This window comes from Schistocerca piceifrons, chromosome 5 (assembly GCF_021461385.2).
Source record: "Schistocerca piceifrons isolate TAMUIC-IGC-003096 chromosome 5, iqSchPice1.1, whole genome shotgun sequence".
Classification (NCBI taxonomy): domain Eukaryota; kingdom Metazoa; phylum Arthropoda; class Insecta; order Orthoptera; family Acrididae; genus Schistocerca; species Schistocerca piceifrons.
In genome coordinates, this window is record NC_060142.1 from 361,609,128 (window position 1) to 361,681,216 (window position 72,089).

Here is a 72,089-nt window from a genome sequence, read left to right on the forward strand (position 1 = left end):
TTCCAAAATGTTCCAAGCACACGTACCAGGTGTAGAAGTATGAAACCGGAATTTACCCATAGAAGCTGCTAGCCGTCAGTGTAGGGCCCATGAGACAGAGTTAACAGCACTATCTGCTTCCTGAAAAGTCTGACAACGAATGTCAACACACAGTAACCCAAGTTCCATACACTGGTATCTGTTTCAAACCCGCAAATATGTCGAGTTTTGTGCCTAGGAACTACGATTTGCGGAAAGCACTAGTTTTGTGTTACCATTTGAAGAAAACTGCTTCAGAATCTCATCGAATGCTTGTCGAAACTTTTGGCGAACATGCTCTTGAGAAAATAGTGTTCAGAGTGATTCGAAAAATTCAGAAGTGGTGGTTTTGAAGTGAGAAACTACGAGCGCAGGAAACCGCAGAAAACGTTCGAAGACAACGAATTGCAGGTCTTATTGGATAAAGATGATACTCAAACTCAACAGGAACTTGCGGAACAATTGAATGTGACGCAGGAATACGTTTCTCTTCGGTTTAAAGCTATGGGAAAGGTGCAGAAAGTGGGAAAATAGGTTCCGCACGAACTAAATGAAAGACAACAAGCAATTCGAAAGACCACTTGTGAAATTCTCCTCCTCACATACAAAAGAAAGTCGTTCCCTCATTGAATAGAGACAGGTAATGAAAACGTATGTATTTTGAGAATCCTAAGCGTCGTAAATCATGGGTGAATTCAGGGAAACCATCGACATCCACTGCAAGACAACGCTCTGTGTTTGTTGGGATCAGATGTGTGTCAACTATTATGAGCAGCTAAAATCTGGTGAAACATTTAACATTGATCGCTAGCAATAGCAAATAATTGGATCTAAACCGAGCATTACGTGAAAAATGACCGGAATATGGAAAAAGACAATACAGTCATATTGCTCCATGATAACGCCCCATCACACACAGCAAGCGGGTCAGCAAAACGATCGAGACATTCAGTTGGGAAATACTAGGGCATGCGGCTTATTCTCCAGACTACTCTCCGTCCCATTATCATCTATTTGCATCACTGGGACACGCTCTCGTTGAACAGCGCTTCAATTCATACGAAAACCTACGAAAATGGCTCGCCGACTGGTTCTTTTCAAAAGAAAAAAAAAGTTCAAATGTGTGTGAAATCTTATGGGACTTAACTGCTAAGGTAATCAGTCCCTAAGCTTACACACTACTTAACCTAAATTATCCTAAGGACAAACACACAGACCCATGCCCGAGGGAGGACTCGAACCTCCGCCGGGACCAGCCGCACAGTCCATGACTGCAGCGCCTGTGACCGCTCCGCTAATCCCGCGCGGCTTTTCAAAAGAAGAACTGTTTTTTTTTCCTGGCATTCATAGCCCGCCAGAGAGGCGAGAGAACCGTATAAATAGCAATGGAAATTATTTTTAATAAAATATTGTTTATCAGTTTCAAACAACAGATGTGTAATTATTGTAACCAGATTCCTGATTCATATTGCTATACCTGGTAAATACAAACTACTGCAATTCAGTGAAACCCATCCAATATATCTGTAAGCATGTGAACAAACGCAGTATTTAAAATAGCCAAAGACAGCGAACAACGGAACAGAAACGACAAAATCCTCATGTACCAGATGCGAAGATACATCAACAGTAACTAAGCAGTATGACGGATTTTTTATTTTCCCATACTCGAACGTGAACCAATTGTGCAACATCATGGAGAACATTTGGAGAATGGACAGAGAGTTTAGTTCACAAAAACCAGCGCCAGAACAACTGCAAGCGAACCATCTCAAAACACAACATTAACAACTTTTTACCAACTGTGCCAAACGGACCCATTCGCGAAGACAATAGTATATGTCGACGTCCCTACCTATTATAGACTATGTGGAACACAACAAGAAAAATCTTTCTGCGACGAAAACAAGAAATTCCAGTAGAAGAAAACTGGGGCACTAGGCCGACTATACACCGTTCATTCGAACAACCCGGCAAATTTCTATCTGCACGAAATGCACCAAATGCTGCTATACGATTTTTTTACAGAGAACGACTTCACAGGTCTCAAGACTGCTGTCGGATACCTATGCCAGATGTTCAGAGAAGCATGCCAACATGTAGGAAACGACAACACCACAAGAAGCCTCACTCAGAATCTTAGCTGAACAAATGACAGATTATTCGCCATAATTGTTACGACATATAATACACCGAATCCAAAACGTCTATGGAACTCCTTCAAAGAGAGTATGAGTGACGACATACTGCACCAAATTCGACAAGCTCATCCTGAACTGACCATCTAATTCAACGACGTCTTCAATGGAACACTAATTCGCGTAGAAGATTTATGTTTAGCAATAAACAAATCTACCTTAGTACAACTTGGGATGGAAGCACCACGAAAAGATGCTATCAGTGTGCTAAACCTCGAAATTATACGGAGGGAAAAATTACAACATCAACTAACTACTACAATACATGATGATGATGATGAGTCCCATACTCCTTTACAGAGCGTAGGGGAGCGACGCGGGAGACCCGCGCCGCCTTACTGGGCAAGGTCCTAGTGGAGGTTTGCCATTGCCTTCCTCCGACCGTAATGGGGATGAATGATGATGATGAAGACACAACAACACCCAGTCATCTCGAGGCAGGAAAAATCCCTGACCCCGCCGGGAATCGAACCCGGGACCCCGTGTTCAGGAAGCGAGAACGCTACCGCGAGTCCACGAGCTGCGGACCCTCAATACATAGCTCATAACAAACCCATCCCCAATGACAATCAAAAGGAAATTTACAACGTTATCATGGACCGGATCAACAACAACACTGACGGAATTATTTACTCGGACGCACCAGGCGGCACCGGGAAAACGTTACTAGTAAATCTATTTCTGGTGGAAATACGTGCTAAACAACACATCACACTGCCCATTCCGTCCTACAACTACCGTTGAATATAACCAAAGAACAATTCCCGGTATGTAGAATCTCAATAGCATGTGGATGAGGTGAACTTCTAAGGTAAGCTAAAATTATCTTCTGGGACGAATACACAATGGCACATAAAAGAGCGCTCGAAGCCATGGACAGAACATTACGACTTGCGAGGAAACTCTGAGGTGATGGGAGTAGCTCTATTCATACTCTCAGGATTTTTTCGACAAATGCTTCCAGTTATCCTCAAGTCAATACCTGCAAGTTGTCCCCAAGCCAACAAAAAATGGTTCAAATGGCTCTGAGCACTATGGGACTTAACATCAGAGGTCATCAGTCCCCTAGAACTTGGAACTACTTAAACCTAACTAACCTAAGGACAACACACACATCCATGCCCGAGGCAGGACTCGAACCTGCGACCGTAGCGGCCACGTGGTTCCAGACTGAAGCGCCTAGAACCGCTCGGCCACACTGGCCGGCTCCCAAGCCAACACCTGCAGACGAAATCAATGCGTGCTTTGAAAAAATCACATATCTGGCGCAGATATAATTACTCTGAATAACAAAAAATACGAGGCTTGAACTATCGAAAGCCGAAACAACAGCACATTTTCCTCACCAACTTCTATAAATGGACGAAGGCACATATCCTGCTGACCAGACGACCGTCCTCATTAACCTCAACAGTGATTTTTGCAACATGGGCACCGCTGAAAACGAGCTCATTGGCCAACTGTATCCAAACATTGTTCACAACTATACCACTCCGAACTGGCTGTTTGATAAGGCAACTTTCGCGACCGAAAATAATGCTGTCGTCGATATTAACTTTAATGTTCAAAAGATAATTTCCGGTGAACACAGAATATACAAATCGATCGACACGATCGTGAACGTTGAAGAAAATATGAACCTCCATACAGAATTTCTAAACTCTTTGCAAGTACCAGGAATACCTTTACAATGACTTCGACTTAAAATTGCATTCCGATCATACTACTCAGAAACAGCTCATAAAATCTATGTAATGGAACAAGGATGCTCGTCAAATAGCTATCGAATAACTTCACTGAAGCTGAACTTACTACTGGATAATGCAAATGACACACACTGTTTATCCTCAGAATGCAACTGATATTTACTGACTGCAGCTTCCAATCAAATTAGCCTACAGTTTTACAATTAAGAAAGCGCACGGACAAACGTTAAAATATAGCAGTGTGACTCATGCTTCTCTTGCGGTCAGCTGTACGTAGCTTGCTCTCAAGTAGAAAATACGAAAAATTTATGATTATGTACCCCGGATAACAAAATGAAAAATGTTTTTCATAAACAAGTATTGCACATAGTTAGAACATGTTTACAATAAATTTTTTACCTCTTAAACTTTAATTTTTATTCTTTTATTTCAAGTAGCACACAATTCCATATGAATTTCCCGGACGAAATCGGGTACCCCAGCTAGCATACAATATTGAAAGAACCATTAGAGAACAATAAGAGTGGAAGACTAAGAATGAAGTGCTCGGATTGAAAAGGGTGTAAGGCAGGTAAGTAGACTTTTGCCACTGCTGCTCAATTTGTGCGTCAAAGAAGCCATGACGGAAATAACAGAAAGATTGAAGAGTGGTATTAAAATTCAAGGTGAAAGGATGCCAGTGATAAGATTTGCTGATGACATTACTGTACACAGTGAAAGTGAAGAAGAATTACAGGATCTGCTGAACGGAGTGAACAGTCTAATGAGTGCATAACATGGATTGAGAGTAAATCGAAGAAAGGAAGAAGCAATGAAAGGTAGCAGAGAAAAGACAAGCGAGAAACTTAGCATCAGAATCGCTGATCTCGAAGCAAAAGAAGTTAAGCAATTCTGCTATCGACTGAGCAAAATAAACAATGGCGGATGGAGCGTGAGGAACATAAAAAGCAAACTATCGGTGGCAAAAAGGCCATTCCTGGTCCACAGAAGTCTACTGGCATCAAACATAGGCGTCAATTTAAGAAACAAATTTCTGAGAACGTACGTTTGGAGCACAGCATTGTATGGTAGTGAGACATGGACTATGGCAAAATAGAGGATAGAAGGATTTGAGATGTGAAGCTATGGAAAAGCGTTGAAAATTATGTGGTCGCTTAAGGAAATGATTGAGGAGGTTCTCTGCAAAGTCATCGAGGAAAGGAATATATGGAAGACATTGAAGAAGAAGGAGCAGTATGATTGGATATCAGGAAGTACGAGGGTTGGAACTTAAATAGTGGCAACTGTTTATTCACAACCGATACAAAAGAGCTACATGTTTGCATCTGTTACTGTCCTTCAAAATAGTCACCAGCGTTGTGTAGAACTCGTTGCCAGCGATGTAGAAGACACAGTATACCATTAGCAGATCCTGTTCTGTTGATGGTGCGAATGGAGCGGACTGCTGCCTGTCGGATCTCTGGAACAGTTTTAAAGCAAATGCCACGAAGTGGTTCCTTCATCTTCGGAATCAAATCAAAGTTACAAGGACTTAAGTCCGGGTAGTATGGTGGATGGTACTTCCCAGTCCCATCGACCGAACAGAGCAGCCACGGCTTGCGCTATATGCGCCCACGCATTGTCGTGCAAAATAATGGCTGGGTTTTGCAGAAAGTGTTGCCGTTTCTTTCGCAAACCTAGTCGCAGGTGATGCTCCAAAAACGAACAGTAATACTGTGCATAGACGTTCTGCCGTGGAGGAACGTCATGCGTTAGGATAACACCATCACAGTCGTACACGAGATTCACCATAACTTTCACCACAATGGTGCTCTGACGCACTTTCGACATTCACGGCGACCCATAATGAGGCCATTCGTAGGATTAGTGTTTCAGTTTTAGCTCGTACGATGTGGCCCATGTCTCGTCCAGTGTTACGATACAGCCTAAGAAAGCCTCTCCTTCGCACTCATAGCCCTCCAAGGGTGTGTGAGCAGCGTCGTAACGCATCGATTTTTGTATTTCCCTCAAGTCATGCGGGACCCATCGTGATGCAATTTTTCGCATGCTCAAAGGAATATTGCATCGTAACTCGGAATAACACAGGCACTGCAATAACGTATCGGATCTCTGGTTGGTTACCTCAGAGTAGGAGACACAGGTTCGAATGGGGCGATAGAAGTCAAAGCTTAGAGGTCGGCTTGAGCAGACGTGCAAGGGCCAATGTTCGCGGCGCGCATGTCGATGCTAGTGCTGTCCCGAGCTGTATCAGGCTTGCATCTGTCTTGGGTTCCCTGCTCGGGAATAGAGCCCCAAGATTGCCCCGCCACTGTGGCATAGTTTGTGAAAATTCTCGGGAAACCTCTCTCTGTCGTCGGTAGCTTGTCGTGTTGGAGCAGCTTGGTGGTTGCCTCCCCGTGTAATTTGAAGTTAGTGGCCATACGACTGCACGGTGATCGATTGGTTCTTTGATAAACGAACTGCTAACACGTGATCAGTTCGCTTTATTAGAGTAATTGGTTTGCCGGATAAAGTTCGATTTAGTTAAGATCACTGTGTGTGCCCTGTTTTAAGTTAAAGTGGAATGACTGTGACTTGTATCTTGATTTTAAATCCTACCGGGTTGGACTGTGCTGTATGTTGTAAGAGGTCCGAGCAGGTGTAATTTCGATGTATTGCTCATGCGCTGCCTGCGATATGCAAGGTCTCTGACCAGAGAGCAGTGTTGACTGCAGTAGGAACTGTGTAGCTGTAGCAGTAAGTTGTTGCTAGTCTGGAGTCTGCTCTGGTCTGGTATGGTGTATCGTATTGGCTGGCCCGGTCGCGGTGCAGCGATGCCGGAGCCCGAGTATTATTGTATAAGGTAAAAAGCAGCCTGGCGCATACGTAGTAATGTTATCTCAAGTCACATGTAAATGTTTTAAAACTCTCGTAATAATAATCTTCCTCATAAAATGTAACTTTTAACAACCATTCATTTCAATTTAAAGAATTTACTAATTTCTCCCATCCATGATCATCCCGATAATTGCAATAGAAAAATCAGTTGCTTCCTTTCATAAATGACAGATAGGTCGGCCAGCATTGCACAGAGCTGTGCCGGAAAAATTTATTGTAAGAGCAGATATATCCGGCGATTTCATTGACGTAAGAATTTTTACCTTTTTTCATTCAGAATGATCTTTCAGGGCCATGACGCAGCACTGCTGTCGTCCAAAATTTACCAGGTTAAATTCACAGTGAATTATTGAAAAGTCATAAGTGAGCGACAATTTAATTGAGAGGTTAATTACATTGTATTATTACCAGGTTACTGAATTTATTTTTTTTGTTGCAACGTTACACTGAATGTGAACGACATAATTATAATTTTTACTGCTGAGAGGTTTAGGAATTTTTCTGTTGTGAGGTTACGCAAAATGTGAATGAATTTTGAGCTTGGATAAAATCAGAAAGAATTTTGTGTGGAGGTTAATGTGAAAAGAATTTTGTAGGGAGGTTAGAAATTTAAATGAATTTTGTGGGGAGGTTACACTGTGAAAGAATTTTGTTTTGAGGTTACACTAAAATCAGAATCATTATTCATAATATTTATTTTTATTTTGTGGGGAGGTTACAATGTTGCATCTCATGTTAAAACAGTATTGAATAAAGAAGAGAAGTCTGCTGTGTCTTGTGCCAGCCACCCTGTTCTTACTCAGTACGATAACCTATGTCTTAAGGTGCACAGCCACCTTGTATAACGATATGCTACGTTTCCTGTTGAACTGTTCCAACAGCTGGTTTCTAAGGTAACTGAAGAGCCGAAAATTTGTCCAGACTATCTGGTTAGCCTATAACCGTTCATACAGCTACGTGTAAGGAGTTTGGTGGCTTGTGGAGGTTATTTTTTGAACGCTACTTTTACATTTGTTAAGGCGGTTTTAATATTTTCTACGTTTAATGCTATAATAATTTCTGAATTTTGCAGCACCCGAATTTGTATTTGCCTTATGCGTGTTACCATTGGGGCTTGTCAAAGATTTATTGTTGTGTCCTTGCAGAGTTTAAGAGAGCTTTGCTATGTGTGTTGTAGTTACATCCCTAAGCTGCTTGTCTCGTTGGGGCAGGGAACTGGTGCCCGAGGTCTACGTCTGACATTGTTGTGCCGCCTGCGGATTTGCGCCACGATCCGACGTCGGCCTTATCAACTGCGATTTTATTCATGTTTGACATACTTCCTTCTTGTGAAAGAAAAATCTTGAAACATTGTTATAGATTAGAGGTTCGAGTAAAATTGAATTCCTTAAAGTTTGTTGGTTATAAAGAGGAAAGATGTTAATGCTTGATGTTCTTTAATGTTTTCATTGCTCTAAGGAATAGAGACATTTATGCTTTCGGTTCTTTACAAACTTGTATTGTTGTATAGAAAACATACATTTATGCCTGGCCATTGCACCATGTTAGTAAAGAGCTTTGATGTTCAATAAATTGGTTGTAAGGATTTCTATGTAACAACCAACGTTCAGTAAGTTTCCCAGCACTTCCTCCAGGACCTGACTGTTGCTGTCCTTTATCTTGGTATACGTCCTTGATGACCGTATCAGTTACAGGTGCTAGTCGTGGTCAGAAGAGTGTTCAGTGTTTGTGAGTGCATCATGTCGAGCTAAGTTAATTCGTAGGTGAGCGAATTACTGGTGCTTCCGTAACCAAGAGTTCCGAAGTGTTTGAAGTTTCAAGAAGGCTACAATCTAAAATTTATACAGAACACAGGGAAAGCGGGAAAACTTCACCCGCTAAGTCACAACGTGGAGGTTCAAAAAATCGTTCAAATGGCTCTTAGCACTATGGAACTTAACATCTGAGGTCATCAGTCCCCTAGACTTAGAACTACTTAAACCTAACTAACCTAAGGACATCACACACACACACACACACACACACACACACACACACACACACACACACACACACACACACACACGCCTGAGGCAGGATTCGAACCTGCGACCGTACCAGCAGCGCGGTTCCGGACTGAAACGCCTAGAACCTCTCGGTCACAATTGGTCGGCCAACGTGGAGGAAATTGTGTTGAGTGATCATGAAAGACGATCATTAAAGATTGTGACGAAAAATAAATGGACGTCAGCTGCAAAACTCACTGGAGAACCAACTGAATGACGCACTCGCGAACACTTTCAGCACCGAAACAACACGAAGGGAGCTCCGTATGCAGGGAACTGCAAGACGGAATTCCAAAACCTCTCATGCAAATGCGTGTAACAGGTATTCACCATCGATTAATACTTAAATGATTCAAGTTGTGTGTCGCTGTGATAGGCAGAACTGTGAACTGAGTGCGATAGTGTCGTTTGTGTTTAGTGTCATAACCAGGCCTCTTAGGGTATACAGGGAGTCCCATTTACCTTGCTCATCCAAAATAACTTTCTTCTGATACGTTAAATGAAAAACTGTTTCAACCAATGTTTTTTTTTAACATCCTTGGGTAGTTGTTGCTGAAGATATACGATTTACGTATCTCCACAGATGTAGGAGATATGTGGTGGTGGTCAACTTTTTTAAATGGAATCATGTACGTTTTATTCAAGAATACACTCAAACTCTCCAAGAGTCGTTCAAAAATGTATGACACTCTACCATGTTACCCACGAAACTAGTAGCTACGGAAATGATAAATAGCACATAAAAACTCTGTTTAAAATATTGCTTCAGTTAATTTCATTAATAAATCATTAAATCTCTTCAAAGCACATTTGAACATTGTGCGAATTACCAATAAACATTGAATGCAGCAGTAACTGACTCCTGTTTTTGTACAGTACTGGATTACAGTACTTACGACAGTGCAGAAGGAACACGGAACTTTGTAGAAATTTTTACTGTGATATTACCACTACATGAAAAACAGAGCGTTTACATCAAATACTCAAAATTGTGACCATTGGTTTCCATATATAGGGTCACTCTGTCGGTGGTGGACGCCCTACATCGTGCTCTTACTTCCTCTGTGATGGCTGTAGAAGAATCACTAATGCGTCGCTGCATATCCTCTGGTGTTGTAGGAACATTTCGGCAGACAGCATCCTTGACTGTCCCCCTTGGAAAAAAATCCAGAGGTGTAAGGTTCAGAGATCGGGCTGGCCAAGGAAATAGCCCACCACGTTCAATCTACCAACCAGAGTATTTACGGTCCAGAATTAATCGTGCTCGTAAGGCGTTAGGTGAAGGGCATCCACCGTCGGCTGTACAGTCGTCTCTCCTGAACAGAATTACGCCGGCCTACAGCAAATTGCAGTGCAAGTATGTAATCATTATGTTCTCTAACAGAACTGAACATAAAAACGCAAGTTACTTATTATTTCCTGTCAACATACTTTCCTCGTAAATCAGCAGCATTTCTACCTTATCGTCACGCGCGTGCGTCATACAACTTTACACAATAAAAACAGTATTTACAATCTGTACTACCGCTATGCTGCTACTAAGTTAGTCTGATGCACGGCTACATTGGTATGCAGTGTATTGTATGCTGAAGTAACAACAAATGTGTTGCGAGGTGGGGGGGGGGGGAGGGAAGTGAGTAACTATCTGTGTTTACAAGAGCCGGGAATTAAAATAAAAAAAGCTCTTCGAGAGGTTAAGTAAATTCTTGAATAATGTGTACATTGTACAATTTCAATAGTTTAACCTTTACCCCGTATCTCATACACCTGTGTAGATAAATTAAGATAAATTAAACCTATACTCCAGATATAACTACCAAAGGATACTAAAAAGCATTGAGAAACAATTTTTCGTTTAACCCACCAGAAAAAAATAGTTATTTTGGGTGAGCAAGATAAATGGGACTCCCTGTGTAAGAAAAGTGAACAAAGTCAGATGTTGAGTGATCAGTATGAAGGAGATGAGGCGTACTCGTCTGAGACAGCTTTATCAATACGTGACAGAATTTTTATAGCGTCTTGTTGTCGGTCTCCGTTTGACTGGCGGGTCGAACCGTGCAATATTCTGATTTGTTGGGCATTGTGATGTGACAGAGGCGTGACTGCGTGGGGACGTGAGGACAAGCATACCTGTCATGAAGGTTCCGATCGACAGAGTCTGACCACCACAAGCGCATCGTAACCCCTCCACATCCGCGCGTGCCATCCGACAACAAGTAATGATGTCTGTGTCATCATGAACCTGTCGGACTAGGGGACTACCGTTCCATCCACATGAACGGCTGCATTTGGAATGGTGTCCCAACTCGGAAGATGGGCTGCTGATTAATGGCGTCGCAGTGATGTTCTCCAAGATGACCATCGTCTGGGCGAGATCTCATTCTTCCAATATCTTAGGCACGGAGACGTTAGTCAAAGCATTATTACGTGGAGGCCACTGGGTATGACTTCATGTCACAGCTGGTAATGATTGACGGAACTGACGGCACAACGGTGTATGAACGACATCCTGCTCGTCAAGTGTTACATCTCATGCAACAGCATTGTGGTGGCATTTTCAGCAGGATAATACTCGTTCACATACTGCACGCACTAACTGCGTGGTAACTCCCGTAGTTACAAAGACGCCCAAATGCGTTGTAAGTAGGCTGTTTAGGTTTTCTTATCGGTAACGCCACATAGCGCTCTGTATGAAAATCACTGGCTGTGCTGTGTGCAGTCTGTGGCTAGTTTGCATTGTTGTCTGCCATTGTAGTGTTGGGCAGCTGGATGTTAACAGCGCATAGCGTTCGACAGTTGGAGGTGAGCCGCCAGCGGTGGTGGATGTGGGGAGAGAGATGGCGGAGTTTTGAAATTTGTAAGACTGGATGTCATGAACTGCTATATATATTATGACTATTAAGGTAAATACATCATTTGTTCTCTATCAAAATCTTTCATTTGCTAACTATGCCTATCAGTAGTTAGTGCCTTCAGTAGTTAGAATCTTTCATTTAGCTGGCAGTAGTGGCGCTCGCTATATTGCAGTAGTTCGAGTAACGAAGATTTTTGTGAGGTAAGTGATTTGTGAAACGTATAGGTTAAGTTAGTCTGGGACATTCTTTTGTAGGGATTATTGAAAGTCAGATTGCGTTGCGCTAAAAACATTGTGTGTCAGTTTAAGCCCAGTCACGTATATCATTTTTCTAAGGGGACGTTTCATATGGCGAGCCTGCAGGCAGCCGCGTGCGCCGGCTGGCTCAGCGAAAAATAACATAGACGCTAACCTTGAAAAAAATTTTAGCATTCTTTACCGACGTATACCACATGATAATTGCGCTGAAGTTGAAACACTGCGTACTACGAAGAGTAAAGGATTGCACCACATTTCACATGTAAAACCGTTCATTGAAAGATAATCTGCTTTTTAACGTTGTCTTTGCCATATAACTTTTCACGTTACATTACTAGTATGCTTGTCAGACTTAGAACCTGTTAACATGCAACAATGTTTGAAGTTAAATATCCAGTCAAGAACCAAGAGAACTTATTGAAACAGAAATTACGAATGCATTGTTATAGTGATCAGACATCACAGTGTTATTGTGTGTGTACATTCTTGCTTGTTAGTTGCACGATTACGTAACGACTATAAGGCTTACATACTTAGAACATATACTGGTACTGCTAATGAGATTTTAATGCAACATTTTGGTTTACTTGAAAATACATTCTGGATTTAAAGTACTTTCTGTGAGATACCGGACGACACAGTGGTTAGTTTATGTGACAACTACACGGTTTTATCACGACGCTACTAATGAGTGACAATTTACAATGTTACTTTTGCGGTGTTTCTGTTTTATATCTGCACAATTTTTCTGCATTATTCTGGAAAGTAAAACATGTTTTAGTAGTAACTTTTGTGGTATAGCAACAATGAGACTGCCTTTTTCGTGGCACAACAGTACGTTACTGTACAGTACTTTCTTCATCACGCCAATAAGCATAATAACTATGATATCTATACGCAAAGCATTTCACTTTTGTTTATCATGAGGTAAGTACATTGACTTCTGCAGAACTTAGCTTTCAGAGGACGATAACTACGACACTTCCACAGAGATTAAGTTGCAACAAGACGCACAGTTTAGCGCTACAGTACACGTATTTGAGTGATTAATTTTATACTTAAAACATTTATTTTTAAAGATTTTTGAATTACAAAGAAAGTTTTCTGTGATACATTTCATTCCATTGCTGTGATCTGTAACACCTGATGGTATAATTACATTAATCCTCAGGGGGGTCCACGCTTACTTTGTGTACCATGTGTTTCGCAAGCACAAGGAGCCCTAGCTAATATGGTATTTGCTTATACAACTTTACACTTCGGTACCATATTTCTCTAACACATAAATTACACAGCTATCTGATCATTTAACTGAGAGACAAAAATTTTTTTTACTACATCCGTGACACATGTTTACGCAATTACACGGTTGGATAATTTCATACTTATGAAATTGTATTTTGTCTGTACTTTGTGAACTGTTCATATTTTTTCGGAACCATTGTGATACTATAAGAGCTTTGAATGATATATTTGATATGGGATCATGATTTTTATAGTACGTTTGAGGTAGATGACACTATTTAAATGAGCAGAGAATTTTCTTTAGGTTTGGAAATTATTGCAGAAAGCTACGATGTTTTCAAGATTTGACTGTGGTGTTATGATATTATTACGACGACGATGTGTATTATGTTGCTGAGGTATGTTTATGATCAATAAGATGATGCTACCATATATGAGGAATTTTATTATGCTACGTATTTCTTATGATGAAATATTGAAGAAGTGTCGACGAATATGTATATGTGTAATAAAGTAAGGAGTAATGAGAATGTGGTTAGGGTCTCTGATATGTGAAAAAGGATGTTGGAAACCAAGAATCGTACTTTAAGAATTATGAAATGTATGTACATGCGTAAATGTATTACAATGCTGTCGAAAATTTTTTGGACACTGTTATATTTATAGGATTTTGTTTCTACACTTTTCTACTGTAATTTCTCGACTTGTGAAATTTTATTTGTATATGAGACTGTCACAGTAGTGCAAACTGGTGTTGTAAATATTTCGGTAAGAAAGTTAAGTGACCACCTGCACGTAATGCGTCGTGGGCACCCAGCTGCGCGACAATTGCTTGGAAAAAAGCCATTTGTGTGTGCCTTTCAGAGGCACAGGTGAAAAAAAAGGGGGCCATTTCCTCGCTATTGACATTCCTTTGTAGAAAGCATCGCAAATACGACACGCTCAAACTTGAAAACATATGATAACACTGTGGAGCTCTTAATTTATGATATTTACTGAAATGTCCAATGAAATGACGAGAAATATTTTATGTCTATACACCTGATTATGACTACTGTCTTTCTAGTTGAGAGATTTTTTTTACTACCTTATGAAATGCCATATGGCTAATGAATGATGTATCATGCCTTCCTTTGTACATATTTGCTCATTTTCTTTAATATCTAGTTTCTAGCTGCACTGCAGCATTGGTTAAAATAAAATTTAATAGATGTACTAATATAGTTATTTTATGCCTACAGATCCAGTCAATTATAAATTTATGATCTACTTCCAAGAAAACGAGGGCACATAAATAGACATTTCCCTTCACAGGAACTGCATAAATAATTTTTTAAACGATTTGGTAACTTGTCTGCTACAGTAACTTATCGTGATGCATCACTCTAGTATTAAGATGTGACATAGGTATTAGACAAGGCCATCTTTAGTGTAATATTTTTTTCTGATTGAGCTTTGTCATGTTTAGATATATGTTACTGCATTTGCTGCTGCTGTTTGCCAGGCATAGTGCTACTAAATTTCACTTTGTATTACTCTGTTAAGCTAGTTTTACTACTGATTTATTTTTCTTGTTGCTGCACATTGGCACATATTAGTGGTAATGTTGCATTGCTTGGTAATTTAGATTTACTGTAGCTTGCCTTGCAATTTTCCATTTTTTTGTCATCGCTGTTTGTGTTAATTGTTTTGTGCTGCTGCATTGCCTCGTCCCTTAGTTTAGCATCTGAGCTCAGTAGATTTAAGTTAGCTTAAGAGGGGGTAGCCTATAAGAGAATGAGTTGCGATGAATTTGAAGAAATGCACTGAGAGGCTATACGAGAAAAGTACAGAAAGCAGGTATAGATAGGACTTTTTGGAAATAATGAAGAACGAAGGGAGATCTCCGAGAAGTGAAGAAAGTTTTGTTTGCAAAATACTGCAGTAAAACAAACCCTGTCCTTTCCTTGTGTTATCCCACTATGTGTTTGTGTACCCTTGTGTATTTATGTTCTTCCTGTCTTTATATGTTTATCTGATAAGACTTATGTTGTAGAATTTTTCTAATACTCAGCTACATGAACTATGATGAGGAATAGTGTTATCCTCAAATATAATTTCCATTAATAATATGTTATTTACTTTGTAAAGATGTTAGACATTATTAATTCTGTTCTGTTTTAATGCTCATGTGTGAAGTTGATGTTTCAATAATTATTCTGATCTTTTATGTATTTACTTATGTCATAATTCCTGTAACACTGATGTATATGTTTATTTCTATTCTTTTGTAAAGCCCCTATTACTACAAATGTTATCTGTATTATTATGTTTTAATGATGTATTTTGTACCGTTGTTATTGTATTCTTATAAAATTGTAATTGATACCAGTTCATCATATTATTAACTTGTAAGTTACATTTCACTGCACACGTTTCTGTTGGTCATAGTATATGGACAATATGAGAGAAGTAGGGACTGTTAGTGTTTGCACGTGTGTTAATAATTCAGCAAGGGACTGGTTAATAGCATTGCTGGTTCTAAGGACAATTCCAAAAACTTTGTGAGTGCACAAGTGGTGGTTATGGACTTGCTATATTATCCGCAAGACTCTTCAATGGTGATTGTGCACCTGCACAGTCACAACAGATGGCTGCTGGCCATCTCTACAAGGACTACAGTGGGTCTGCATCTTTGATGACCCACCAATACCATTATTTCTACAAGGACTACAGTGGGTCTACACCTTTGCTGACTCACCACTACCATTATTTCTACAAGGACTGCAGTGGTTCTGCACCTCTGGTGGCCCACCAATAACGTAATCTCTACCAGGACTACAGTGGGTCTGCTCAGTGATGACCTACCTACCAATTCTCTTCAAAATTTCGACTGACTCTGCTGTGGGTTTGCTCTGTTGTGGACCAATACCTGTCTGTATGTCAAGAGTCAGCACTGTCTTTCCGTTGGAAGGACAACACTACTTCTTCAAGATTGCATGGAAATCCACTACTTCCGTGTGCATTTTCTTTTACTGCACAGACTTTGAAAAAAAAACCACTGCAATTTTACTGTGATGGATGATCAGGACTGTCTTTATGGACAGTGAGAAAATTTTAGCTTCTGACCAACATTGTATCAATAAGTGTGTGCATTTGATTTCTTTGTTATTGTAATTGTGAAAAAAATTTTAACAAATATGTATTGGCCAGTGCCCCAAAAAATTTGTAAAATTTTTTGTGGGGAGCATGGGGGCTATGTAAGTAGGCTGTTTAGGTTTTCTTATTGGTAACGCCACGTAGCGCTCTGTATGATATTCACTGGCTGTGCTGTGTGCAGTCTGTGGCTAGTTTGCATTGTTGTCTGCCATTGTAGTGTTGGGCAGCTGGATGTTAACAGCGCATAGCGTTCGGCAGTTGGAGGTGAGCCGCTAGCAGTGGTGGATGTGGGGAGAGAGATGGCGGATTATTGAAATTTGTAAGACTGGATGTCATGAACTGCTATATATATTGTGACTATTAAGGTAAATACATCATTTGTTCTCTATCAAAATCTTTCATATGCTAACTATGCCTATCAGTAGTTAGTGCTTTCAGTAGTTAGAATCTTTTATTTAGCTGGCAGTAGTGGCGCTCGCTATATTGCAGTAGTTCGAGTAACGAAGATTTTTGTGAGGTAAGTGATTTGTGAAAGGTATAGGTTAATGTTAGTCAGGGCCATTCTTTTGTAGGGATTATTGAAAGTCAGATTGCGTTGCGCTAAAAACATTGTGTGTCAGTTTAAGCCCAGTCACGTATATAATTTTTCTAAGGGGACGTTTCAACGTCACCGGTAGAAAATGCGTGTGACGTCATGCTGCGACGTCAACACCGTCCCTCGATATTATCCGCGATGTTAAGGACCACTCATAACTCTTTTGGGCCATCTTGCCTCACGATAGGGTGCAACGGCCTTACTACACCCTTCTGAACTGAATCAGTGCATGCATTAATGCCAGAGGGGGTACAACGTCGTACTGATAAGTGGGCTCATACTACGAAATTCTTTTGTAGATTTGACTCTGATTTATAATCACCGAAATAAAATCACATACTCGTACATCTTCAACTTGTGAAGTTTCATTTCGTTTCCGCTTCTCTTTCTCGGTGCTTCGCTTTTATATCAAACAGTGAATTATCACCGTCACCATCATCGTCATGGTCATCATTATCATCATCATCACCATCATCACCTTTTCAGCAATCAGTAAAGGAAAACCAAGAACAAATTATATGTCAAAATTCAGGCAGAAGAAATAAACACTTTCAGTTTTATCCGTGACACTGCAATTTTATTACGACGAAAGTGCGGCATTATTATTGAAATAAATGAGTGAAAGACGGCCGCCACTTGTCGTTACTTGAAGATTCCTTTAAAGAAACAACGCCTCACGTTCAGCGAAATATTGGTCACATAAATGCTCTGCATCAAATGGATTTGGTTCGATCGTACTTGCAGGGATGAATAGCAAATTTGTCGCTGTGGATGGAGTCTAGATCTGTAAGGTTTCAAATGTGCTGGGTATGCTTAATAGTTTATAAACGCAGGTACCCTGATAAAAAGTGCTTGTATTCTAAAGGAATATCATAGCACAAGCTTTGAGTTTTTACAAAAGGGGAGCAGAAAAATTTATGGTACATGCTGACTAAAAGCAAATATGATAGCACACATCGTGAGACATCAATGTAGGCCAATGTGTCTGGGTGTGGGGGTGGAGGGTTGCTGTTGAAGGGGGGTTCACACATGTTTAGACGTGTAAAGATTACGATGGCTATGCAAAGTTGTAGACAGACTAGCACGGAGAGCGGCACCGTACCTGTATTCGGAATAAAGAGATCAGAAATAGCTCGTATGAAACACACAGCTTACAGTTTATAGAACAGGATCAGTAATCGCATACGGAAAAGAGTACATAAAGTGTGGATATTCTGTGGTCACCAAGAATTAGTCTCCTTGTAACCTTGGGGGAGATTCCCTTCCAGCCATATGTTCCGAGAAGTAGCACGCCCGTCGACAGTAATTAATGAGGCGGAGGAGACCAAAGTGGAGAAGCCGTTCCGGGTCTGCCGCTAATGCATCTGCCATCCTCAGCATCAAGGCACTCCGTCGGCACGTGGATTACACAGAAAGCTACCATGAGGTACGCGAAAGAGGTACAATACTAGTTTCACCTGTGTGGGCCATGTGGTGCATGTGTCAAACATATTGATTAATGACAACTCAGATTGAAACTAATTAAAATGTAGTCACATTTGCAAGGGAAGAAAACTTAAATTACTTTATACATGGCTGCATAGTTTACGATCAAACTTCATTATATTATCGTTGGTTACATTAAAAAAGGTTTTTCTGTTTCCTTCAGATAATCTGACGATGCCTCATAAGCTCGAAACTTGCAACTGGTATGGAAAAGACTTTATTTAAAAAATCTTCATGTTTGTTTCCCTTGTTAAATCTTCACCGATGTTTGTTACCAGACAGCAAATAATAACGTCGAAGGCAATTTGTCTTCGCAAGTAAATACAAGTATGTACGTTCCGACATGTCTAACAGGTGTTTTCTGTTTTTTTCTTTATTTTATGGTTCAAATGGTTCAAATGGCTCTGAGCACTATGGGACTCAACTGCTGTGGTCATATGTCCCCTAGAACTTAGAACTACTGAAACCTAACTAACCTAAGGACATCACACACGTCCATGCCCGAGGCAGGATTCGAACCTGCGACCGTAGCGGTCGTGAGGTTCCAGACTGTAGCGCCTTTAACCGCTCGGCCACTCCAGCCGGCCCTTTATTTTATGACCTGTTTTTCATTTCTGAGATCATCATCAGATGCGCCTGACTTAGTAAATAATACATAAAAGTTTGTATACAAAACAAGCACCGTCCTTCTTTTTGTCAGAGGTTCCGCACACAAGAACACTTATATCTACGATTTTGCATTTGAAGATTATTCCGTTTTTCCGCGCATGTCTTCAGCTGGTGACTTCAATTTGCCCACGATATGTTGACGAAAATAAATGTTTAAATCTGGAGGTATGCATAAAACATCATGTGGTATTGTGTTAAACGCTTTCTCTGAAAATTATTTCGTGCAGTTAGTTCATGAGTCAACTCGAATAGTAAAGGGTTGTGGAAACAGACTTGACCTCTTAGCAAGTTAATTCTGAGCTAGTAACGAACATCAAAACGATGCAGGGGTTAGTGAATACAGGGGTGTCGTAGCGAGACTAAATAGCGTAACTTATAAATCCTCCAAAAATAAAAGAAAAATACACGTATTCGAAAAAGCAGATAAAAATTCGCTTGACGCCTTCCTGAGAGGCAGTCTCCACTCCTTCCAAATGAACAGTGTAACTGTAGATAAGATGTGGCTTGAATTCAAAGAAACAGTATCGACAACAAAAAAAAAAAAATCAAATGGCTCTGAGCGCTATGGAACTTCACATCTGAGGCATCTCAGGTCATACGTCCCCTAGAACTTAGAACTACTTATACCTAACTGACCTGAGGACATCACACACATCCATGCGGGAGGCAGGATTCGAACCTGCGACAGTAGCGGTGGCGCGGTTCCAGACTGAAGCACCTAGAACCGCTCGGTCATACCGGCCGGCTATCGACAGTAATTGACAGATTGTTACCAAATAAATTAACAAGCGACGGAGATGAACCCGCCTGGTACACAAAACGTGTTAGAACGCCGTTGCAGAAACAACAACAAAACCGTGCCAGATTCAAGCGAACGCAAAATTTCCAAGATTTGCGATCTTTTACAGAAGCTCGAAATTAAGGACGGACTTCAATGCAAGGTGCTTATAATAGTTTCAACAACGAAAGTTTGTCTCGAAACCTGGCATAAAATCGAGGGATATTCTGGTCGTATGCAAAGACACAATCAATGACTTCTCTGCGCGACAGCAATGGAAATGCTATCGATGACAATGCTGCTAAAGCAGAGTTACTGAATACAGCCTTCTGAAAATCCTTCACCAAAGAAAACGAAATAAATATTCCAGAATTCGAATCAAGAACAGCTGCCAACATGAGTAACGCAGAAACAGACAACCTCGGAGTAGTGAAGCAACTTAAATCACTTAATACATGCAAATTATCCGGTCTAGACTGTATACCAGTTAGGTTCCTTTGAGAGTATGCTGATGCAATAGCTCCATACTTAGCAGTCATATACAACCGCTCGCCCGGCGAAAGATCAGTACCCAAAGACTAGAAAATTGCAAAGGTCTCACCAATATTCATGAAAGGCAAAAGGAGTAATCCAATAATTACCAGAACATATCATTAACACCCATAAGCAGCAGGATTTTGGAACATATTTTGTGTTCGAACATTATGAATCACCTCGAAGATAACGGTCTATTGATACACAGTTGCGGTTCTAGGCGCTACAGTCTGGAACCGAGCGACCGCTACGGTCGCAGGTTCGAATCTTGCCTCGGGCATGGATGTGTGTGATGTCCTTAGGTGAGTTAGGTTTAATTAGTTCTAAGTTCTAGGCGACTGATGACCTCAGAAGTTAAGTTGCATAGTGCTCAGAGCCATTTGATAGACAGTCTACAAGGATTCAGAAAACATAGTTTTTGTGAAACACAGCTGGCTCTTTACACACACTAATAATGCTGTTGCCAAGGGATTTCAAACTGATTCCTTATTTCTAGATTTCCTGAAGGCTTTTGACAGTGTACCTCCCAAGCGGCTTGTAATAAAATTGCGACTAGATTCGTCATTTCCTGTCAGAGAGGTCACAGCTCATAGTAACTGGCGGAAAGTCTTCGAGTAAGACATGTCATTTCTAGCATTCCTGAATGTAGTGTTATAGGCCTTCTGCTGTTTCTGATATATATAAATTATCTAAGGGACACTATGAGCAGCTGTCTGAAGTTGTTTGCATATGATGCTGTCGTTTATCGCCTAGTAAAGTCATCAGAAGATCAAAACAAATTGCAAAACGATTTAGAAAAGATATCTGTGCGGTGCGAAAATTGGCAATTGACCCTAACTAATGAAAAGTGTGAGGTCATCCAAATGAATGGTAAAAGGAATCCGTTAAACTTCGAGTACGTGTTGGTGCTGTGGTCTTCAGCCCGAAGACCGGTTTGATGCAGTTCTCTGCGCTGCTCTGTCCTGAGCGAGCCTCTTTGTCTCCTAATAACTCCTGCAAAAACTATCCCTTCCTTTGGTCAGCTATGCCACAAATTTCTTGTCTCCCCATTTCTATTCTGTGTCTCCTCATTAGTTATATGATCGACACATCTAATCTTTAATATTCTTCTGTAGCACTGAAACCCCAGTGCTAGCAGGACATAGCGGATGCGGTTATATATGTAAAACGGGCCAAAATAAGTTACTGTCAGTTGAACTCAACATATAAACTTTATTTCTTAAAACACACACAAGCAAGAATCAAAGCTCTCAAGGTTTCAACGAAAGACCTCCTTTGATTTAATTTAGATCGGCTGTAGGCCACATCTAAAATCCAAGTCACAAGGCCTAAGCAAAGGAATTGAGGTACGGGAGTTCTTTTGGAGTTTTCACTTCTTTAGAAAAAAAGTTTTTATCTTATATACACTCCTGGAAATGGAAAAAAGAACACATTGACACCGGTGTGTCAGACCCACCATACTTGCTCCGGACACTGCGAGAGGGCTGTACAAGCAATGATCACACGCACGGCACAGCGGACACACCAGGAACCGCGGTGTTGGCCGTCGAATGGCGCTAGCTGCGCAGCATTTGTGCACCGCCGCCGTCAGTGACAGCCAGTTTGCCGTGGCATACGGAGCTCCATCGCAGTCTTTAACACTGGTAGCATGCCGCGACAGCGTGGACGTGAACCGTATGTGCAGTTGACGGACTTTGAGCGAGGGCGTATAGTGGGCATGCGGGAGGCCGGGTGGACGTACCGCCGAATTGCTCAACACGTGGGGCGTGAGGTCTCCACAGTACATCGATGTTGTCGCCAGTGGTAGGCGGAAGGTGCACGTGCCCGTCGACCTGGGACCGGACCGCAGCGACGCACGGATGCACGCCAAGACCGTAGGATCCTACGCAGTGCCGTAGGGGACCGCACCGCCACTTCCCAGCAAATTAGGGACACTGTTGCTCCTGGGGTATCGGCGAGGACCATTCGCAACCGTCTCCATGATGCTGGGCTACGGTCCCGCACACCGTTAGGCCGTCTTCCGCTCACGCCCCAACATCGTGCAGCCCGCCTCCAGTGGTGTCGCGACAGGCGTGAATGGAGGGACGAATGGAGACGTGTCGTCTTCAGCGATGAGAGTCGCTTCTGCCTTGGTGCCAATGATGGTCGTATGCGTGTTTGGCGCCGTGCAGGTGAGCGCCACAATCAGGACTGCATACGACCGAGGCACACAGGGCCAACACCCGGCATCATGGTGTGGGGAGCGATCTCCTACACTGGCCGTACACCACTGGTGATCGTCGAGGGGACACTGAATAGTGCACGGTACATCCAAACCGTCATCGAACCCATCGTTCTACCATTCCTAGACCGGCAAGGGAACTTGCTGTTCCAACAGGACAATGCACGTCCGCATATATCCCGTGCCACCCAACGTGCTCTAGAAGGTGTAAGTCAACTACCCTGGCCAGCAAGATCTCCGGATCTGTCCCCCATTGAGCATGTTTGGGACTGGATGAAGCGTCGTCTCACGCGGTCTGCACGTCCAGCACGAACGCTGGTCCAACTGAGGCGCCAGGTGGAAATGGCATGGCAAGCCGTTCCACAGGACTACATCCAGCATCTCTACGATCGTCTCCATGGGAGAATAGCAGCCTGCATTGCTGCGAAAGGTGGATATACACTGTACTAGTGCCGACATTGTGCATGCTCTGTTGCCTGTGTCTATCTGCCTGTGGTTCTGTCAGTGTGATCATGTGATGTATCTGACCCCAGGAATGTGTCAATAAAGTTTCCCCTTCCTGGGACAATGAATTCACGGTGTTCTTATTTCAATTTCCAGGAGTGTATAAATAGGCTGAAAGCCTTAGCTTAAATTTTTCCCATAAAACTCGGCTGAAGGCCACATACGAAACCCGAACAATCTCACGGCTTAAAGCCCAGAAAATAAATTTCAAATTTTTAATTTAAACAAGAAAACTCGGCTGAGGGCTGGATGCAAACTAGAAAAAATTTGTTATGGCTTTAGGCCTAGCCAAAATTTTTCAAATTTGAAAAAGCTGAAAACTCGGCTGATGGCCACATACCAACATGTAACAAATTTACTGCTTAAGGCCAAGGCACAAGGAATTTTCAATTTTAATTTTGAAGCGCTGAAACCTCGCTGAAGGCCACATTCCAAACAAGAAACAATTAATTTTTACGGCTTAAGGCCTAAGAAAAAAGCCTTGCAATTTTAAGAAGCTCAAACTCGGCTGAAGGCCGCACAGAGTACGTAAGAGAAAGAAAATCACTGTAAAACACAAGGAGCGGCGCTCAGAAGGTTCCCAGGATCGGCCTGGGAAGATAACACTAATGGACATTTAGGTGAGACAGGCAGCAGCCAGACCGACAACCTCTTAATCGGAAGGCAACCCAACCGAAAGCCAGCCGACGAACCAACCAAAAAGATCAATTCTGCTCCACCCGACCAGAATAACAACTACAAGATGTCAATATCGCAACGTTCTGGATACTGGTGCCCAATCCAACCAAGTCAGAAAAAACGCCCAAAACTACCAACAACATCTCGCCTGTCGAACTAGATGCCATGCTGGACAACATCAACACGACGAGCAAAATACACTGCCAAAACTACGTCAATGACCAGGGCAGGTCACCGGAACGTCATCAGCCACAAGGCAGGAGATTACGCTGGTACACTTCATTAATGAAGGAATGAATTAAATTAAATTAAACACCACACAGGAAGATAGCTGCAATTCCAGCCGACTTCAATGCACACACGCTGTTGCTCGTGGGAGTCTCCCAGAAAGTGACAACCGGGATTAAACGAAGAGATGTGATAGCAGTTGAGGCTTGATAGTAGGTTAAGTGAGTACTCAACTTTAGTGTCCAGGATCGGTGGGTGACGAACTTCGTAACTCTCGCAAGAAGTGCCTCACAACTCCAACCGCGCGTTCACGCCACCAGCGGCTCTGGCCTGACCATGCGCCACGGAGACTTGCTCGCTGCTCTGCCCCGCCGACCAACTGCCCAGGCGCGAAAAGGACCAAATACACGTCGGCCGATGAGACGACCGACTCAACGACCAACCAATGCTCATTCCCATTCCAGTCTCCTACCATCGGACAGTTCAAGTGTGTCGCCAGCGATCGGCGAGCACTAGCTGTCCGCGTCTCACCGGTGCTGCGTCACCGACTTCACTGCTGCTGCGTTCCGACTGAACTCCCGATCCGGAAATACCATCGGTCGCTCCAGAGATGGTATGGCAGTGCACTTATCGATAAGCACTACTGCTGCCACTCATGGGCAGGTAAGGCAGGAAGTTAGTGATGCCAGTGAATGGAATAAGAAAACTAGGCGGCAGTACCGTAAGAGAAGATGACAAGCAATAAACGGGACGAACACGAGCCCCGCACGGTTCAAGCACTACATTTCGAAAGTTTCTATTATCTTTCTGCCTAAACGGTTTATCGTTCATGTTTCACTTCTATACATGACCACACTCCAGACTATTCAGAAAATACTTCCTAATTCTTAAATCTATATTCGATGTTAACAAATGTCTCTTCTACGGAGATTCTTTCCTTGCCATTGCCAGTCTACATTTTATGTCCTCTCTACTTCGGCCATCATCAGTTATTTTGCTGTCCAGATAGCAAAATTTATCTACTGCTTTAATATAATTCCCTTAGCATCACCTGATTTAAATCGACTACATTTCATTATCCATGTTTTCTTGATGTTCATTTTATGTCCTTGTTTCAAGACATTGTTCATTCCGCTCAACTGCTCTTCCGAGTTCTTCGCTGTCTCTGACAGAATTATATTGTCATCGATAGACCGCAAAGTTTTTATTTCTTCTCCATGAACTTTAATTCCTACTCCAATTTTTTCTTTGGTTTCCTTTACTGCTTGTTCAATGTGCAGATTGCATAACATCGGTAAGAGGCTACAACCCCGTCCACCACTCCTTCTCCACCAGTGCTTCCCTTTAATGACCCTCAACAATTGTAACTGCCATCTGGTTTCTGCATTAGTTATAAGTAGCCCTTCTCCCCTGGTACTTTACCCCTGCTACCTTCAGAATTGGAAAGGGGTGTTCCAGTCAAAATTGTCAAAAGCTTTCTGTATGTCTACAAATGCTATTAACGCAGGTTTGTCTTTCCTCAACCTACCTCCAAAGATAAGTCGTAGGGTCAGTATTGTTTCAGTCTTCCTACGCTTCCATGGAATCCAAACTGATCTTCGCTGAGGTCGGCTTCTACTAGTTTTTCCATCCTTCTGTAAAGAATTCGTGTTAACAGTTTGCAAGCATGACTTATTTAACTGGTAGTTCGATTATTTTCACACCTGTCAGCAAGTGCTTTCTCTCCAATTGGAATTACAACATTCTTTTTAAAGCCTGAGGATATTTCGTCTGTCTCATACACTTTGCACACCAAATGGAAGAGTTTCGTCATGGCTGGCTCTCCAAAGGCTATCATTAATTCTTACAGAATGTCATCTACCCCCGGTTCTTGTTTCTACTGAGATCTTTTAGAGCTCTGTCAAACGTTTCTCGCAGAATCACAGCTCCCATCTCGTCTGCATCTACATCCAATTCTCTTTATATAATACTGCCTTCATGCCTTCACGTTCATCTCCCTTGTATGGACTCCTTTTACCTTTCAGATATCCCATTTTTGCTTTCTTTCTTGGGGCCTTTGTCCAACTTCAACGCAGGGTGGTCCATGTTACTACTGATTTGGCAGTGTTAGTGGCAGAGGGTGGTGGTATGCCCCTCCTGTCCCCACCCTAAGCCCCCAGGGACAGAATTAGTGTAGCCCGACTGTCTATGTCTAGCGTAAGCCATGGAATTGTGCGAACGTTTTCAGATGTCTGCGAGTCGTGTAACTGAGGCGGGACGTGGGGACAAGCCCAGTATTCACCTAGTGGGATGTGGCAAACCGCCTAAAGACCACATCAACACAGGCTGGCATACGGCCCTCGTCGTTAAACCGCCAGGCGGATTCGATCCAGGGGCCAGCGCGCCGTCCCGAGTCCAGGAGTCCAGGAAGCAGCGCAGTAGCGTTCTCCACTACCCTGGTGGGTCGATAATTCTTCTATGCTTAAGACTGATTTTCCATCTGAGCTCTTGATATTCATGCAGCTGATTCTCTTTTCCCCAAGGGCCTCTTTAATTTTATTGCAGGTGGCATCTATTTTTCTCCCAGTGAAATTTGCTTCTAAATCCTTACACTTATTCTGTAGCTATTCTTGCTTTGCCATTTTACACTTCCTGTTAACCTCATTTTCTAAAATGTTTGTATTTCCTTTCGTCTGGTTCATTTCCTGGATTTTAAAATTTCCTCCTTTCATCAATTAATTTCTATATACAGGGTGTTTCAAAAATGACCGGTATATTTGAAACGGCAATAAAAACTAAACGAGCAGCGATAGAAATACACCGTTTGTTGCAATATGCTTGGGACAACAGTACATTTTCAGGCAGACAAACTTTCGAAATTGCAGTAATTACAATTTTCAACAACAGATGGCGCTGCGGTCTGGGAAACACTATAGTACGATATTTTCCACATACCCACCATGCGTAGCAATAATATGGCGTAGTCCATGAATGAAATTACCCGAAACCTTTGACAACGTGTCTGGCGGAATGGCTTCACATGCCGATGAGATGTAATGCTTCAGCTGTTGTTTCTGGATTCTGGCGGTACACCTGGTCTTTCAAGTGTCCCCACAGAAAGAAGTCACAGGGGTTCATGTCTGGCGAATAGGGAGGCCAATCCTCGCCGCCTCCTGTATGTTTCGGATAACCCAAAGCAATCACACGATCATCGAAATATTCATTCAGGAAATTAAAGACGTCGGCCGTGCGATGTGGCCGGGCACCATCTTGCATAAACCACGAGGTGTTCGCAGTGTCGTCTAAGGCAGTTTGTACCGCCACAAATTCACGAAGAATGTCCAGATAGCGTGATGCAGTAATCGTTTCGGATCTGAAAAATGGGCCAATGATTCCTTTGGAAGAAATGGCGGCCCAGACCAGTACTTTTTGAGGATGCAGGGACGATGGAACTGCAACATGGGGCTTTTTGGTTCCCCATATGCGCCAGTTCTGTTTATTGATGAAGCCGTCCAGGTAAAAATAAGCTTCGTCAGTAAACCAAATGCTGCCCACATGCATATCGCCGTCATCAATCCTGTGCACTATATCGTTAGCGAATGTCTCTCGTGCAGCAATGGTAGCGGCGCTGAGGGCTTGCCGCGTTTGAATTTTGTATGGATAGAGGTGTAAACTCCGGCGCATGAGACGATACGTAGACGTTGGCGTCAGTTGGACCGCAGCTGCAACATGGCGAACGGAAACCCGAGGCCGCTGTTGGATCACCTGCTGCACTAGCTGCGCGTTGCCCTCTGTGGTTGCCGTACGCGGTCGCCCTACCTTTCCAGCACGTTCATCCGTCACGTTCCCAGTCCGTTGAAATTTTTCAAACAGATCCTTTATTGTATCGCTTTTCGGTCCTTTGGTTACATTAAACCTCCGTTGAAAACTTCGTCTTGTTGCAACAACACTGTGTTCTAGGCGGTGGAATTCCAACACCAGAAAAATCCTCTGTTCTAAGGAATAAACCATGTTGTCTACAGCACACTTGCACGTTGTGAGCAGCACACGCTTACAGCAGAAAGATGACGTACAGAATGGCGCACCCACAGACTGCGTTGTCTTCTATATCTTTCCATCACTTGCAGCGCCATCTGTTGTAAAAATTGTAACTACTGTAATTTCGAAAGTTTGTCTGCCTGAAAATGTACTGTTGTCCCAAGCATATCGCAACAAACGGTGTATTTCTATCGCTGCTCGTTTAGTTTTTATTGCCGTTTCAAATATGCCGGTCGTTTTTGAAACACCCTGTATCTTGCGAAATGCAAGGATTTCTACTACGGCTTGCCTTTTCACCTATTTTATCATCTGCTGCCTTCACTATTTCATCTCTTAAAACTACCCATTCATTTTCTTCTGTATTCCTTTCCCATGTTCTAGTCATCTGTTGCCTTATGCTTCCTGAGAAACTCTCAACAACCTCTATCTTTCAACTTATCCAGGTCCCATCAGCTTAATTTCTTACCTTTTTGCGATTTCTTCAGTTTTAATTTACAGTTCGTAACCAATCAATTGCGGTCAGAGTTCACAACTGCCTCTGAAAATATCTTACAATTTAAAATCTGGTTCCTAAATCTCTGCCTAGTCATCATTTAATCAATCGGAAACCACTTGGTGTCTCCAGGTCTCTTCTATGTGTACAACCTACTTTAATTATTCTTAAACGAAGTGTTAGCGATTATTAAATTATGATCTGTGCAAGATTCTGCCAGGCGGCTTCCTCATTCATTCCTTCTCTTTAGTTACGACAAAGGTGGATCAATGATTGTGCATTAAATTTTTCTTGAAAAATAGAATAAAGTGCAGCCCTACATTCGAAAACTTGACTGTGCGTTTTCGAGTATCTGCTATCAGTAAGACGAGAGTTTACGAGTGGTATAAGCGTTTCAAACAGGTTCGAGGAGACAATGAAGACGGCGACCGCCCTGGAAGCCTTACCACATCAATTGCTGACGGCAATGTGCAAGAAAATGGTTCTATAGAATCGCCTGATCACAATCAGAGAGATTTACGGTGATGTTGGTATATCATTTGGCTCACGCCAAGCAATTTTATCGGATATTTTGGGCATTAAACGTCTACTAGCGAAGTTTGGTCCGAAATCGATCAATTTCGGTCAAAAACAACATCGCGTAGTTGAATGAAGTTGATAACGATCCAGATATTCTAAAGAACGTTATAACAAGTGACGAACCATGGGTATACGGGCATGCCGTCGAAACCAAGGCCCAGTCGTCCCAATAGAAACTACCTGTAGAGTCAACACCGAAAAAAATTGACAAATTCAGTCACGTTTCTTCTCACTGTTTTCTTCGATAACAATTGGATGGTGTATCTTGAGTTCCTGCCTCATGGTTGCATGATCAATAAGGGGTACTACCTGGTAGTTATGCGCCTTTTGCGTGAAGCAGTCCAAAGAAAACGATCAGAATTGTAGAAAAACCACGTGGAAATTGCATCACGATAATGCTTCCGCTTATATCTCAGTGCCCGTTGGTGACTTTTTGGCAGAAAACAAAACCATTATTTTACCTTAGCCACTGTATTCGCCATCCATCGAACCCTGCAACTTCTTTCTATTTCCAAGGCTGAAGGAAATCCTGAAAGAATGTCGGTTTGCTACCATACAACAGAACCGTTTAAGGAGCTGAACACCATAACGAGAATTGGGTTGCAGAAATGCTTCAAGGATTGGAAAAAGCGATATCTGAATGATTAAACAGGAGAAGAATATCTGTTGATTTCTGGTCACATCTCGTATATCGAGATCCGCGAGACAGTCGACAGCGCGTTTCCCGAATGGCTTGGTGGCAAGGGATCGTTCGAAGATGGGATGGAGAGCCGCACTACATGCTAATAACTGGGGCAACACTGAGATTTACAGGGCCCATCAGGTCAGAAGGAGACGCCGCTGAATCAGGAGTGGTGGTTCATCAGCCCCTGCACACACGCTCTGAACTGTGCTGGTCCGATAGGCTCCAGCTGATATTCGGTGTCCCTCATGGTGGAAAGTGTTTATCGTCATGAGACAGGAAATATGTGATGATCCATAAATTACGCTACGTAATCTAAACGTGATTTGCCAAATGCTCTATAAAATTGCAAGAGGCGTGACTTGACAGTGCCCCACACCCTTCCAAAGAGGCGTTTCAGAATTTTCATTGTTTTAATGCTCTTTTTTCGCGCTTTTTTCAGTCATTTTAATTCGTCAAACCCTAGACCCAAAAATTAAAATATTGTTCCTCCTCGTGAGCTCTGGGTGGTAATAGTTTCGAAGAGCATGGTTAGAACTGACACACGTTGTAGTCTCTGGTGAGGTCCTAACCAGTTTTACTCACTCAAGCTACCATCCTCCTGATGATCAGCTGTGGTTGCCTCGTTGTTGCTGAAAGATCCAGATAAGAGTATAAGATAGTGAAGTCCTCCACTAACAGCATTCAACAGGGCTCCTGACACCGAGAAGGTTCAATCGACAGCTATTGTAAACAGTTTGACACTCGGTATACTACTTTGCAGGACTTCGCTTCCTAAGCATAGTGGACAGGCAAGACATCACCAATTCGTTATCGAAAGCACCGGTCCTCATGTAAGGTTTGGCAGGCGGCCACGATAATGAGTTAGCTCATCTTGCGTTCATTTATGTAGAGGATACAGACCTGTGAAATAGGCTGAATCCTTCTGAAAGATTCTGTAGAATAAAATTCCCCCTAGTGGAATTTGTTACCATTAATTAACGGTAAATTTGTGCAGTGATGAGAAACAACAATGACTCGTCTCGGTATTACATGATAGAAAGTGATCATCACAGAAGTCGCCTATACAGCAGCTGCTGGAACCCGAGAATAATGGCATAATTTATTTCTGTGAGTTGGTCATCGCTTGCGTGTTCAGCCGTATAAATTTTGTAGTTACATTTTCGACAAGTTGGCTGCAATACGCGGCGACAGGTGCTTTTATTGTGTTCGGTCGGCGTGTTGCACTTTGGGGTGGCAGTGACCGGAACGATCCGGTGGCACGTGATGGAAGCGTGCGGATGTTAGTAGACGAGTGTTTGTTCGCCCGCCTGACGCGACGCGATCGATAGTGACGCGGCAATTTTGAAGCCTCTCTCGCTGATGGCTTCTCCTCGCCCCTTGCTGTCACACTTCTCGTCAAACCGCGCCGAGGAAATGTCACCTGCCTACGTTGCATTCCAGTGCTGCCTTTTTCACGCTTCCCATTCCTCAATCGAGCCTTAATTGGTTTCAGCTTCAGTCAGAATTAGTTTTTATGGGATGTTGTAATACTGAAACGTAAACACCAATTAATGGTCAAGCTCATTAAAAAAAAGTATGTCATGTCGTATATATGTATTTCACCACACGGGAAACCATTTTAGATATCTCAGATTTTCGTGTCCATTCTTCAAAACGAACTAGTTGGCAGAATCGGGAGGATGAAGGTTCTTCGAATTCCACCGAACTAACTTAAGGACATCACACAACACCCAGTCATCACGAGGCAGAGAAAATCCCTGACCCCGCCGGGAATCGAACCCGGGAACCCGGACGCGGGAAGCGAGAACGCTACCGCACGACCACGAGCTGCGGACATCTGAAGTTAAATTCAGTGATGATGCCCTTGAAAAACGAAGCGACCAAACGCTTTCAGTCCTTCTCCAGTTCGAGCATCATCATCTAAGGGACATTGAACCCAAACATTCCTTTCTTCCTTCCTCCCTGACTTTCTCAAGTGTCACTGTATCTGCAGGCAACTGAGGCCATCAATGTTTTCTGCAGTGACAGATGCTTCTTGATGATCGAAACTGTTGACTCAGTGGAAGGACTACATAGGCCCTACAAGAAGAATGAAACTATTTAACAACAAAAAGACATAAAACGTACTAATCAATCCGGGATTAGCATATGAGCTGATTACTATAGTTGGGTTTAGATACAAGAAAGTCAGGCCATTAGACAGGTAATAAAACCTCTTATGACATGGGTGCGGTTAAAAACAAACAATAAATTACCGTAATAATGCTGCACACACACACACACACACACACACACACACACACACACACACACAGACACACACACACACACACACACGCATAGAGAGAGAGAGAGAGAGAGAGAGAGAGATGGAGAGAGAGATGGGGGAGGGAGGGAGAGAGAGAGAGAGAGAGAGAGAGAGAGAGAGAAATACTGAAATCGCATTTACAATCAGTTATGAATCTTATTCAAGAAAACGAAAATTAATTAGGATATTTTCAATTAGTACAACAGGTATGTGTTGCTGGCTAGTAACTGGATAAAAGAAAGGATGAACACTTACTCCGCTGCACGCTACAACTTTCAATCATAATAACGAGCGAGGTGGTGCAGTGGTTTGCACACTGGGCTCGAATTCCGGTAGGACTACAGTTCAAACCCGCGTCCGGCCATTCTGATTTAGGTTTTCCGTGGTTTCTCTAAATCGCTTCAGGTAAATGCCGGGATACTCCTTTGAAAGGTCACGGCCGTCTTCCCTCCTCATCCTTTCCAAATCCAATGGCACCAATGAACTCGCTGTTTGGTCCCCTCCTCCGAATAAACCAACCAACCTACAATCATAAACTAGGTTGGATTGATAAGGCTATGCAAAATGATAAAAAATGTTCCACATTCCTCTCATAGTCAGTCCAAAATAGAAGACAAGTCCCCACATAATTTAACCGCTTATCAAAATACACTGATGGAAAAAAACACAACACCAAGAAGGAGATGAGCAATATAAGCGAAAGTTGGTAGGAGTGTTTCAACATATGAAATACGACTTCTACTCAGATTTCGTACCAGTTGCATAAGAGTGGTGCTAGTAGCCTCATTATGAGGACGCAAATCGGATTTGCTTTAAATATGCAATCTAATGGACATGAACGTTACGTTTCAGATTGGATGTGGTGAGATGATGTTAATCAAGAATGGCTTTAAGGTGACAAAGACGCCATTAACAACACCTGAGTCACAACGAAGTTGTGTAACAAGGCTACGAAAAGCTGAGATTGCCATCTGGATAGTGCAGAAAGACTTGGCAGGTTTGTAGCCACTGAACATGATTGATTGCAGCGGTGGTTACGAAAATATACGGTCATAAGAAGACTGGGCTCCAAACGACCACGGGGCACTATCGAGGATGAAGACCATCGTGCTCGGCATATGACTAATGCATCGCACTGCATCTGCAGCAGTAATCTGAGAGCAGTTGGCCCCATAGTGACACAACGAACTGTTGCAAATCGGTTACTTCAGGGATCACTCTGGACCAGACTCCCTGTAGCGTGCATTCCACCTGACGTAAGACTACCGCTATTTGTGACTTCAATGCTGTCAAGTGAGAGCCCATTCAAGGGAAGTGTGACTGTCAGTTGTGTTTTGTGGTGAAAGCAAGTTATGCCTCGGAGTCAGTGATTGTCGTGTGTTGGTTAGATGAACGTCAGTTGAGGGCCTGTAACCAACCTATCTGCATGCGAGACATACTGGACCTACGTTACGAGTTATGGTCTGAGGTTCGATTTTGTATGACAGTGATTATGCCAAGCACCCTAACTACAAATGTGTACGTCTATCTGGTGATTCGACCTGTTGTGCTGCCATTTACATGTTGCTTTCCAGGGAGCTGTTTTCCAACAGGATAACGCTCACCACTGTTGTAATACAGTGTGCTGTAAAGAGCATCGATATGTTACTTGGCCTAATCTAATCGAGCAAATATGCAACATGATAGGACGACAGATTTAGCGTTATCCACAAACACCATTAACCGTTCCTTTATGGACCAACCAAGTGCAACAGACATCCGAGCTCCATCCCACTAACTGACATCCGACACCTGTACAAAACAATACATGCACATTTCCATGCTTGCATTCACGTTCTGGCCATTACGCTGATTATTAGTATACCAACATTTCACGTTTACAAAGACTTGCGCTTATTCTACAGTGATTTTGCAATGTTAATCACTTAAATATGGGCTCTGAGCACTATGGGACTCCCTAGAACTTAGAACTACTTGAACCTAACTAATCGAAGGACATCACACACGTCCATGCCCGAGGCAGGATTCGAACCTGCGACTTAAATATGTTAACTAGACAAACGTATTCCCGAAATTTCCTTACTCTATTTTGTGTCGAGATGTGCTGAAGCTGATTGCACGTCAGAGCAAAAGGATGTTGATGGGCGATAGAGGGCAGTCGCTGAACCTGCCTAGTAAGCATGCCACCAGCTCACCACATGACTTCACTGGCCCAATAGTGTCCCTTGCAGCCAACATAAATACCTCCGCACCTTGACCACTCAGTCAGGCAATCATCATAGGCCACACTATCTGCTCCTTTCGTCTCCATGATTTCTACCTAACCATTTATAGCTATCCTATCAACCTCTCTCTCCTACCCTGCAATACCTTGGCCTCACTCTTGACCATCACCTCACCTGGACTCCCCGTCTCCCTATGGTCCAATACGAAGCTCACAATGAACTCTGCATCCTCACTGGGGACTGCACCCTTCCACGATCCATCACACCTACAAATCCTTGATCCACCCCATCCTTTGTTATGCCAAGGTCATTTGGATTTCCGCCCCCTCCAACATTCTGTAAGGCCCTCCAAATCCTGGAACACCATGCACCCTGCATCGCCTTCCATATCTGCCTTCAGTCCCTCATGCGCATTCTCTACGACCTCATCTCCTTCCCCCACCTTTTTCTTTTCCTTGAACACATCCGCATCCTGTACATCTTCCACCTACTCGATCCAACCCACCCCCTGGCGTCCATCTTCCTCTACACCCCAGCCTGTTGCCGCACCTTTACCATTGTGTTTTGCGCCCTCCCCACCTCCACACCCTCCTCCTCCTTTCCCAACACAGCTTCCAGCACCTACCCCTCGCGGCTGATGGGCTTTGCCCTGACATCTACCCCCCTAACAACTCTATCCCCGCCTTCCTCCTCCTACTCCTCAGGGCTCCCTCTCCTCTCCCCTTCTCTTACCCTGAGCGGTTTTCCTCCCCCCTACACCCCCTCCCTTTCCGGTACCGCCTTCTGTGTCTCTGCACTCCCTCCTGCATTGTCTTCCCTCTACATCTCCCGCCCCAACTGTCTCCTGCCTCTTGGTGCGTCTCCCGCCCCCCTTTCTCTCTTCCTACCGCCCTGCCAGCCCCACCGCATCTTCCTCCCCTCTCCAGCCCCCAGTCCCTCAGCAGGTCCCTACAGGCACTTTTTTATTCTTTGTGGGTGCTCCGTGGGTTGTTTGGGGGAAGAGACCCAACAGCGAGGTAATCGGTCTCATCAGATTAGGGAAGGATGGGGAAGGAAGTCGGCCACGCCCTTTGAAAGGAACCATCCCAGCATTTGCCTGGAGCGAGTTAGGGAAATCACGGAAAACCTAAATCAGGATGGCTGGACGTGGGATTGAACCGTCGTCCTCCCGAATGCGAGTCCAGTGTGCTACCACTGCGCCACCTCGCTCGGTGGTGCTCCGTAGTTACCAGTGTTTTTTTACATCTCTCGCTCTGTGTCATATTTTTACTGTGGGAGATTTTTAACTTGTGTTTGTCTTCCATGTATTTGAGCAATAGTAAAATTTGCTGTTTTGAAGAGCGTGCTGCAGCATGTAGTGTAAAACAGTCCCTCCGTTTCTGGCGATGGCGCCGCTGTGGCAGTCGCAGCTTTGGTGTCTCCCTCTGGTGTGAAAGGGGAAAGATACTGTTCACGTGCATTTAAGGGGCGCTATGAGCTCGGCAGGGTTCAGTCGGAGGCGGTTGGGGAGTCTGTCAGACTCGGCGAGTCTGGTCAGTTGGTCAGCCAGGTCAGTGTGCGGCAGTTAGTATCTGTCCGTCGTTCAGAGTTCTAGTATGTCTGTCATTTGGATCAAACTGTAAAGCTGGCACGAGGGGGCGAGTCTGGGCAGTTGGTTAGCCGGGTCAGTGTGGGCCAGTCAGTGTCTGTCGTCCGGAGTACTGGTGTGTGTTAGGCCGCCAGTCTGCTCCAGTTTGCTCAGGCAATGAGCATTGGCGGCTGGATCGATCGGTTGGTTGGTCACGCACTGAGACGCCAGATGACGTGTCCGCCTGTAGGGTCGGCGCATGTGAGGTGGCCACGTGAGTCCAGTGGCCGCGGCGTATAACGAGGCGTAGTGGCTTCGCGGCCGGCACGAGAGCGACAGAGGCCAACCTACGACATCAGTCTGGCCGGTACGAGTGCGACGCCGTGGGACGGGAGATGGGCGCGCCTTCCTGCGTCCGTTGAAACAGTGAAAGTTTAGAGAGCGTTTTGAGGGTGGTGCGCCAGATGTTGGCCAGAAATCGCAGCTTATTAGAAGTTAAGTGACTGGAGATATGTTGTGTCATTTAGTTGATAAATTCTGTTCGTTTTCTTGGTCAGTCTCTCGTTCCCAGCTTGCTCGTCTGTCTCTCGTCCGCATTTGTTGGGCGGTTAGTGTCTGTCTGTCTGTCGGTCGGTCTGGCGTACGTTAATAGCTGCCTCTGTCATGTTTGTCGGATTCTGTGTTAACGAATTTATTGATTGAAATGTAAAGGCCGAATCCCTGAAATATGTTTCCATTTTGCCTATCATCTTGCGAGGCGGTATATGTGTAATTTACAGCATGTTGTACACTTTATGTAAGTCTGAATTTCATGGGTTTTATTTAAATAGTCATTTTTATAAAGTTGCCACCCTTCCACCGTAAGAGCCCTTTTAAAAACAAATTGCACATTTGGTGGAAAATAATTCTTAGTGTGAGTGTTTGTACCATTTCCATCCCTCTTACGGGGTGCATAGTTAATGTGTTTGTGTGAGTTGTTAAAATTTTTTATTGAAAGTGATCTGGTGTGTTACAGATTTGCACCAGTGTAGTTCTTCAGAGGTCTTTGTGAGCTGTCGTGACTACGACCGTGTTGAAAGGGAGCGGATGCTTGTCAGCCCGAAGGCTCCTACTGTAACAAAACAATTTTTTTTATTCTGCCTCTGAATAGTTGTAACTTGATATTTCGAGGGTGCTTTTCTGCTTATAATTTTAAATCTGCTTTGAAAAAGATTTTAGGAATAAAATTCACATTTGTTAAATTGTAACTTGATATTTCGAGGGTGCTTTTCTGCTTATAAATTTTAAATCTGTTTTTGAAAATGCTTTTCTGAATAAAATTTCCATTGGTTGAAACTTAATTTGTGTCCATCAGTTACTCCTTGGCAACTACTTCCACGCTCACATGGTGTACTAATGTTCTTGATGAATCGCTAGTAAATAAAGTAAATTCTTTAAGAAAAGATTTTGAAACTAAATTTTCACGGTTCAGTCGGTAAGACACAGAAGGGACTCCAGCGTCATCAGAACAGGCAGCATTGGCCTCGGACACAAGAACCCACTCTGCAGCTCCCTCTTTCACCACCCCTTGCGGACGTCCTGCAGTGGCCCTGATCTTGCCCTTTGGCTCTCTGTAGATCAATGGTTCGCCGTGGCCAGTCGATCTCCAGAGGTATTACGATGGACACTATCGACCACACTTCCTCCCCACAGCCTATAGTCATCGAGACCTTCGTTCCACCTTCCACGCCACCATTTGCGTCGTTTCTGCCCGTATGCACCGATTTCCGGGGGAAGGGATCTGTTCTCGAACTGCCAGGAAGTTGAATGCGCCGGAGCAAATGGACCTGGGTGGACGGTAGGGAACAGAGTCGCCGCAGTGCTGCACTCGCTGGTGACTGCGCCACCTTCTCGCCACCGCCGCGCCTCCAGTCGTGTACTTCGTCTGACAGCGTTTATTGCCATATTCACCGTACTACTGACAGCTTGTCGATGACTTCGCTTTGCTATTGGTTTTCCCCTTTCGTCTACATTTGGATTGCGGTTTCTATTTGAACTTTAGACAGCGTTACAACGGAAATTCGTTGCACTTCGTTGTTTCATAGGTTGCTACTGACTTTCTCATGCTTTTCGGTCAGCCCTGTAACTCGACCCCGGCGTGGGTTTGAGTCTCGTCCGTAGGCGGTGTTTCCGTCTTGCATCGTCATAATTTCTCTCCTGTTGTTCCTGATGTGTGCACCAGTATCCGGTTCCTCGCGGATATAGCACCCAACATTAATTATTTTTTGGTGTTATGGTTTTTTCTGTCAGTGTATAAATTACACATATTTAAAAGTGTGTCATAAAATATGTATTTTTCCAGAGACATTTAAGGTTAATACGGGGTTCCTCGAGCCGAAAATGTAACTATGCAATAGTGGTTCTATTGGTTCAAATGGCTCTGAGCACTATGGGACTTAACATCTGTGGTCATCAGTCCCCTAGAACTTAGAACTACTTAAACCTAACTAACCTAAGGACGTCACACAACACCCAGTCATCACGAAGCAGAGAAATGCATTAGTGGAAAATATGAAACTGTGCGTTAGTGGACGGTGTCCTATTTTAGGTCACTACAGACTGCTGGGCTATCGATATGAGGTGTGCCACAGACGGATAGTTGACGTCACTGGCCGCTGCTTGTAGCCCGTCAGTGTCCGCCACTCATGGCACTCTGACGAGATGTCAGCTGTCAAGCGAGTATCACATTTTACCTGAGTTGCTTGAAGGCGTCATTTGCTGTGTGGTCTTTTTGTTCATTTCACTCACCTATGATTCCCACATGCTCTGGTACCCAGTAGAATGATACTTCCCTACCTCATCGTTCAATATGTTCCATACTTAGCAGATCATTTACTCTGGTGGGCATGTCTGCTGTAATTTTTGAGGAACTTTATGGCTTCAGAGCAGATCCGGAGCTTGTGATTTGATGATGTCTGAACTGCACTGCTGGCAATGAGACTACATCTATTTCCGTGGTGGTGGTTTTTGGGGGAAGGAGACCAGACAGCGAGGTCATCGGTCTCATCGGATTAGGGAAGGACGGGGAAGGAAGTCGGCCGTGCCCTTTAAAAGGAACCATCCCGGCATTTGCCTGGAGCGATTTAGGGTAATCACGGAAAACCTAAATCAGGATGGCCGGACGCGTCTATTTCCGTGCTAAATATGCTGTACTGATTATGAAGGCTAATCGGAAATTATTTGTTGTCTCCGTACGGTGACAAAGTTTAACGAAGCAAGAGAATTATAGATCCTAGCCACGCTTCCAGCAGTTGTCTTATTACAGTAATTAATGGAAGTGATTCACTTGAAAAGAAGATGGCACTATGTGAAATAGAAGAATCACTGTGTCACATGTTGCCTTACATTTCTGATTATGTAAGGTGAATAGACAATTGAATTTTTGTCAAAGAATTCCCGCACCCGACGGTCCCAGCGGAGGTTCGAGTCCTCCCTCGGGAATGGGTGTGTGTGTTTGTCCTTAGGATAATGTAGGTTAAGTAGTGTGCAAGCCTAGGGACTGATGACCTTAGCAGTTAAGTCCCATAAGATTTCACACAAATTTGAAAATAAAATTCCGTTACCCCACACGAATCCATAGACATTAGACTGAGGCAAACAGTTTGGATAATGTAAGAAAATTAAAACAGAGTGAGGAGATAAAAACTGATTCTCAATTTATATGAAACTCGAGAATTATATATATATATATATATATATATATATATATATATATATATATATATATATATTTGTAACCTTAAGGAAGAGGCTAAAATAAAAAGAGACATCACAGAAAGGTATCACACCATTGCCTATTCATGTAATAACATTATTGGAAAATGGTGGGATGACAATGTAAATTCATAGAAAAAGTACAAAAATTAATTATTGTAAACACATAAATTTCATTAGTTTTTGTGCATTAGTTTTTGTGATGATATTGTAATCTGAGCAGTTTTAGTGAAGGATTCGAATATTACGTTGAGAATTTTATGTAACGCTCAGGCCAATGGAAGAGTAGTGATAAACACTAACAAATCCACAGTATGTTTGAATTCCGAAACCAAGAGAACCCAAACGTCAATACAAGAAATACAGCTCCACTTTGGCAATAGAGTATCTGTGAAAAATATCATAAAAGTCTAACAATACTTCAGAAACAAAAGCAGTTCATTAGCCTTAATTCAGAAATAAATACGAGATGTAGTAAGACGCATACATAGCGTGATTTGTGACATGGGAGTAAAGAATGAAGCTTGGGGAAAAGGAGAATTAGAAAAATAATACGTATTGGGGATATGAATACTTCATGTGACCGAAAAAAAACCGAAACAATAAAACATACAAATTAAAAAAAGGCATTGACTGACACTAAACTGTATTATTGTTCATGTGCTGAGTTATAAAAAAAAGTTTTCCAATTAAATATTTATGAGGTAAATCTAGGGGGAAAGCTAAGAAGAGGCAAGGTGCTAAGTGTAATTAGTGGAACGAAATACACTAGTTACAACCGAATTGTACAGAGGCGATAGAGAATGAAGAATGGTTGCAATGAACAGGCATTTCATTTAATGAACAATGATGGCAGTGAATGGATAACATCTAAATAACAACCTATTTGTAAAACACGAGAGCGCATTACGATTTTGAAGTCGACAGTGATTCTTTTGTGTTTAGTAATGCTTATTCAGCCGACAAAATCATACAATTATAACACAATGTTTTCGGTTTCGTTTGTCACAAAAACTATCTTCGGAACATGTCAGGTTGTGTGTGTGTGTGTGTGTGTGTGTGTGTGTGTGTGTGTGTCTGTGTCTAAGTGTGTGTTTCTGTGTGTGTAAGAACCTCCATACTCATGTGTACTTATTTTAATCCGTACACTCAAAATATTCTAACAACTGCGGTCTAAAAATCGTTTTCCCGTTTCACAGATCTACATGATCAACATTTTGTATCAATTCTAATCGTCATGTGGAGATATGGAAATGATATATGTGACTTGTGAAGACCACACTAATGCTATGCAGGTTACTTCCATTCCAATCCTTCATTTAACGACCGCTACGGGTCACTGTCCCAGGTGCTGTTCTTACGCAAACAGATCCGAATATCACTGCAGTTCCTAGGCTAGACTGCTTCTCAACGGATAACTGGTTTGCAACCAGTTTTACAATTGGTGACGCCATTTGTACGATTATTTATGTAAATTGTGATTGTTATTTGCCGTGTGTCGTATGTTTTCAGTGAGATATCTGTCTAGAATGACAGCAGAAGGCGTGGGAGAATACGGGGAAGATTCAGTGAAGAGAACGGCGTTTGATCACTGGATTGGCTCAAATGGCTCTGAGCACTATAGGGCTTAACATCTGTGGACATCAGTCCCCTAGAACTTAGAACTACTTAAACCTAACCAACCTTTGGACATCACACACAGCCATGCCCGAGGCAGGATTCGAACCTGCGACCGTAACGGTCACGCGGTTCCAGAGCTGAAGCGCCTAGAACCGCACGGCCACTCTGGTCGGCGATCACTGGATTGTTTATTATGCTCAAGAGCGATACGGAAAACCTCTGACTTCAGCAGCAGCCGCTTTAAGAGAGGCGTCAGGCTTCACAATGAAGCTTTCTGTTATTTTGGTTACACACGTTCCAATGAGAACCAAGAAACATATTACGCCTTTCCAAATAAATTGTGCAAAATAACCATAACAGTAAAAATCTGAGAAATTGTAGAATCTGCAGTGGTGCACCGACAGTCGTTATTAGCTTTCAGCTTCACGACTGGAAAAGGAATGAAGGAAATGTTAGAGGTAAACGTAAAACCCCCAACACATACGGTAAGGTGAGTTGAGGAGTACATACATAGACGTTCTTGTATAGGTCGAACATACAGCACATAATGAAACCATCCTCGAACCCTGTGACGTGTGCATTACATCTAATTGTGGAACACGGTGTTGTTCTCACTTTCGAAGAGTTTAAGTGTTTGACAGAATTCAGTTTAGTAGAGGTTACGTACTTCCGAAGAAACAGAGGCAGCAATTGCAATTACAGCTCAGATATTTCTGAAATTTAATGAGGCTGCTTTAGTGAAAGAAGTAAGAGTCTCATTAGTTACGAGCCTTTTGGTAACTGCTCTTTCAGCGTCTGCGTGGTTTCATTTCTCGTCCATAACTGCAGCTCCTCGGCAGTTAATGACTGAATCGTCAAATTTTATTGCATTTCCTGAATTTAACGGGGACTGCCAAAAAGAAACGAGTACATTGCTTATTGCTGAAAGAGTTTCCGTGACTGCACAGTAAGCGGTCGCAGGGGTCGAACGGCTAAGGAATATCGCCTGCAAGGTAGCAAGTGCAGTCGGTGTTTTAAATGCACAGCCTGAGCACAAAGCAGCGGAGGGAAGACGTCTCCGGATGCGACGCGTGCGGTATCGGGGCTCCAGCGCCGGAAAGGAGGGCAATAAAGCGCCCGCCCTGCCTGCGCAGGGGTACGTTTTTAATTAAACTGGAAGCAGCCTTCCCGATGTTTGCCGCGCACAAAGAAAGCAAAGGTGTGTTTTCTGGTAGTGGTGGGGGTCCGCAGACGGTGACCATCAAAATTGCTAAGTCCTTCGTGCTCCGGCACTCTTTAGATCGCCACAGTCGTAATGATCGATAGTAGCATGACGGTATTAACATCTTGTTTGTAAACTGATTACTATAATTAATATACAGGTTTCAAAACCAGTCTGAAAAGCCTGTTATTGCATTTCTGCAACCTAACGACGAACGTCTGGATACTCTGGCACTAAGGTTCTACGGAAACAAGAACAACGCCTTTGATGTAGTTTTCGTATGGTTCTAGGAGCCAAGTCTAGTACACTTTATACGCCAATTTAGGGATACTTACAGAAACAATGTGGTTACGGCAAATGGAAATGTGTGTGCTAATAGCTACTATTATTTTAATAAATGTAACTCCATCCTATGTCTGAAGTGCGGGACTTCGGCTGGTCGATTTCCGATAATAAAATACCAACAGCCGTTATTTTGGTTTTATTTGTTAGACAACCAGTTTCGAAATTACGGTATGTCATCTTCAGGCGTATATAGTGAGGGTCACAAAAGAGCAGCAAGTACATAGAAAAAGCCAGAGAGTATTGTCTAAATAAAGCAAGTGTTACATATTAATTTACATAAGTGAAACAAAAGTCTTCATTTAAATCTACATAATACCACGTAATATTTACTATCAGAAATTAACGAGTTATTCATGCATACTGTGAAAACATAAGTAACCCAATGGAAGTAAACATAAAACAGAAGTGTCAAAGTAATACAAGCATAAGTCCTGTATACCTACTGTCTGCTAATATGTATCGTTATGCGTGGTAAGACCCTACCGGTTTTTGTGAAAAGGTAAAAGAGGAGGCAAAGGAACCAACTCACCGTAAGTGAAGTAAGATAACAGGATCATATATCATATAAACTAAAGGGCTTCACTATAAGTAATGGTAATCTGTATACTAAGTAACAAAAAGAAACGGCAAAATAAAAGAGGAATTACAGCTATTGAAAAACCATAGCTGTACTCAGTGGTTATTAAACAATACTCTCTAAGGAGTAACCAAAAGAACACTCTAGGAGGATGGCAGTAAAATGTAAAAAGTGTCTCCACCCATGTAATAAGACGAAGGAAACCACAAACGAAAAGTGTATATTGCTTACGTAAACTTTTTGAAAAGCACACCTTTTACAACAGTTCCAGCACGGTTATTATGTCTCCTATTGCAAGAACACTATTTAGAAGATGGGAAATCAACATGAGTTATTTGGGCACAAAATTCCTAAGATCATACCTCTGCGGAGTGTCTATGGAAAGAACATGATTAGCAGTAGTCTCCTTATAGGAAGTCATGAAAATAACAAATATACATCTACATCTACATACATACTCCGCAATCCACCATACGGTGCGTGGCGGAGAGTACCTCGTACCACAACTAGCATCTTCTCTCCCTGTTCCACTCCCAAACAGAACAAGGGAAAAATGACAGCTTATATGCCCCTGTGCGTGACCTAATCCCTCTTACCTTATCTTTGTGGTCTTTCCGCGAAATATAAGTTTGAGACAGTAAAATTGTACTGCAGTCAGCCTCAAATGCTGGTTCTCTAAATTTCCTCAGAAGCGATTCACGAAAAGAACGCCTCCTTTCCTCCAGAGACTCCCACCACTGTTCCTGAAGCATTTCCGTAACACTCGCGTGATGATCAAAGCTACCAGTAACAAATCTAGCAGCCCGCCTCTGAATTGCTTCTATGTTCTCCATCAATCCGACCTGATATGGATCCCAAACGCTCGAGCAGTACTCAAGAATAGGTCGTATTAGTGTTTTGTAAGCGGTCTCCTTTAGAGATGAACCACATCTTCCCAAAATTCTACCAATGAACCGAAGACGACTATCCGCCTTCCCCACAACTGCCATTACATGCTTGTCCCACTTCATATCGCTCTGCAATGTTACGCCCAAATATTCAATCAACGTGACTGTGTCAAGCGCTACACTACTAATGGAGTATTCAAACATTACGGGATTATGTTTCCTATTCAATCTGCATTAATTTGCATTTATCTATGCTACTTAACTATGTCACTATGGATGTTAGGAATTTTATGCCCAAGTAATTGATGTTGGTTTCCCATCTTCTAAACAGTGTTCTTACAATATGAGACATAATGACCTTGAAGGTACTATTGTAAGAGGTGTGCTTTTTAAAAAGTTTACGTATGCAATATCCACTTTCGCTGTGATTTCCTTCGTCTTATGGGGCGGACACTTTTTTTTCTCATTTTGCAGCTATCCTCCTACAGTGTTCTTTTGTTTACTGGTTATAGAGTATTGTTTAGTAACCACTACGTACAGCTATGATGATTCAGTACCTGTAATTCCTCTTTCAATTTGTCGCCCTTTTTGTATACTTACTAAACAGTCTACCATTACCTATAGTGAAGCCCTTTACTGTACATGATATATGATCCTGTTTTCTTCTTATCTTCACATATGATGTGCTGGTTCCTCTTCTACTTTTTGAGAAAAACCGGTAGGTTCTTACCACGCATAACCATACATATTTTCAGGCGACGGGTATACAGGATTGATGGCTGCATTACTTTGACACTTCTGTGTTACGTTTACTTCCATTATGTTACTGATGTTTTCCCAATATGCATGAATAACTGGTTAATTTCTGATAGTACGTATTACGTTGTATCATGTAGATTTTTATTAAGATTTTTTGTTTTTCTTATGTAAATTAATATGTTAACACTTGCTTTATTTAGACAATACTCTCTGGGTTTTACTATGTACTGCGTGAATTTTTGAAACCTTCACCGTACGGACCTGAAGTTAACATAATGTAATGTCGAAAGTGGTTGCCTAATAAATAACGGCTGTTGGTATATAATTATTGCACTATGAATTTAGGTTAGCCAGATGCAGGCTTGTGTGGTACGTGTATTAGAGCCTCATTGGTAGTCATAAAGAAGTCTCTGGAGGCACAGCGAAGCAAACCTAGAAAATGGCCTCGTGGTTAAGGAGGGCTCCAAATCAGGATACAAACCATTGGTTAGTAGATTTTAAAGAGTATAAAGATAATGGTTCATGCAGGTGCCATTCTAAATATTGTGTACACTTTAGGAACAGCTATATTTATAGGCTCTATCAAGTGCTGTACGTAATAGGAAGGCGTACAACCTCAGATACTAGAACCGGACGACTGCAACACAGCGCCATCTACAGGGGCCATCTCCGGGTGCGCTGCGCTCGTGGATGACAGTCCATTTGCCAACAGAATGCTTGCAATGGCACACAATTGCAAATCTCGTTCGGCTGTGTCAGATGGAGCGTTATCTGCGTATCCTCTTCACGCCCTACTGATAATTCAACTGCAAGCCACTTCTTCTGCTCCTGAAGTCGACGCATTTATTTCCTGCAGGCCTCAGCTGCCGAAAGTAAATTGTTCACCATCCTGTAAGTGACAGAATTTCGTACAATACATACAAAACCCTACTGAGAAAGTATTCACGTCACCCTGTTTAAGTGACAAATTAAGTCTTTTTGGTATAATGTCATATGTTAACCTACATTTTTCGCCCTTAACCACGAGGCAGTTTTCTAGTACGGCTTTCGGCTGCGTGTCTGGGGTACGACTTTTGAGGTTTTAATTTATTGTGGCTCTAAAAGTGATACCACAGAGATCTGCCGGCCGGAGAGGCCGTGCGGTTCTAGGCGCTTCAGTCTGGAACCGCGAGACCGCTACGGTCGCAGGTTCGAATCCTGCCTCGGAAGGTTTAAGTAGTTCTAAGTTCTAGGGGACTGATGACCTCGGATGTTAAGTCCCATAGTGCTCAGAGCCATTTGAACCAACCATAGCCTCAGAGATCTGTATCTACTCTGCCTGAATTCACAACCCTACTGCTGTACAATATACCATTCGGCATAATCTCTGTATACATAAAATATAAAACCTATGTATGCCTCCCCAAACTGTCTAATGAAAGCTTCACATTCACATATGTAATACCACAGTTCTTCAAGTACTATTAAAGCTGCATACACATTGATTTTGTTTTCATTAAGTCTGATAGCCTGTTTTTTAATATTAATGACTCGTATTTTACCTGACTTTGATCTTTAGAATAATCCTTTTTAGGCTCCAAACGAGACACGATTACACCAATATAAAAAGAACTTGAACCTTGATGCAAATTGTCCTCTGCATCACAAAAAAAGTCCGAAAGGCCTTGAAGGTTCGACGGTACCATCTGGCCGCCGTGTCACACTCAGCTCGTAGACGTCACCGGATGCGGATATGGAGGGGCATGTGGTTAGCACACCGTCCTCCCAGTAGTTATCAGTTTTCGTGATCGGTGCATTTAAGTGGCTCCTCAATTGGCCTCACAAGGGCTGCACCCCACTTGGCAACAGCACTCGGTAGACCCGGACAGTGACCCGTCCAAGTACTAGTCAAGCTCGACGGCGCTTAACTTAGATGATCAGACGGGAACCGTTCTTACCACAGAGGCAAGCACGTTCTGCTTTCAAGATTCGGTCAGTCACTAACATTGCGGCACCTAGCATCTGGAACGTCCCCAAATCTGTCTGGAAAGTCAGTTCTTGCAGAGGCAGTGTCGCCAAAGGTGTTCTTCGGTTGGTTTCCTAAAACCGAACAAGAAAGCGATACGAAAAATGAACATGGAACGGTAGCGTGGATCGAACCCGAGCCAGAGTCTGAGAGGCCTCGTTTGCTATCATCTACGCTGTGAGAACAAGTGACACTAATCATATCGGCGAGCCTCTTGAATTTGCGTACGCAGGGGCCTGATTAGTTAACTTCAATGAAAATTAACCCGCAAACGGCGCAACAGACCGAATTTTTTTCGTAATCATTATTTCTCAGCACAACATACCCTGCAACACTCGTACAAGCTCTTCAGAGTGTCTCTGACCACCCTGAATATGGTTTAGTTTAAAAGACCTAAATTATTCAACTTTTAAGCTACGCGAAGTAGGCTGATCAGTTAAGGGTTTAATTCGTCTCTTATGCCATCACCATTTCGACACTGCTGATTTCTCCAGCCTCTGTAGATGGCGGTCACTAACCCAGGTTTGGCGGTGGGGCTGTTGGTAGAAGAAGTTTTCTTTGTAAACAAGAAGGGGAGAAGACATGGTGTATAATAGCACCAAAGTAAGTGTCCGGATGCTCAAGGACAACACAAGAATTGGAGCTGACGATTACAAAGCAAAATCAGGAAGATTAATATCAATTTTCAAATTGTCGCAATTTGCTTCTCGTATCATTGCAAAAGGTAAGTGATATAGATATTATTGTCACTGACGTTGGGAAAACAGCTAAACTCTTAAAAGTAAACAAAGCTCTTGAGTCCGACTTGTCTCCAGTCAAATTCTGTATAGAATTTGCACCTGAATGAAGTTAATTTTAATCGTAATCTCGGACCTTTTGAACAAAAAACTGTTATCAATCATTGGGAAAAAGCTCAGGTGACTTCTGTCTATAGGAAGAGCAACAAGCGTGTTGCACATAACCACAGTCCGTCTGTTTCAGATTCCTACACCGTATACTGAGAACAAACGTAATGAGATACCTAGAACAATGTTACCTCCTCCGTGAGAATCATTATGTATTTCGAAAACAACGATTCTGCGAAACCGAACCTGCGCTTTTCTCACATGAAATTCCTAATGCTGCTGATCAGGTAGATTAATTATTACTTGAAGTAGCGCCTGCCGGAGTGGCGAAGTGGTTGTGGGCGCTTCAGTCTGGAACCGCGCGACAGCTACGGTCGCAGGTTCGCATCCTGCCTCGGGCATGGATGTGTGTGATGTCCTTAGGTTAGTTAGGTTTAAGTAGTTCTAAGTTCTAGGGTACCGATGACCTCAGATGATAAGTCCCATAGTGCTCAGAGCCATTTGAACCATTTTTGAACTTGAATTAACGTTTATTAACGAAAATATGTTGAAAAATTTGTAAATGGGTTAAAAATTTATTGTTAGGCAGAACGCAGCATGTTATCTTGGATGGAGAGTCATCAACAGAAGTAGGATCAGGCATCCTCCACAGGAGTGTCGTGGACCCCTTGTTTTTCGTGGTTTATGTTAGTCACAAGGTCCATAGTATTAATACCAACCTCACCATTATTCACAGATGATGTAGTTATATGTAATGAAGTAGGAGGGCTGTTCAAAAAGTATTTGGCTTTTATTTGAAAAATCAGTCTTTTTTGTTTCACACAGGTCACTTTCGAAGTAGTCCTCTTCAGCTTCTACCCACCTCTTTCACCGCTGCTGCCACTGTTGGAAGCACAGCTGCGAATTTTCTTTTGGTTTAGTGCGCAGCTACTCCGTTGAATTCTACTTCCTTAATGTCTTCCCTGTTCTGAAACCTGGTCCCCTTGAGAGTTGTTTTAAGTTTAGACAAAGCAAGACGTCACTTGATGCTAGGTTATGGGTAATTTGGAGGCTGACAAACCACATCCATGTTGCGTGTGGTCAAAAACATTGAATTAATTGAGAACGATGAGCGGGTGCGTTATCTTGGTGAAGATGCCAACTTCCTGCTGCCCACAAGTCCGACCGTTTGGGTCCCACTGCTTCACGAAGGCGACCAGAACCTCTTAGTAGTATTCCTTATTGACATTAGTACCTTCTGGATGTAATATTGATGGACCATGCCATTACAGTCAAATGAGGGCAGCATTACTTTCACATTGCTTAGGACCTGCCTCCCTTTTCTGGGTCTCGGGGATGATGGATGCTTCCACTGTGACGACTCGAACATTCTTTCTGAGTCGTACTCGTAACCTAAGGACTCATCAGCCCTTATCACTGCTTTAAGAAATTTGGTATTACTGTTCACAGCACGCAACGTGTCCTTTAAGATCTCCGAAGGTAGTTGTTCTTATTCAGTTGTTAGCAACTTTGGCACAAATTTCACTGAAATCCTCCTGACGTTCAAATGTTCCGTTAAACTGAAATGAATGGATCCAATACTAATTTTAACCACGTCTACAAGTTCTCGAATGGTGATTTGTCTGTCCGGGATAACCAGGACACTAACGTGACAAATAAGAACCACATTTTAGGATTTTGAAGGCCTGTCTCAAATTGCTTAACTCTTCACTGATGGACGGCAATCTTTGAAGCGGTTGTACCACTCGTTTGTCTGTGTGGCATCCATTGCTTTACACCCAAACACCTGTCGAATCTTGTGGATGGTTTCAACTCTAGTATCGCCATGCCCAAAACAAAATACAATGCAATAACGTTTTCCATAATTTTGCGCACAACGCAAAATGCAACGATCACCACTTAATCGTGTTCAATTGTTTCCGCAGTCGTGAAAAAAATAATCCGGCATGCGTACTACATATGCCTACAAACATAGGGAGAGCGCGATCCTATTGTTGGTTTCAGCAATAAAAAATAAGATCGGATACTTTTTGAACAACCTTCGTACTATCTGGAAAAGAACTGCAGATATATTCAGTCAGATTTCGAGAGGTTTGAAAATTGTGCAAATATTAGCAACTTGCTGTGAATGTACAGAAATGAAAATTATGTATATCACGAAACGAAAAAACTTAGTAGCCTATGACTACAATACCAATGATTCAGAATTAGTCAATTCATACAAATACCTGGGTGTAAAAATTTGTAGGGACAGGGATGGTATTATGACACAGACTCAGTTGTAGGAAAGTCAGGTGACAGTCATTCTTTTGCCAGAACGCTGGGAAAATGCAGTCACTCTACAAAGAAGGCAGTTTGCAAATAATGTGTGCGTCCCGAACAAGATTATTGCTATATTGTGTGGGACCTATATCCAACATGACTAACAGGGGATGCTGAACGTTTGCAAAGAAGGCGGCGGGGGAATGGTCACAGGTCTGCTTGAATCGCGGTAGAGTGTCATTGAAACGTTGAAAATTGTGAATTTTCAGACTCTTGAATATCAAACGCACGTTGTTCCGTGAAAGCCACGTACAGAATTTCAAGAATCAGTACTATCTGAATAATCTGGAGATACTTTTTAGCCCCTTCATATCACTCCGGAGGTACCACCAAAACAAAATCAAATTACGGCACACATACACGTATTTAAGGAGTCATTCATTCCACACTCCATGCGATGTTGGAATAGTAAGAGGCCCCAGCACGCAGTAGTATCGTAATTACCCCCGACCCTGCACTTCAAAATGATGTAGATACAGTTCCAATCACGAGACTTCGCGCCAAGGACATACGTTAAATACCAAACCTGTCTTGAAATGAGGCTTTGTGTCACTGTTTATAGTATCCGTCCGTCTCATGGATACGTAAAGCTCGGTGGCTGCCCTGGGCTGTTCTAGAACAGCAGGCCATTTGCCACCACCATGTTCACCATTCTCAGTTATCATAAATAACACAGACAAAACACTAATAAGTCACGTGAACGTATCATAGTCACTTTCGCTCAACAGTTACACTAGTGACTCGACTCAAATTTTGTCTCTAACAGAGAAAAATTTTAAAGTATATCGACTGACAATCCGGATAATAACAACATATAACCGTACTTTAGTTTTAGCATGTACAACAAGCTACTCAGTGCAAGTGATCCAGATGATCACACAGTAGACATGGACTAGGCTCCGATATATTTTACCATTTCGGAACTGTGTCTACATTTTCCTGTAGAATACTGTATAATAGCAGAGCTTCTCATTTCTGTAAGTTTCAATGCCAACTGAACAGTCTGATGATTGGAACAAATTTCATAAATAAGAGTGTGGTGAACATATACAGGGTGGGCCATTGATCGTGACCGGGCTAAATATCTCACGAAATAAGCGTCAAACGAAAAAACTACAAAGAACGAAACTTGTTTAGCTTGAAGGGGGAAACCTGATGACGCTATGGTTGCTCCACTAGATGGCGCCGCCATAGGTCAAACTAATATCGCATGTGGCTGAACACTTCCTGCCCCCTTAAATAACGTAACTATCCGGCGAACGGTCCGGACGCTTGGATGACGTCGTCCAGGATACCGAGCAGCATACATAGCACACGCCTGTTGGGCATTTTGATCACAATAGCCATACATCAACACGATATCGACCTTTTCCGCAATTGGTCCATTTTAACACGGGTAATGTATTGCGAAGCAAATACTGTTCGCACTGGCGGAATGTTACGTGATACCAAATACTTATACGTTTGTGACTATTACAGCGCCATCTATCACAAAGCGAAAAAAGTGTTCCAACTAAAACATTCATATTTCTTTACTAACTATACGAATATGTAATAAAAATGGGGGTTCCTATTTCTAAAAAGCAGTTGATATCCGTTTGACCCACAGCAGCGCCATCTAGTGGGCCAACCATAGCGCCATCTGGTTTCCCCCTGCAAACTAGACGAGTTTGTTCTTTGTAGTTTTTTCGTTTGATGCTTATTTCGTGAGATATTTGGCCCGGTCACTATCAATGGACCACCCTGTATAAAGAAAAGTAGCTTACTCCATGCGGTTATAATCTACCACGGCCTATACAGAACGTCTGTGATTACTATTTCAAAAATGTTCGTTCATCATTACGACAGTTTGCGAGGATCTACAGCTGAAAAATATCAGGAAGGTAGTGAATTACCTTTCCACAGACCTTGTTATAACATTTTTATCTACACTACTGGTTTCGAGATTTTAAATCTCATTCTCGTGTAAGACCGAGCGAAGACATTCAGAACAACAATAACGGGAGACTGAATGTATTTATTGGTGTATTTCAGAACAATTAGTATAACGTATACTGACACAAACTGGAGCTTCATATCTCTCATTGCCGTAGAGATGTGGCTGTAGCACTCATATTTAATGCATCGTTGCTGCTACGACACTGGCAGACGATAGTTCTGTCCTGTGACCTTGGCGGTATCGATTGCGCAGAATCAAGGACCTCTATTGAGTCTGGGATTCTGATGGGGATTTACGTCTTACATAGTTTCCATCTGTTTATTTCACAATAGCCTCTGTTTTGTTAATTTTCTTTGTTTCCAACGGAAAGTTATTGTATATTTATTTTCCGATTTTTGTTGACACAAAAATAAAATGCTAGTTGTTTGTTGTTGTGCATTAATGATATATGTAGTATCTGATACAAGCATGACATATGCAGTATCTGTGTATTGCAATCGATGAAAGCGATGAAAGGTTACGAGAGACAGATGATACTGAGGAGTGTGGATGATGGAATACAGTTAATACAGGGGCGGTCATATAATGTGGTTAAGAAGAACAAGTATCCCACTTCAGTTATCTATGATGTGATATTAGTTAGGATTAGTCAGGATTTTGTTTAACGGCAGTTAGCAGCCACATCCAATTTGAAGATTATTAACTGTTTCGACTCTTATGGAAAATGTCTACGGGAAAGGGGTTACAGTGTAACGGCAAGAAGCCAAGAATAATTTATCAGTGTGAGGGGAGAAGTGAAAATGAAGTGTGGGAAGGTGCACGGACTATGATGACGGGACAAATAAATATCACGAGAATACTTAAATTGATGAGCATGATTAAAACTATCATTTAAATGTTCCACACATCAACTGAACGAATCAATTTACGGGGTTTGTACTCGTGATTAGTGTAAACATTAATAAACGCATTATTTTTCACGTAATAATGATATTACACTGAAATTAGCTTTTTTATCAGCCTACCAGCTGTTAAATAAAAATTTGTTGATCGGATAGGAGGTGTTGAGGAGAAATGATTTTAGGTTAAATTTAAAACCTGCTTTACTTCACGTCAGACATCTTATGTTACTCGACAAATGATCAAAAATTTATGTTTCTGCATGTTGAACTACTTTCTCAGCCACTGACAGCTTTAATAATAAACCATATAGGCCATCTTTTCTTCCATTGTTACAGGTATAGATATCACTGTTCTTCTTAAAAGGTGAGTACTATTTATGATGAATTTAATTAGCGAATATACATATATTTTAATGGTGCAGTGAAAATGTACAACTCCTTGACGAGGTGCCTACACGACAACGCGGGTGGATACCAAATATTATTTTTACTGCTCGCTTTTGTGCTATGAATAATTTTTTTCTAAACGAAGAGCTACCTCACAAAACTATTTGAGGAAACATAACTGACTGGAAATACGCAAAATATGTCAGAAGGTTGATTTCTTCTTTTCGAAGACCAGCAATTATGTGAAGAGCAAAAGTAATTGAATGCAACTGCCTGAGAGGCTCAATAATATGCTTCTTCCAGTTCAAGTTTTCAAAATCCTGTTTGCTAACTTTTGTTCATGTCCTACATCCATTGTTGGTATGCATTGTAGACAACTGATTATACAGTGTTCAATGCATGTTTTGAGATAGCCCATTGTCAAAGAACAATTTAACGATTCTTTGAGAAACATTACTAAGAAGCTCTTCTGTGGCTTTCTGTCTGAAGTTCCTTCACATATATGAGGAATAGGAGTCACTCAGAATTAAAATTTGAAGGGCTCCCTTTATGAATTCTGGTCAACCACTAAAATTTTCTACTCATTAACATTGTTTGAGTTCTTCAGCACAAGTTTTTGCGTTCTGTGTCTTAAGTATAAAAGAAAGTAAAACGGAAACGAGACAAATGGAAAAAAGGTATTAAGTGTTTGTTATTTCAAAGATAATCGCTATAACTGTTAATACAGTTATCCTGATGTGTTATAGAACGGTCCGTACCTCCACGGGAAAATGTTTGCGGTTGGCTACGGAGTTATGATTGTAGCCGTCCGTGAAACACTTCGGAAGCAAATTGACTGCCACGAATGTCTTTGTTCAACCTTGCAAAATTTTTCAAATCTCACGGGAAGAGACCATGAATGTCTGGAGGATGTTTAAGGGCTTCCCAGCGAAACGTCTGGATCGCAGTTTGAACAATGTTGGCAAAATGTGGGCGGACTCCACACGTTTCACTGGGAAGCCCTTAAACATCTTCCACACAGTCCCGATCTCTCCCCACACGATTTCCATATTTTCGTAGCCCTCAAGAAAGACATTCGTGGCCGTTGATTTTCTTTGGACGAAGAGGTGCGATCCTGGGTACAATTATGCTTCTCTAGACAACTGCAAACACTTTTCCTTGAAGGCAAGTCTTGTCTCAGACTGGGATAAATGTATTAGTAGTTATGGCGACTATTTTTGAAATAATAAACAGTCTGATTACTTCTTTTGTATCTGTCTCGTTGTCATGTGATTGGCCCTTACATATTTCAAAGCAGTCGAATTTAAAACTATCGATTTCAAAAAATACAGTTTTTATGATAGAGTAACATGACCTACGCAATCAAAAGGCTTCGAAATATCACAAAAATACCAAGTGGTGATATTTTATTATTTAAGGCCAGTAATATTTAATTAATTGAATGCTTAATTAATAGAAATCTCAGTCCACACACGCTTCTGGAATCCAAACTGTGATGCGCTGAGCGAGTTGTTTCTACTTAAAAAAAATGTTCAAATGTGTGTGAAATCTTATGGGACTTAACTGCTAAGGTCATCAGTCCCTAAGCTTACACACTACTTAACCTAAATTATCCTAAGGACAAACACACACACACCCATGCCCGAGGGAGGACTCGAACCTCCGCCGGGACCAGCCGCTCAGTCCATTACTGCAGCGCCTCAGACCGCTCGGCTAATCCAACGCGGCGTTTCTACTTAAGTGTGAGACTAGTATTACATACATTACTGTTTCTCATGTTTTAAAAAATAGGTCAGTAAGGGAACTGTTCGATAATTATTTAAGTGTTTCTTGTCATCTTTGTTATAAACAATTCAGTTACATGTTTTATTTTATCTGGAGAAATTCCCTGTGCCAGAGATGTATTACAAGTATCAGTTAGAGCACCTTTTGAGAATACTGTTTGAAATTCCATCAGCACCATATGATATCGGTTATTTAGAATTTTTATAACTCTGTTAATTTCAGTGAAGGATGTTGCTATTATTTATAGTTGCTTATACACCGCTTCCCAAGTCCGAGTTAGATTAAGTAACATAACATATTAACAACAAACGTGAAATGAACCAACGTCCGGCAGCATGTAGCCAGAGGTCGTGCACAGAAGGCAAGACGTCACCTGTTGTGAGGTCAGCGTGAATACAGCGACTAATGGGGCTTGTCCCGCAAAGCTACGCAGCGGAATAAACGGAGGCAGCAGATACGGTGAGCTGTGTGGTGCTCTTCATTGTAACATGGCACTTTTGGATGATATCACACGGGAGAATCATGGAAGAAGGACGAAGTATATTGAGTGTAGCCCTTGAGTTTGCCTGTGGAGCCGTCAGAACCACAGGTCGTGCTCCCGGAAGGAGAATAGGTGGTCAAACGCAGCAGATGACAGCTCCATCGTTTAACAGACAAGAAAGACCCACTGCAATCGGCGGATGCAACTACTACTACATTTAACAGGACTGAAAGACACGCAGTCTCACGCTCCACAGAGGTGCGGCCTCGCCCGACGACCAGTAAATTGTGTTCCGGCAACACCGGCAAATTGGCGGCACAATTTGAGACAGTGCCAAAAACATAGGCACTGGAATAGCGAGGAGTGGTATCGTGGTGGATGAGAGCACGTTCAGCCAAAATAAGGATTCAGGGCGTACCCTCATACGGCGAGGGTAGGACCAAGCACTGCGTTCAGGAACACGATCGGTTTGGTGATTCAGGTGCTATGGAGCGAGATTGCAGGGACGTATTGACCTCCATATCTCTGAACAGTGTACACTGACCAGTCAACATTACTGAGACACTGAACTCCTTCTAGACTGATTAGATAAGGAGTGAGGATTTCTCTGCAGAATCGACGAGGAAAATAATAAATGAAAGACACTGACAAGAAGGAGAGAGAGGATGATAGGACTCCTGTTAAGAAGGGGGTTAACTTCCTTAGTAGTAGAAGGAGCTGTAGAGGGTAAACACTATAGAGAAAGACAAAGACGGGAATATATCCAGCAAATAATTGAGGAAGTACGTTGCAAGGGCTACTCTGAGATGAAATGGTTGGCATAGCAGGCGAGTCGCATCAAACAAGTTATTGGCTCAAATGGCTCTCAACACTGTGGTGTCACCGCCAGACACCACACTTGCTAGGTGGTAGTTTAAATCGGCCGCGGTCCATGTAGTACATGTCGGACCCGCGTGTCGCCACTGTGATCGCAGACCTAGCGCCACCACCAAGGCAGGTCTCGTGATACGAGAGTGGACTCGACCCCAGTTGTACGAGAACCAAGCTACCGCCCAGTTGTACGCGAACCTAGCTATCGCCCAGTTGTACGAAGCCTTTCTCTCTCATTAGCCGAGAGACAGAATAGCCATCAGAAGTTAATGGCTACGAACTAGCAAGGAGCCATTTGTATCAGTGCCTATAGCTTCGAGTATTCAAGAGAGATGTATTCCAAGGAATCAATAAAAGTTAAGTAAAAAGCATCTACATACTTTTCTTCTTATTCATTCATAAGTTCTCATGTTCCAGACTTCACGCCCGTCTGCTTTATGCCGTGCGTGCACTATCGGCTACAGCTAGTCTAGCTTTCTTTTTCAGCAGTCAACTCCACGGTGTCGGTCCAGCTACCGACACTACAATTATTGGCGACGAGGGAAAAGGACCTTTTTCTGATTGCTTACATTTATTTCTGATTGCTTACATTTCTTTGTGTTATGGCTTCGCCACATTCTCCAGATGTACTGTCCGAATTTTATCGCTTGCAGAATCAGCAGACGCAGGCGTTACTGGATGCCCTTGGACAGCTCGTCCAGGGTCAACGTGCGCTGCACACCGATGCGGCCGCCGCCGCTTCTTCGCTACCGCTGCCACTGAACGCTGTTGCACCTCCCTTTCGACCATACGTGGCAGCCGATGAGACCTGGCAAGAGTGGTCTCGTCAGTTCGCCTTTCACATGGCTGCCTACAGAATTCAAGGTAATGAGCGGCAGCCGTTTTTGCTTTCTTGTGTCGGTGTGTCCACATACCGTGTGATAGTGAAATTGTTTCCCCGACGCGACGTAGCAACTCTGTCCTACGAGGAAATTTTGTCTGCCTTAGATGCCTATTTCAAAGAAACAGTTAATGTGGTTGCAAAACGGTATACGTTCTTTCGTACAAAACGTACGGCCGGTCAAACTAATAGGGAGTGGGTAGCAACATTGCAAGGACTTACTAGGGACTGTGCCTTTGAATGTGACTGTGGTCTTTCTTATTCAGATACAATGGTGCGTGATGCAATTGCACAGAACGTTTCTGATGTTCGCATACGGGAGCAAATTTTGAAACTAGTTAATCCCTCCCTTCAACAAGTGTTAGACATATTGGATAGACAGGACACACTGGACTGTGCTCAGGAATCTTTTGAAACTTCGCCAGCCGTGTGTAACATTAACCGGCCCGCCGGGCGCGCTCGCGCCACGCGGACCGGTCAACTGCCCTCGCGGCCGTCCGCACAGCTGACGCCGCGTGCTAAGCCAGGTGTGCCGCGCCAGCCCACAAATGCAGTGAAATCATGCCCGCGGTGTGCTACTAGACATTCGCGTGAACATTGCCCGTCACGCCAAGCTATTTGCTTTTTCTGCAATAAGAAAGGACATGTTCAAAGTGTTTGCCAGAAAAAGCTCAGATCAGACAATCACAATCATTCCAGGCCCTTTGCTTCGCGCCGGAATCGAACCAAGGACACTCAGGCTCGTGGACCTTCGCCTATGGACATTCATGTCGTTAATTCCACTTCGTCCAGTGACACTTTCTCTAACAGTGACTGTGATCGTCCCACAAAAACTGTGCGTCGACGTCGCCGGAAATCACGTCAATTAGCAAGTGATTCTGTACCAGTGTCTGTTCCAATTGCACAAAACAGTCGCTCTTGTCGTCAGCAGGACAATAAACTTTTTGTGGACTTAGACTTTGAAGGCAAAGTGATACCATTCCAGCTCGATACCGGAGCTGCAGTTTCATTGCTCAATCACGACACATACAAACAACTGGGCGCACCTCCGTTGCGTGCCGCAAATGTTAAGCTAACTACATATTCCGGACAGAAAATTCCTGTGTTAGGACAGTGCAGCCTTCTTGCAACATTCAAGGGACAAACAAAACTTGTGTCATTTTACGTTCTTCGTTCTTCTTCTGCAGTGAACTTGTTTGGTCTAGATTTATTTAAGTTGTTTAACATGTCTATTGTAAATCAGGTCCTATCAGTGAATCAGACTGTGCCTACAGACAGTGTTTCTCGGCTGTGTGACGAATTTGCAGACGTTTTTGCACCGGGCTTAGGTTGCGCTAAAAACTATGAAGCACATTTAGAACTGAAGGTACACGCGCAACCGAAATTTTTCAGGGCGCGCAATGTTCCCCACGCATTGCGTGATGAGGTCGCAAGAACGTTACACGATCTCGAATCACAGGGTGTAATTGAACGTGTGCAAGCTTCTCTCTGGGCCTCACCCTTAGTAATTTTGCCAAAACCTTCCGGAAAATTGAGACTTTGCGTGGACTTCAAGGCCACAGTGAATCCACAGCTAGTGACTGCTACTTTTCCTTTGCCCCGCCCGGAAGATCTTTTTGCTAAACTGTGCCCGGGAAAATATTTTTCAAAGTTGGACCTAGCCGATGCGTACTTGCAAATACCGGTGGACGACGAATCCCAGCGCGTATTGGTGGTTAACACGCATCTTGGATTGTACCGCTTCAAAAGACTGCCATTCGGGTGTGCATCCGCCCCTGCCTTGTTTCAGCAATATTTACAAACTATTTGTGCGTCGGTCCCTACTGCAGCAAACTATCTGGACGATATAGTGATCTCCGGACAGACAGAAGAAGATCATCTTGCGAATTTACGAACATTATTTCAGGTCTTGCGGCAAAATGGTCTTCGCTTGAGGAAGGACAAATGTGTGTTTTTTGCTCGTGACTTACCATACCTGGGACATGTCATTAATGCCCAAGGCATACATCCAAGTCCAGAGCACCTCCGTGCCATACACGATTTGCCTTCCCCTCAAAATCTGAAACAGCTACAGAGTGTGTTGGGTAAAATTAACTATTATCATAAATATGTGCGCAATGCCTCTTCCATTTCAGCTCCGCTTCATCGCTTACGCCGTAAAGGTGTTCCGTTCGTCTGGACGACGGAATGTGAACGCGCCTTTCGCCAGTTGAAATCGGCGTTGCTTTCTAATACTTGCCTTACGCCATTCGATCCCCAGAAACCCCTTTTGTTGATGGTAGATGCATCAGATTTCGGGATCGGTGCTGTGCTTGCGCACAAAGTTGGCTCCCATGATCGCCCTATTGCCTTTGCGTCCAAATTGCTCTCGTCTGCGCAAAGAAATTATTCACAGATAGAGAAAGAAGCTTTGGCTCTCGTGTTTGGTGTTACTAAGTTCCATGATTTCTTGTATGGTCGTCACTTTACCATCATCACAGACCACAAACCTTTGACATCGCTTTTTCATCCGACCAAGCCTGTACCTCCACGTACAGCGCAGAAATTCATTCGCTGGTCTATTTTCCTCTCGCAGTACCGCTACGATATCTTGTATCGGTCCACTGCTAAGCACGGAAACGCCGATGCGTTGTCCCGTTTGCCTGTTGCTGAGGATAAAGCATTCGATTCTTCCGAACTTGCTTGCATGTTCATTGATTCGGAAACCGATGAAGTGGTCGAATCGTTTCCGATTGATTTTCGTCGTGTCGCTACAGCCACAGCTGCTGACCCTGTCCTTGCTACTGTTTTACGTTTTGTTGCTACGCAATGGCCTTTGTCAAAGTCTCGGATCGAGGATCCGTTGGTTCGCCGATTTTTTGCTCACAAGGAGAGACTTTTTGTTCGACGTGGTGTTTTGTTGTTGCGTTCTGATAATGATCCGTCCAGAGTCGTGGTCCCACGTTCGTTACAGTCCTCTGTTTTACGGCTTCTTCATCAAGGACATTGGGGTATAGTGCGAACGAAACAACTTGCTCGTCAGCACTGTACTTGGTTCGGAATCGATGCTGCGATTACGAATATGTGTTCTTCGTGCCCGGCGTGTGCCGAACAACAGTCCGCACCGCCGCGGAAAGTCTTTGCGTGGCCAAAAGCCACTTCCCCTTGGCAACGCTTGCACATTGATTTTGCTGGTCCATTCTGGAATGCTCGATGGTGGGTTCTGGTCGACGCCTTCAGTAATTTTCCTTTTGTTGTCCGGATGTCTTCCACGACGTCCTCCGCCACCATCCAAGCGTTGTCTGCTATCTTTTGCATTGAAGGTCTTCCGCAGACTATTGTTTCCGACAATGGCCCACAATTCATGTCCGCAGAATTTCAGTCATTCTGCCAGGCCAATGGTATTCAACATCTGACATCCGCGCCGTTTTCGCCTCAGTCCAACGGTGCCGCTGAACGATTGGTCCGGACTTTCAAGTCACAGATGTTGAAATTGAAAGAGTCGCATTCTCGGGAGGACGCATTGTTGCTCTTTTTGTCTTCGTATCGCTCTCAGCCCCGAGATGGTCGCTCGCCGGCTGAGTTGCTCCACGGTCGTCCTCATCGCACCTTGATGTCTTTGCTGCATCCGCCGCATCAGGTTCCTGCGCAGCGGCAGACTCCTGCTTTTGCTCCAGGCGACGTTGTATTTTATCGCAACTATCGAGGTTCACGGCGTTGGCTCGCAGGGCGCATTCTTCGCTGCCTCGGCCGCGCGATGTATTTGGTTTTGGGGGCCTCTGGTGAGGTGCGTCGGCATCTCAATCAGCTGCGCCTCTGTCGTCGCTCGGGTTCTGCCGCTCCCCGTCTGCTTTCAGCGACGGTGCCGTCCGGTCAGCGCCCTGGGGACCCATCTACTGGCTCGCCTCATCCCCAGGTGTTACCGACGATGCCTTCCATTTTGCCCGATGGCGACGCGCCGCCGCCGCCGCCGCAGCAGCAGCAGCAGCCGCCGCCGCCGCCGCTTGTTCTCCCGCCGGCGCCGACCGCATTCGACGCTTCGTTGCCGCCGCCAGGCGCCTCCCAGGGTCACGCGCCGCCGATCGCTTCCCGTGACCAGCTGTCCGCCGCCATGGAACTCCCGCCCGCTCCGGACCACGTGACGTCATCGCGCGTCGGCTACCCCGACGCAATGGAGGTCGACACTTCGGCCCCTCATGTTTCTTTACGGGCGCATACACCGCATGTTGACGTGCACCCTGGACTAGTTTTGCAGGCGTTTCCTAGCTCCCCTCGGACCGGATGGCCGGGTGCGGGTGGCACAGCCTCGCCTGTTGTTAGGCTCCCCACCTCATCGCATACGTCAACATGTGGTCCTCCCCACGGCGGGCGGAAGCCTTATCTCACGACCGTTCGCCGATTTGCGGGGGAGGAATGTGGTGTCACCGCCAGACACCACACTTGCTAGGTGGTAGTTTAAATCGGCCGCGGTCCATGTAGTACATGTCGGACCCGCGTGTCGCCACTGTGATCGCAGACCTAGCGCCACCACCAAGGCAGGTCTCGTGATACGAGAGTGGACTCGACCCCAGTTGTACGAGAACCAAGCTACCGCCCAGTTGTACGCGAACCTAGCTATCGCCCAGTTGTACGAAGCCTTTCTCTCTCATTAGCCGAGAGACAGAATAGCCATCAGAAGTTAATGGCTACGAACTAGCAAGGAGCCATTTGTATCAGTGCCTATAGCTTCGAGTATTCAAGAGAGATGTATTCCAAGGAATCAATAAAAGTTAAGTAAAAAGCATCTACATACTTTTCTTCTTATTCATTCATAAGTTCTCATGTTCCAGACTTCACGCCCGTCTGCTTTATGCCGTGCGTGCACTATCGGCTACAGCTAGTCTAGCTTTCTTTTTCAGCAGTCAACTCCACGGTGTCGGTCCAGCTACCGACACTACAAACACCATGGGACTTAACATCTCAGGTCATCAGTCCCCTAAAACTTAGAACTACTTGAACCTAACTAACCTAAGGACATCACACACATCCATGCCCGAGGCAGGATTCGAACCTGCGACGTAGCGGTCGCGCGGTTCCAGACTGAAGCGCCTAGAACCGCTCGCCCACCATCGGCCGGCAAACAAGTTATTCGGATAGGACGTTAAACGGGCCGACTTTGAGCAGGAGAGGCAACACAGATCATTTTAATTTACATTGTTTATACTTTTTCAAAATAATTCATAAAACTTTGTCAGCATGACCAGAAAGGAATCGTGATTGACACTCATAGCAGTGAGAGTTCAGAAAAATAACAAAATAAATTTTTTACACGTAAAATTTCATGATTTTTTCACTTACTATTTGCTACATTTGTTGCCATAGGTACACTTTTATTCATAAATAAGAGACAGTCTTCGAGGAATTCTTCACAGCATACAAACGTTTCTTACAGGAGTATGAAACTCTAGAATTTTCCAAGTCTATAAAAAATTGTGGTAAAAATTGAGATAGTTAACTTTAAAATTTGAGTTTTTTCTTAACGCGAAGCTTAAAATGTAACAGCTCATTCATTTTTTCATAAATTAAATAAATTCTACAGTTTCATACATCTGTAAGTATGGTTCGTATGCTGTGCAAAATTCATCACAGACTCTCTATTACTTATGAAAAGTGTACCTATAGAAACAAATTCTGCTATTAGTAAGTGAAAAAATGATGAAATTTCACATGTAAAAAATTTATTTTGTTACGTTTTTGAACTTCCACTGCTATGATTGTGAATCTAGAATCCTTCCAGGTCATGCTGACAAAGTTTTATGAAAAAGTATAGACAGTGGAATTTAAAATGTCCTGTGGTGCCTGCTCAGAGTCGGCCTGCTTGATGTCCTGCCCCGTTTAAAAGACTGATGACTGTAAAAGGCGTGTATTCTTCCCTGATTTCATTTTTATGAATGGCAACGCGCGACCACATCGCACAACGCAGGTGGGGGAGCTCTTGAAACGACGAATGGGCTGGCCTGCCTGTTTGCCCTGCTTAAATTCTGTGAAATACGTGTGGGATGCGGCGGGGAAGGCGTGTTGCATCACGTCCACTGTGCACCAGCGAACATCTAGCATTAGTCAACCGCGCTGGTGGAGGAGTGGAGTGCCCTACCACAATATCCCCCTACCTATTAAAAAGAAATTCCTCAAACATGGAGAAAGTTGTCAGGGTCAGCGACGTCACTTCTCCGAGGAATCCTTCATTTTGTTGCAAGAAGTAGGCCTACTTTGTGTTTAGGACGCGGCAGAACAACATGGCAACACAAGGTAGAAAATGCTTGGCGAATAGAACCTACAAGCCCCTTCCTGAAAACGGACACAACGTGCAGAGTACCCGCTACGTCGTTCTGGCCTCCTCTTAGATTGTTATAAGTCTCCACAAATGTTAAAGAGTAATGACGTAGTGATCACAGTAAGCCAACTAGGAGATTTATTGCCGTCTCATATTCTTCTCCCATCTGAAAGCAGTAAGGCCAAAAACACAGTCTCTATCTTACGTCGATATCGTGTTGTTTTATGAGCCTGGAAGTTCAGTTGTGATCTACCTGCAGAAAAGTCGACCAAAAGTCACACCACTACCACGGCACACATTGAAGCAAACACACATTGGACGCATGAGGCGATATAGAGATATTTCTAAATTATTTCTGACAAACGCGTCTCTGGAACATCACTTTAGCATATATATGGATTGAATTCAGTATTAACGGTGCTATACATTTTGCTACTAGGCAAAAGTCGAAATGAAAAACAAAGTAGTGGGGGGAGAGGGGATTTCGAAAAAAAACCTTTTCGACACATCTAGATGCATCATAGAAACATATATTAAAAACCATACAACTTTTAATTGAATTTTTTAAATATTTGTTACTATTTCAATGGTATTCCTTCAGAAACTTTAAACTCAGTTTTTTTCAAGAGCATGTTTCACCTGCTTAACAGACTTATGGACACGTACAGAAATATTTGTGTCACTTATTTTGCTCTGCACTGCTACATATTCAAAACTGATCAAAATCGAAGTGTATCCCTTGGGTAGGTTTACTTCTTGGTCACACCAAAGATTCCCCATCAACCGTATGTTTTAATTCAACAGAGGAAATTTCAGACATTTTATATCTAACAAAAACTTTCTGTGGCACAAAATTGGCATCATAATGTCTTACACGCAACACCACTATAACTTGATAATTTGAAGAGTAAAGGTCACTTCGTTTAATTGTTAGTTCCATTCTTCTTAGATTTTAAAATTTTCACAGAATGTTCAGAAATTTTTTGAAGCGCTTTATTCAGGAAATGCTTTTCCTTCAACAGAAGTTCTCAGAGCTGCTGAATATTTCGCACAAAGGATGATGATATTTGTAGTGACTGATGCTTCTTATATTGTACTTGGTTATAAACTGACCTGACAGAGAAACACTTAACGATTATGTCGGCTAGAGATAATAAGGCTATTATATTTCATAATAAAAATTCTATGCACTCATTACGAAAACTAATTTTTATTCCAAAGCCTGCACGCTATTTATTAAAAGTATCCTGAAACATGATTTTTTTTAGTATTGCCAGGATAAAATTTCCTGGTTTCCAGCAATATAGTTTGTTTGTATAGATCGACTTAGGATGTAGCTAGTTAATTATCTCTAGAATTAGAGGGCAATGTTTCGACATCAATTACAAAGAAAACCACAAAAAATTAAATTTTACGATTTTTCGGTATAAATTACCAGAACTGCTCAGATAACACAGAATCATTAGTCACTGGACTTCATATTCAGGTACCTGCAGGTCGTAATACAGGTATCATGCTACATACGAGGGTGCGTTGGCTTTAACAGATGGTTAACAACGACAGCAGATAGAAGGTGCGAAGTCAGTAAGGAAATATCACTATATTTGGGATACTAACTACCTTCATCCTCAAAAGAAGGTACGATATATCGATGTCTACATTGTTCGACGGCGTAGTCATTGAGTCAAACGATAACGATATCTTTGCTGCTGATGTTTTTGTGTAACTTATTTCGCAAATATTGGTGTACTTTCAAATGCAAAGGCTGTTATTACGCCTGTGTATGGAGCTAGGCCATTCTGAATGTCGTTACAGGTGTGGATTGGAATCAAACGTTCTGCGATAATTTAAGTGCTTTTTGTGCTAATTTTTTCACTCAGTGAGAAATATTTGGTTAAATTATTATGCACTACTGCTAATTTTGCATTATGATTGCACTAAGAGTAGCGGGGGCTAACAGTTTTCCTTTGCTCGCGTCAGTCGGGTCTGTCCGTGCAGCAGCCAGTGCCATTAACAATGCTGTGACTTGCGTGTCGACAGTGAAACGCGTCGTGACATCCGCGACTCGCCACAATTCTCAATGGCGAGTGTGCACGTCGATTTGTAGGTCGTTTGGTTTTCAGAGGGAATGGATATTTATTTTCTAGCAATCGTTCATCCGCTCCCATAAATAACGCTGTTAAAACGTGTGTGCCGCCAGATGAAGTCGTCGATCTGATGCTACATGCAGTCCGCGGCGCACATAATGGAGGCCCATCCCCGTTTTTCAGTACCGCACGCCCTTTTCCACAAACCATTAGTCTCCAGTGACGTCACGAACTACCTTTTTGTCCTTCCGTCATCTGATGCACAGCGACGTACTCCACTTCTCATTTCTTTCTCTCTCTACGGGGAGATTTTGCAACTGCAACTTATCTTTTAATTTTTTTGCTGTCGTAGAAGAAAGACATCATTTAATTCTCCGTGAAATCAGGGGTCATGAGGAAGGTGAGTCCATACTACTTTTTTCTTTTTCTATTTGAGTAATGATTTTTTCAACGTCTCACGTCGTATATGTACAGATATAATATCCGATTTACGGAAAGGAAATATTCGAAACGAAACATCTCTTGCAATACCCAACAGGATAATGACAATGATACCATACCATATTAACAGATGAGTCGTATTAATCGTCAGTTTTCTCTTGCTATCGTGTGGTATTATACAACGGAAACATTCTGTCTGATGTAGCGGCTAGGTTGCTCAAGTTATCGAGTTTACGTATACTAACGTATGTACAAGGGGCTTAAATGAATGGTTGTAGTATCAGACTATTTTGAAATCGGAAGTTAGAAATTTTCTGAGTGTCACCCGTCCCGTCCCCCCTTCCAACGTAGAAAATGATGTTGTTGCTAGTGTTTACTTGCAATTACATTACCGCGTTTCAAGTGTTGGTACATGGTAGGCAATGAAAGCCTTGTAACTCGATTTCTCTGTGAAAACCCGTAATTACAGTAGCCAGTAACTCCATAATCAAAGAGTGATATGTAAGTGTATGGACTTCTCTTATCTGTCAATAACTAGGATGACGATAATATTGGCGCTCAACGGCGAGATTATCAACGCGATAATAACTCGGCATCTGTTTCACAGTGGTCCGCAGCTCGAGGCCTTGCGGTAGCGCTATCGCTTCCCGCGCACGGGGTCCGGGATTTTCCCTGCCTCCGGGTGACTGGGTGTTGTTTTCGTGTTGTCTTCATCATCATCATTAATCCTCCTTACGGTCAGAGGAAGGCAACGGCAAACTACCTCCGCTACGACCTTGCCTAGTACAGCGGTGCGGGTCTCTCGCATCGTTCCCTACGCTTCTCGGAGTATGGGACCTCATCATCATCATCATATTTTACAGTTACATGTAGCAGCTTTCTCTATCACTTTACATTATTTTTTTTAGAAAACGTTTTTGCTTTACGTGTCAAATTAACAAAATAGAGTTCCGTGATTTTCTTAGTATTAGCTGAATCCCGCTAAAATTACAACCTCAACAATATACGTCTTCAGTAAGTCTTGATGTGAAATGTAGTTCTCACTGAATGGTAAACAGCAGATCTAAACAACAGTCGTAAACGTAAGATATCATTTGAAGTAAGAAAACGCCCTTTATACTGAATTTCAATGCTAGTGAGACACTATTTTTAATTTTATAAAAAAAAAAAAAACAGACTGCAACGTTAATGTTCCTCATTTAAATAGTGCGATTAGCTACTTTCGACCATAAGTCATTATCAGTTAAATATTGTGTATCTCAGTAATCAGATTCTTTTACTTTACACTTATCAAACCGGTAGTCGCATTCCATAACTGCATCAGGAATAAATCCGTACCATAAACGTTACAATCTCACGTCACATTTGGTATCTGTACTCTAAATACTACAGCTTGACAACTAACAACAGATGTCATAATGTTGTCGAAGATACACATACCTGCCAACATTGCAAAATAATCGATGGCAAAAGTAAGAGGCAGATTGCTTATATTGCTTGGTTACCAGACTTAGTTAACGTATACCACATAATCAGCTACCAAGAGCTACTTAAGAATAAACAAACAGACGTAATAAAATATTTTGTATAGAACATTTGAAGTAACATAACAAGTAAGTACAAATTTCATAAAATTTTGAAAAATATGTAATCCATAAGTTGCTGCCACGGCAACCCTAAGGAAAACATCATGTCGTCGGCCGTCAGTGTCTGAAGGCTACATGCACACACACATAACCCAACCTACTAACATTTCCTACACAAGAGTAATCCACAAAAGTACAGGTTTCCCATTATTTTCAAATTATATGATAACTGACGAACCAGCAAAATTCTCTTTCAGGAAACAATTTCTATACATGAACACACGTCTATCTTACGCCTTTTGTTTCGCCAAAATAATTAAGCAATGACAGTAGGTACCAAAAAGAGGGATATTTAAAACTCATTTCTGGGTACATCTTATTAGACGGGACGGTTGCGAAAACGACCCTCTCAAAAACATGTATATGTACCACACATTAAGTAAATACATAGTAACTCATCACATTATTAGAAAGACTGTACAGAACGAAGTAGTGAAGTTAGGGAACCCCATGTAGAAATTATTGCAAGACATACATGCAGTAAAAAATTATGAGCCAATATCGTCTACTTATAAAAGAAACAAGGTGTCGAAGTGGCATCGAATAAAATTTTTTATGTAGTACATAGAGAATGCCGAAAGATGTTTTTAACATCTACCAACCGATATACACTCCTGGAAATGGAAAAAAGAACACATTGACACCGGTGTGTCAGACCCACCATACTTGCTCCGGACACTGCGAGAGGGCTGTACAAGCAATGATCACACGCACGGCACAGCGGACACACCAGGAACCGCGGTGTTGGCCGTCGAATGGCGCTAGCTGCGCAGCATTTGTGCACCGCCGCCGTCAGTGTCAGCCAGTTTGCCGTGGCATACGGAGCTCCATCGCTGTCTTTAACACTGGTAGCATGCCGCGACAGCGTGGACGTGAACCGTATGTGCAGTTGACGGACTTTGAGCGAGGGCGTATAGTGGGCATGCGGGAGGCCGGGTGGACGTACCGCCGAATTGCTCAACACGTGGGGCGTGAGGTCTTCACAGTACATCGATGTTGTCGCCAGTGGTCGGCGGAAGGTGCACGTGCCCGTCGACCTGGGACCGGACCGCAGCGACGCACGGATGCACGCCAAGACCGTAGGATCCTACGCAGTGCCGTAGGGGACCGCACCGCCACTTCCCAGCAAATTAGGGACACTGTTGCTCCTGGGGTATCGGCGAGGACCATTCGCAACCGTCTCCATGAAGCTGGGCTACGGTCCCGCACACCGTTAGGCCGTCTTCCGCTCACGCCCCAACATCGTGCAGCCCGCCTCCAGTGGTGTCGCGACAGGCGTGAATGGAGGGACGAATGGAGACGTGTCGTCTTCAGCGATGAGAATCGCTTCTGCCTTGGTGCCAATGATGGTCGTATGCGTGTTTGGCGCCGTGCAGGTGAGCGCCACAATCAGGACTGCATACGACCGAGGCACACAGGGCCAACACCCGGCATCATGGTGTGGGGAGCGATCTCCTACACTGGCCGTACACCACTGGTGATCGTCGAGGGGACACTGAATAGTGCACGGTACATCCAAACCGTCATCGAACCCATCGTTCTACCATTCCTAGACCGGCAAGGGAACTTGCTGTTCCAACAGGACAATGCACGTCCGCATGTATCCCGTGCCACCCAACGTGCTCTAGAAGGTGTAAGTCAACTACCCTGGCCAGCAAGATCTCCGGATCTGTCCCCCATTGAGCATGTTTGGGACTGGATGAAGCGTCGTCTCGCGCGGTCTGCACGTCCAGCACGAACGCTGGTCCAACTGAGGCGCCAGGTGGAAATGGCATGGCAAGCCGTTCCACAGGACTACATCCAGCATCTCTACGATCGTCTCCATGGGAGAATAGCAGCCTGCATTGCTGCGAAAGGTGGATGTACACTGTACTAGTGCCGACATTGTGCATGCTCTGTTGCCTGTGTCTATGTGCCTGTGGTTCTGTCAGTGTGATCATGTGATGTATCTGACCCCAGGAATGTGTCAATAAAGTTTCCCCTTCCTGGGACAATGAATTCACGGTGTTCTTATTTCAATTTCCAGGAGTGTAGAATACAAGGCAGGGCAGCATACTAATAACAGCTGCGATAAGAAATGTAGGAACGAATGTGTAAATCATGTAGTTTAGGACCTACCGGGTATTATGTACTCATAATATGAAATGAGCTACGTTGTGTTTAGGGTCATTGTAAATAAGTCATCTTGTTAATTAAATGTTCGACAAAAGCTGCTTTGTGCTAATATTTTATTTCATCAGATTATTTTCAGGCATTTCCCATGATCAGCGGTATCTGTGTTACACAAAAGACACATATTTTTTGTAATAAGATACTTACAGGCATGTTGTATTATTTTATGTATAAGCAATTTTTCCGTTCATAGTAATTCAGCTTGCTTTACGTGTGATATTCTCTAGCGTACTCCAATGGCAATATATCGCAATGTTCATGTAACAATACGAATGTGTGATTAACATATAGATATATGTAATCAGCATAGAGAATTATTTCAGAAATATGAAATGTATTTTTAATTAAATTATACAGAGAAGTTTTCGATGAATGATTTTGTTTTATTAGATCGGTCTGTTCCTTGAAAATAATATCAGAATGTTTCACTATCCATGGGAAAATTTCTATTTCTTGTAAAATATTTAGTAAAGTTCCTTTCTCCACAATATGTTTGACTAACAGGCATTGCGTCATGTCGCTGGCTATGTGGATTTATTTTTTAATTGTGTACTAAACGTGACGGGTTTCTTCCATTTAGGTTCAAATGTTCTTTAAATATTGGTTTGAAATCTCTCCCAACTGGTCCTATGTAAATTTTCTCACAGTTATCGCATTTTAACTTATAAACGCCTGAACGTGCAAATTTGTGGGGTTTCTCTTTTTTACGGCAAATGTGTGTCCGCCGAGTGTTCCTAAGTTTATCTTTAGGTGGGTTTTTTTTGTAGAGCAAGTCTGATTTTATCTCAGAAACTGGACGAATTTTCAAAACAAGATTTAAAGAACGTCTGAACCTAACTGGCACGAACTTTTACTCAACATTCATTGCAGCACATATTATTGGACACTTAACGATGGCAAACATTTTTTTTCACTATCACTTACACGCTTCTATTATGTTGGTGCATGTTCGTAGCGTTTCCCCAGAAGTTTAGTAAACACACAACAAAAAAATGGTTCAAATGGCTCTGAGCACTATGGGACTCAACTGCTGTGGTCATAAGTCCCCTAGAACTTAGAACTACTTAAACCTAACTAACCTAAGGACATCACACACATCCATGCCCGAGGCAGGATTCGAACCTGCGACCGTAGCGGTCGTGCGGTTCCAGACTGTAGCGCCTTTAACCGCTCGGCCACTCCGCCCGGCAACACACAACAGATACTTTAGTCATCAATAATATCTCCTCCACTATTTACAACAGTCTGCCAACGCTCGGGTAATTTTTCGATTCCGCCACTGTAGAAGTCACGTGGTATTGAGACCGAGAACTCGTCCAGACATGACCTGCGCTCATTTTCATCCGGAAAGGTAGTTTCTTGAAGGTTATTCAATAGAACGGAAAGAAGTGAAAAACTGAGGGGGGCAAGATCCGATGAATAAGGTGAGTGCTGAATGACTTCCCAACTCAACTCGTGCTTATATATAGCGTTTTTTGTCAGTCTAACAGAATGCGGGATGGCTTTATCGTGCAGTAGCACCACTTCACGCAAACTTCCTGGTCGTTGTTCTGCGACTGTTCGTGCAAAACGTCTCAGTCGTTGACAATAAATGTCAGCGGTGATGGTTGTACCTCGGGGAAGTAGTTCGTAGTTCACCACACGGTCGCTGTTCCACCACATGCACACCATCGCCGTTTGTGGATGACCGGAGAATTTTGTACGGGGAGTTCGTGCTTCCTCTGGGCTCAGCCATTCCTTTCTTTTCCTTATGTCACCGTAAAGATACCATCTGTCGTCACCGGTAACAATACAAAGTAAGTGACTGGTAGATGTTGTTCATGAGCCAGTTGATGACCAGCAAGCAGAGATGTATATATGGCCACATTCTTTTTGTGACTTTGGCTTAGAACATGCGATACGCACACAGCCTATACCTTCAACCTTCCCCACTGCATGAAAATGTCGCACGATGGTGGAATGATCACAGTTCATGATATTTTCTCGAG